This window comes from Nipponia nippon, unplaced genomic scaffold, assembly GCF_047370975.1.
Source record: "Nipponia nippon isolate SJK-2023a ecotype South Korea unplaced genomic scaffold, ASM4737097v1 scaffold_4, whole genome shotgun sequence".
Lineage (NCBI taxonomy): Eukaryota > Metazoa > Chordata > Aves > Pelecaniformes > Threskiornithidae > Nipponia > Nipponia nippon.
In genome coordinates, this window is record NW_028262358.1 from 37,315,571 (window position 1) to 37,387,659 (window position 72,089).

At 39.7% G+C, this 72,089-nt stretch overlaps 1 long non-coding RNA gene across 6 annotated transcripts; it reads right to left on the minus strand.

Annotated features, from left to right (window-relative positions):
* Positions 1 to 22,870: 22,870 nt before the first annotated feature.
* LOC148053258 (uncharacterized) lies at positions 22,871 to 60,421 on the minus strand. Of its 6 annotated transcripts, none has more exons than XR_015708596.1 (5): positions 60,222 to 60,421; positions 41,267 to 41,389; positions 35,080 to 35,141; positions 29,954 to 30,118; positions 22,871 to 24,396 (listed from the first exon to the last, which is right to left on the minus strand). It is a non-coding gene; the product is annotated as an uncharacterized LOC148053258 (long non-coding RNA). The 6 variants fall into 6 exon arrangements; XR_015708598.1 differs by having other exon boundaries at positions 29,938 to 30,118; XR_015708599.1 differs by lacking the exon at positions 41,267 to 41,389.
* Between the last annotated feature and the right edge of the window lie 11,668 nt (positions 60,422 to 72,089).

Below are 72,089 nucleotides of genomic sequence, written 5' to 3' on the forward strand. Positions count from 1 at the left end.
CACTCATTGAAGTTCCAGTGGCCCCTGGACTATGTAGGGGCTGGCCTTCATTTTCCTGTGTGACTTTTCCAGCTGTGGAGAATGGAGCTCAGAGACTCTCCTTGGCCCAATTTCATCATACCGTGAGGACTGGAATAATTTAGCAGGAGGTACTGTGAGATACCATTTCATACTGTAACTTCAGAGTGAGCTATAGCCCACAGGTTAACACTGCAACCAGAGGTCACAAAGACCTGAACCTCAATGTGTTTGCTAATCATTGAGATATTGCAGAAGGGGAAAGAGGGGCTCAATATAAGATGCAGAATCGACAGTCAGCTGGGATTTAGGCTCCTTTGTAGATTTAGCCCTAAACTAATGCATAAGTATTCTGTAAGTAAAAGTCAAGGACAAACTGTGCTTATTCTACAAAGAAATTGGAATTCCTCGAGGTAGAAATTTTTAAAAGTGAATGATGGTGTCACGTGTTTGTGTTATGGAAGAGTTCATATTTTTTTCCAGGTCAAGTTTATATAGGAGGAAAAAAAGACAAGACAATCAAAAGGAAAAATAAGATCAAAAAGAGGCCATTACATGCTGGTGCTCTCAAAGACTGATGATGTTTCCTATCCCATCACAACTAAGTAAGTTAAAGCCAGCAGTGAAAACTGATTATATTCTACACTTTAAGAAAAATACTAAGAACAATGAATGCTTCACTAAGTGTGGGATGAAACAGGCTGGTGTGGGTTTATGGTTATGTATTCACAATCTCCGTAATCCACCACAAGATTTTCTGTTACCTTCCCAGATCCTTAATGGGAACAAATTGGAAGTTGTGGCAGAGATTTTAAAGGTACGTTGTGAGTTGTGTGTGCAGTCCACTTGGTGGAGAGGCAGTGTTGGGTGGCTTCCTGCTCTCAGGAGTCTGATCTTTGGGGCATAACCTCAACTGGAGGGTACAGAGCAGTGCAGAGAGAGGCCAAGTAGCTCATGTGCCTGAACCCGGCTTGCCTTTGCACTATGGACTGCAGAGCACCTGACCTCTAAGTGAGCTCGTGATGAGATCTGCAGTGCTTGACAAGACTCTGTCTGATTTTCAGCTGTTTACAGCTTGCTTGCTAATTTCTCTGCCCCTCTGAAGCCTGCAGCATAGAGATAACCTGATTATTAATTGCCATCTTGTCACCATCAAGAGGTCTTGGTGGTACTTGGAATAAATGGATGGCGTTCAGGGAACCTGAGTCCTCAGCAAAACTAAGTGTGAACGACAGGGGGAGTCTGTACCGTGAAATGAAGCCAGATGCATCCCTTATCCATCCTGAACAGGCCAGCCCGGTAGCAGGAGCAGTCTAGCCACAGCACAGTGTCTTAGCTAGCTAGCCTTCCAGACCAGCTATGCTAATAAGTCTGAGCATAGCTCTGACAAGGCTGATTTCAGGTTCACAGTTAGGATTTCTGAACTCTGCCACACAGTGCTGTGTAGATGTATTGTTTGCCTGGGGCTAGCTTGGGGCAATTCACATGAGACTGCACTGCACTAGGCAAGTACTCCCTCTCTCTGTGGAAGTTGATGAACTTCTCTGTATCCCAGTCACTTCATGGATGAGATGGAGGCTCTTGGAAAAGGGTCTAATTGTATCTTCTTTTGGCTCTTTCTCTAAGCGCAGTTTGTGTTTCCTTGTTACCTGGTCACATGGGAACTCAGAGCACAAGCGCCATTCAGGGCTGAGTTAGAGTGGCCAATCAGGATAAGAAAACTTACACGCTGATAATATAGCTACAAAGAAATAATTATATAGAGCTAGATCATGCCCTCAAGGCATAGACTTGTATTCGGAAGAGTTTTCCTGGCATGAATCGGATGTACTCTGATACTTGGCATGCACAGTGAAATGGAAAGTGCTACAAAGGCTGCTGCATCATGCCTCTGGCTGAACCTTCCCTCCTCGGACCACCCTGGCTTCCCAGCAGAGCAATTAGGGTGCAGTGCTTGCATTCCCCTAAGCACCTGGGCTGCGAGTGTGCCCGACCCATGTGCCGCAGGGGAAAGCTCCTTATTCCTTCCCCTTTTGCTGTGACCGTGTAGACAAGCCAGGGCAGAACTAGCCCTGTGTGGTCAAACAGTGGTGCTATGCTGAGAAGGTCCAGAGGAAAGAACAAAGTATATTAATTTCCTTTCCAAAATGAGAAGCAAACTCAAGATCTTACTGCTGTATATCACATTGTGTAAATAAAGCTGCATGACTGCAGCTCCCTTGCTGTCTAAGTCTTCATAGCAATGAAGTGTTCTAAGAAGTTAAACAGGAAAAAAACCAAGAACTGCGACCAAGTAAATCTAAGGCAAATCCTCACAGCTGAGCAGATGTGGTCCTCACAATACAGTAAACGTACTTTTAGCTTGGCTATTCAAAATGTCTTTTTTTGTTTTACATTTTGAAAAATAATAACTGCAAGGCTCCAAATGAACGAACAATGCCGAAAAACAGTTATTTAATGGACCATGAATTATGGGAACAGGAGTGAGAGAATAGCTTCAGCTATTATAAAGGAACAGAAATAGGGAAATACATTAATTAGAAGTTAAAATACGTCTAAGTTCATATTCTAGTTTATATTTCAATGCTGAATTTCACACAAGAGTTTCATTACTTTCACTTTGGGGCTTTTCTTATGACCTTGCAAGGTCCTTGGAGTTAGACAAGTTTAAATTAGATTTAAACACCTTTTCATTTCAGAAACTCTTCAGCATGACACATTTAGGTGATAATATGCAGTGAATGTGCTTTTCATAGTTATATCTATTTTATTTGGTTTTGATCATGTTTTATGTAAGGTTTCCTGGATATAATTGTGTTTCTTAGGTGCCTACTAAGTTACTATTGTGGGGTTGCTATGTGATTTCTTTTTAAGAGCATTTTCAAGTAGAGATTTTATTTGTTTTTTCAAGACATAATTACACTGTGAAAACTGCCAGGACATTGCAGTATGTGTCATGCAGTCAGACTTCTATGAATTCAAACCAATCATCTTTACATCTTATACCTTCAAACAATAAAAAGTGCCAGCAAAGTGGCATCACAGTCTGATAGAATATTCAAAGCAAGCAAATCAGCAATATACTTGTTTTCTAAAAGTCCTCTGTCAGCCCACTTCTGGCTGATCTCAACTCTGTTTTCTAGTGTTGATGCAAATTTTCCAAGTGATGGCATGCCCATCAGACTACACGAAAGAAAACATGACAGCCAGCACAACAAACTCTGTAGCAGGTTAATGACCTGTACTAGCATGGCTGTTTTCTTTGTTAGCCATATTTCAAGTCACCCTTTCATTAACACTCTTTACCCCTACAGTTAGAGAAGATCTTCCAGTCTATACGTTGATTTTATTCTTTGCCATTTTAGTATTACTGGGTTATTCCAACAATCTAAGCCGTTTAATAATACACGGAACTTCATCAGTCTGTCTTTTTATTTATCCCTTTAATTATTACTGTAGTTAGTTATTCATGGAAACACACATACATGAGCGATTCAAGAATTGAATGGCTTCCACCATGAAGAAATTATTAAATCAAATTCCAGAAATCTCAACATATGAGAGACATATGGACAGAAAAGAGAGAAGGTGGAAATTGATAAAGAAGAATTGCAGGGAAGACACCGCATTCAAAGACCTTAATGATGTCTTGGTGGAATAGCAGATAGATTTTGAAGGCTAAGATCAGGGAAAATGCATTAGAAGTAGTAGATAGGCATGATCAAAGGCATGATTTTGAGAGCGGGAAAAACCAACATTAGTTCTCTGTGAAATTCTGTCTCACAACCAAAGCAAAATCTCCCACTAAAATGCAATTTATAGTTTTTATTGCTTAAATATTCTGCCAACTCTGAAAAGTAACACTGAAATTCCTATCGGTCAATGATTTGCAATACACAGAGTTAAAAAAAAAAAAAAAAGAAGGAAGGGAAGAGATGGAAGTTAAATCTGCAAGCAAGCTTTGCCATCTGTAACCCAGCCAGATCTTCTACCCTATTGCTTGTCATCGAACAAAACTGTACATGCAGTGTAAGTGCCACTAGGGCTTTACTGATATTTATCAACGATAGATCTGTGTTTTGTGCTTTGTGCACAGATGTGGAGTTTCAACTGAAATGACTTGTCAAAGTTGAAATTATAGTATAAATTAATTCTAAATGAGGTGATATTTTACCACAGAAATGTGCTTTCAAGCAGAAATAGTTCATCCGTGTACCCTGTTTTGTTTCAAGTTACTATGAAAATGTGTTTATTTCTAGATTCACATTTGGAAGCAGTGAGTGAAATAATCCACAAAGAGTAATTTATTTAATGAATTTTGCCAGTCTTTTCTCTGCTGCCCATGAATCTCCACAAATATATGAATTCTAAAAAGCATTCATGATTTTAAACTATTTGCAGATTTCAACAGTTTGCATAAATAATTCTTGCTCTGTGTATCAGTAAAACCAAAATGGCAGTATGGATTACAACTGGCATCTGTAAATAGGAGTTAATTAAAATGTATCAGATGACTTTTTTTTTTTAACACATGTATGTTTTTTCCTAGTGTATGTTTATATCTTGACTACTCTGTAGTGAAAAACATTAAATGCAGTCTATTTAACCTGAAACTAGCTCAGGTATTTCTCCAATGGTGTGACTGTCATGGAGCCAATGCCAACAAAGGCCAACAGCCCAAATGCCTAGGCAGGATTTCTGAGCTTTATTACCTTGCCCTTGGCAGTCAGGCTAGCCAGGGTAAGGCTAGTTCAGATAAACAAGGTATACCCTTCATGTGCACCAGTTCACATAAAGTCACTCTGGGCTAGATTTGAGCTCAAGCAACAAGGAAGAAATGCCCTGAATTGCTCCATCCCAGAAGTAGCCCTGTGTCAAAGTGTCAGACCAGCTGGAGACTAGACTGAGCTTGCTTTTTGTGCTAGGCTTGTCTCTTAGTCACATCGAAACTATTGTTGAAAATCATAGGCTTTCTTCGAAAGAAATCAAGAAGCACAGTTGATATTTTTGTTGTTTGAACTGCTATTTACTCTTACACAGCCTGGCAAAAGGAGGGTAGCACAGCGTCTGGAAGCATCCCTGAGGAAAGTGCTTTGAAGAGCCACCTCCTTGAACATGCTTTCTATACCTCATTTAACTACTTCACACACTCATTTTCTAGTCATCATAGCCACATTAGTTAATAAATTAAAACACTGGCAGCATAGAATACTTTTATCAAACTTGTACAGACACTTATTAGCATATTTACCATGGCCAAACTGTTTCACTTGATTTATTTCGAAGTCAGAAACAGTTTCAGCTAATACATCAGCATTCCAGCTCAACAAAACAGTCTTTATTTCCTCTTTAGCCAAAAATCAAGTTTGTAATATTCTGAATAATGCATTATCTATATCCATCCATCCATTCACCCAGAACTCAATTCTCTTAGGCTGAGCAATGTTTTAGGTTTAAATTTCCCTGTTTGCATTTCTCCAACAGTAAAAAAGATCTTTACAGAACACTGTGAGTCAAAAGGATCTATTTTCATCCAGCATTGGGAAGGGAATTCTCGTTCCCTTAAGTAGGGAAATTTGTATATACTAATCTACAACTTAGATCGGTGTCCCTTAAGCTCTTCTTGCAGTTACTCCAGCACCTATTTCTGTATTAATCTTACCACTTGCGTTTTGCCCGCTAGGCCTCCTACTGCTTTGCTCTTACAGCACTTCATATTTTTCATATTAGCATTAGGAATTTCTACTGCCCTGCAGTGCATTCAAGGCTTTGGGTTTTATTTCACTAATGGGCCCTTTTTGAGAAGGGGATATTATTCAACTTTTAGCTGTGTCTATAGTGGGGCAATATGGTACTCTATTTTTCACCCATGTAAGTATATGCAATGATGGGGGCTTTTTTGTTTTTTTAAATGAACACAGTTTACTGGCCTTTTGGTCTTCCATTGCTTCAGAAATTATACTTCATCACTGAACAGCAAATGCAGCAATCTGTGCAGCAGTTATATAAATCAGCAGGTGAAAATAACAATGAGGCATGGGAAGAAAAAAAAAAAGCAACCCACCAGGCAGTCAAGACCTTGAGGAAAAGATTAGGAGGCAGATAGGAGGAGTGAAAATAAAGGGGATAAAAGAGAGGGGCCTGGGGCAAAAAAAAATGTAAGTTAATACTCCCTCCAAGGTGAGATAGTTGCTTTACCAGCAACCATGTCTGGTCCTCTGACCACCTTCAACATATTTTCCATAGCATCAACAGAGGCCTCATGTATTAGAAGTACATTCAACTTTAGTCCCTGTTCAGACTGGGAACCTTCCTTCTGTTTTCAGAGGCTTTTTTCATGTGGTTGAAACTAAGTGCATGTACAATAGCTTTGAGGCCTGAATTCTGAAAGGAGCACCACTCTTTTTATATGCAAGTAAGCTTGAGAAGTTAGGACATAGGTATTATCTAGCTTAGGTACACAAAGTCATTACTGCTGAAGTGCCTGAACTCCTCACACTATTGCAAGAAGGATTCCTTGCAGGGCAGTGCCAGGTGGAGAAACTATATCGCCTCCATTGTAGCAGTAGGAGGCTACGGTGCAGACAAACATGTGTAGCCCCATGGCTCTTATTTTCTATCTTTTCCTATCTTTTTCTTCACAGGAGTCTGGCTTTTCTTCATGCTTCATGTGTTTACACGGTGCTTTGGAAGGCAAAAGTGTGTGGGGGTGGAAGAGGCAGCTTCAAGATGGTCTTCTCCATCCAGACCATGTGAGGGACGGTATGTCCTGCTAAGGTGCCCATGTCTGCAACATGGGTAGGAGGTGAGTGTGGGCTTGGGAACAGTTTTGGACCACTCAGATAGGCAGCACAGGCAAAGCCAGAAAGGTCAGTGAACTTGCCCAAAGTCATGGGGGGAGCTGGAGATGGAATAGAGCTAAGGTCTTCCAGGATATCCAGACCCTTGGATTATCCTTCCTTACTGCAACAGGAGAAGCGCCAGGGCCTGGGACTCAGTGAGTCAGAGAGAGAAGACATTCAGAAAGTTCATATACTTTAAGTATATGTCTGTGTGTATGCACAGACATATCTTTCAAAAATTACAGAGGTAAGTGCACATAAATTCCTATCTTCTGATAAGAACTTTTCCTTATAGAAGAAGGGCACATAAATTTAAAACTCCAGGGTTTTTTTTGTTTTCTGAACCTAAATGAAAGCAAGCTAAAATGTAACCATGCTGCAACAACAAAGAATTTACATCCAAGGCATGCATTAGTAAGTGAATACAATTTTCATGCGATTGCGGTCATGATGAAGAATAATGCACTGTGATCCTATTGTAGCTTATTTCTGCAATAAATTATAGAAACGGGTTTTCCATCTTTATTTATTTCCTAGACTTCAGGGGTTTTTAAATCTTTGGGAACACTGTACATATAACTAGCAATGTGTAAAATATATCTGTATTTACCAACATAACTTTGGAAAGCTTTATTTTTCATCTTTAAACAATACAAATCTGGTCATTTACAGAAATTCAAGAAAATGTAGTTCTTGTAGACTGTGTGAGTCATGCTCCTGAGATCCTTATGAATTATATTGCCCCTCTCTCATAGCTCTACTAAAATTCTTCACTGTCTTACTTCACTGTGCTCTGTTCTGCAAATTGTAGCCAACCTCAAATTTTATAGGTATACATTTTTATATCTAATGGTAGTTTTTATTGTTGTGTTTATTTTATTGTTACTCTATACTAAATCTTATTGCACTTAATTTTTCAAATGCTGTTGAAGCTCATCAAAACCATCTCATTCAATTACTCTTCTTATTTGATCAGGGACTCCTGTTGTTAGTGGTCAGACAGACAGGGAGATGTCAGCCTCCTCCCCTCCATAGTTATTCATGCAGTCCTTTTTGATTCTGTGAAGGAAGAGAAAGTACCTACCTTGCAGATGGAACAGAGAAATTCTAACATTTCAGAACTTAAAAAAAAACAAACTCAAAACTTAAAAAAAATATAAAAGGAAGCATATGCTAAATTTTAATGTCCTCATAAACCTAGTAAACTTACACATTAGCATCTTGAGCAAATGGGCTCTCTGGACTGCTAATGGCAGTTCTGGAAGCAGTTTGAAAAATCAGGAAATTTCCAACGCAAAGGAGAAGTACCAGCCTCCTTCCAGTGTTTAAAAAAGGGAGAGGTGACATTAGCAAATATAAAGAAGTGGACTTGATGTTTATCTTTTGCAAAATAATGAACTAATTTGTAATGGCTTTCCATACCAAGATTACTGCCTCACTTTAAAAGTGCCCCACTAAAATCTGAGGAACTACTGACTATAAGGCATAGTAAAGGCAAAAGCAAGTAGAAAAATATTTCAAGAAAAGAGATGTTAGCCCTAAACTATTTTAAACTCAGGAAAATGAACTATCACAGGTAGGAGCGATGGAAGATTCATCTATTTATCGATTCATTCATTTAACTTCCTTTTGAATATTGAAGCTATGACTGAATGAATTTATGAAATTCAAAAGGCAAAAGCTTTCTTTCTAAAACCTGCAAATTCTGAGCATGCACCAATTTGCGTGTGCAAAGCTAGAGGATCTCACGAACAAGTACAAGTATGCAAGTATGCAAAACAAGCACTGGCATCTGTCATTTGCCATTTCTATTAACAAGTGCTTAGAAGTCCAGTCTGGGAAGCCTTTGGAGATTCAGTCTGTCCAAACAGCAAATAAGTAACACATATGACACTGATTTCTAGGAACATGAAAAGCTTCTCCCTGCCTCATCCCTTTCCAAGACATGATGAAAAGACTTTCAAGGCTTTAAAATGAATGTGTTTAAAATGTCAGAGAAACCGGACTGTTGGATCTGTTGGATATTTCATTCCAACAGGGGATGTAGTTTTAGTTATACATAAAGGAATATAATCAGAGGAAGGCAGGTTTATGTGTTTGTATGTATACCTAAACCGGATCTCTTGGAAACTAGCCTTGCTAGCTTCTTTCATTCTCTCCAGACACCATCTCTAGTTTCCCTGTCTTTGTTTGGAATAGCCTCACATCCCAGCTGTCCTTTATCAGGTCTCTCTGCTTTCTCAATAACAATGTATTGACAAAAACATACTTTCTCTCGTCCTTCAGAGCTCTGTCTTTGCCCAAGGCAAAGAAGCAAGGGCATAACATGTGGTCCAGTACATAAAAATATACTATTGCCTTAAAAAACCACCCCTCAATAATAACCCTTTTACTATTTAAAAATTCAAATTAATGGTATATCTTTGTGAAAGGTAATATATATAGTACCTATGTGTGGAATTACTTAAAATCTCCATTTATTTTATCTTTGCTTGGTAAACATCAGTTTTGTTTCTCCTCTCTGCTTCCCCACACACCAAAGAGGCATCCTGATTCATGGTATTTGTACATCTATCCACTAGTGCAGAAGCCGCAAATAGTTCAGAAATGAGCTCAGCCTCTCTGCTAAGCCTGTGGGCAGGAAGGAGTGGCTGGTAAAAAGGAAGTGCAGCTTGAATCATAGCTCTCCATTTTGCTTGATGAAACATGACAGGATATGAGGCTAACAAATGAGTGGCCCTTTCTTTGTATGGTAAGCATACAAAGTTGTGTTAGCAAGATTCATCTGTTTCTCATTTGTTGCCCTTTCACCGCAGCGTGGGGGCTCTGAATTGTTATATGTCTTTGAAATAAGCTTTAGGCATCAAGCTGGGCACGTGCAAACTAAGAGAACCAAAATGCAGGGCCATTCCCCTGTTGAGCACTTTTGCTGCCGCTTCCTTCCCCTACTCTCACCAGAAGACCTGTATGGGCATGGAAATACCCACTGCTACTGTCTCATCCAGCTTCTGCTCTCAGCCCCCAAGCAGCACTCACCAGGCACCCAGCTAGGGGAGCAGCATCCCTGCAGGCGTCTTTGGCTGTCCTGCTGCGATTACCCAGCATGTTTGGGAAACTTCTCCCAGGTACCTGGCTTCTGACAGCTAATTCTCACCAATTACATTATGTCTCACTGCTAATCTACTGCTTGATCTATTTATTTGTCCATATGCTTACTCATCTAGCTTCCCATTGACACCTGACATATTAAATAACTTAGCTAACCCTTTCACTGATATGCTGCTCTCTGCTACTTATCTGTTGAATCAATTCATTGTTACTTGCTTTTTTGTTCCTCTAGGTAGCTGACTTAGATGGTAACTTAACTGATTCCCTTCCTTTTAAACAGACATTGTTGCCAACTCTGCTTCCTCAGTTAATCATTTCATTTAATCTGTTAGTTCCTTTCTGTCAGCTGCTAAACTGTGCTTTTGACTGCTTGAGTCCCACCCTGCAGACTCACTACCCTGTACATTTGCTCTCCTGGCATCATCCCCCTAACAGTTTTCCTTTCTATTACTCTCTTTCCCCCTTCTCCTTGGTCCTTCATTTCCCATAATTTCTTTTATGTCATCTGTCATTCGTAATGTCTTTTCATTTTCTTCCTTGGACTATGCATACCACATCACACCCTTGACTACCATTTTGCCTCCCAAAGCAGTCCTTCCCCTCCTTTTATCATCCCATTATTTCTCATCACCATATATAAAGATAATGCAATTTCATAAATTATACTTGAATTACACTTTAAATATGGTTTTTTTGGTACTTGTAATTGTCACCAATCCAGAGTTTGGAAAGTTTGCAATGTGACCATCAGCAACTGTACAATACAGCTTAATTATTAAACCTGGATTGGAAGAGCATTTGTATGAAGCAGAAGAGCTGGAGGATACTAAGAAGTCAATAAAAGTATATGAATCCCTGGTAATAATATACAGAAAAGCAAAGCAAAAGTTAATTACTAGAGCTGATGAATAGATCATTTTAAACTTGTCAAAATACCCTTTTGCACCCAGTCTGCAAAACAAACAACTTTTCCTTTTGCAATAAAATAGAAAATTGAAAGCAACTATATTTTGCCTGTTCCCCCTTTTTTTTAATTTTGAATTTTCCTTTGTTACTGAATGTAAATAGGGGAGTGATCAAGTTTCTCCCTCTCTTTCTGACCTCTGTATAATTTTGTAAAACACCTATAAGTTTTAAAAGTTACCTAGAGGAAAAATAAAGATAAAGTTGGTGATCTTCCTGCTTTATAACTTTTCCAAAAGTGGTAGAAAAATTTCCAAGTTAGAAAACCCAAGGGTCTGACAGATTTTAAAGAAAACAAAATTCTTTGTGAAACTGGATTTATTTAACATAAATTCACCATTTTAAAAAAGAAAAAAAAATACCAAACCCATAAGAAATTCTCCTTTTGAAATTATTGCTCCTTTTATTTTTTTTAATTCTCTACTGCAACGCAGTATTTAGAAAAATGAAGTCAAGCACCCTTTCAAACTTTTAAAATCTTGAGTAATCTACTCCAGCTTTATCGAAATTTTAATTTCTAGAGATTTTAAAAAGGACAAGATTTCCTCTCTTCTGGTGCCAAGCCGAATTCTGAAATCTCAATAATGTTTTCAAAATGCATTCTTTTTATAGATCTAGTGATGCATATGGTTTACAGGTCATCCTTTTTGCCATACCTTATTCCAGTGCAAATTCATTTTATCTGAAATAAACCCTCTATTTTTCTTGCAAAAATAAATGTACTTTTTATTGCTTAACATTCTATGCAGATTTGAAATTTGTAATTTTATCTACTTTCTGAAATTGTAAAGCAGAATAAAAATAGTTAAAGATGGTCCTGAACAGTATTTATTTTCAGTTTGGTTACTCAGTGAGCATATAAATGTGACATTAATGTAATGGGACTGTTAAACCACTCACTGCCTTTTGGAATTCTGTCTTTTCTTACTCTCAGTCCTTATCCTTTTTTCTTGACAACTCAAATTTATTGTCATGATAATTTTCCTGGATGGCTCAGCTACAAACACTTTGAGGAAAAAATGGGTTTGATTTTTACTTCCTAATTATTTTCAAGACTGATAAAAGTGGCTGATAGCTGAGAGGAGCTAAAGTTCCAGGGATCCAATATTTTCCCACAGAATCAATAGTTTTTTAACAGGGAATTAATATTACTCATTCATTGATAACTTATTGGCAAAGATCAGCATTTCTAAATATCTCGTTCTGCCAGTCTTTTGTTGTGGCTTTTTTATGTTCTTTAAAAAGGCCCACTCTTAAATAACCAAGAAAATATGGAAACACTCAAGGAAAATATTTTCTTTTGTTTCCCACTCAATTTCAGAATGTCTAGTGATAGCTTGGGCAAACACATGAATGTCTGGCTTGGTGCTGATGTTATGTGTGAAAGTAAATTGAAGAAAAGCTGATGTAGTGTGAAGACATCCAGCAGAGCAGCTATTAATGCAGATAAGAAAGTTTATCATTGCACAATGGTAAACCAAAGAAATGTGTGATTCAAATATGGATAACATCTGATTGTTAATTAATGAGATTTGTACTTGGGGGGAGAGTCTGAAAACTCTTGCTTTAAGCACAAAACTTGTGAATAACAAGCCAGTTCTACAAAGTAAGCTGGAGACTTTTAGTGATAAACCATGGAAGTTAACATAGATTCCTGCTGTTTGTAATCAATAATTTATAGGGTGTGATACAATGTTTTGGAAAGGATGAGTTAGAAAAGAACATGGTGATTGTAGGGGGCTGTACCATGCCATTGCAGCCCATGCCTTGGGCTACCATAGTAAGGTTGTAATCTTAGTGACTTTTGAGCTTAGATATTACTAGAAGCTTTTTCCTGGCTGTGGTTGCTAAGAGAAAGAAGAGAAAGACCTGCTATGACCTGGCCTATACCTTCAAAGCAGGAAAGAAATGTGTTCTTTCAGCACAAACGTGCATCTGAAGAACTGCAATGAAGAAATATAAGGGCTCCTTGCATCTCTGCTCTACAGTTTCTTAAGCCTGGACTTTGGGCCATGCCCACCGCTGAGTTCATTAAAAATTGTCCATGTTCATTACATGTAAAAGCACCAGCTATCCAGCTGTACAGAAAACAGAATCAAAAACTGAGAGAAAGAAAATACTACTTCTTTCCACCCAAATCCTGTGGGCTTTACTCATCAAAAAAATTCTTCTACTGGCTTCCATTTTCAGTTTCTCATTTGTCCCTGCGGTATAGTACAGTCATATCCAACTTTTGGGGCTACATGGATCTACTGCTGATTATCAAAGCATTGCAGCTGCTGCGCCTTACTAGGATGGGATCATAATGTGCCCTCAGAATCAGCATAACATTATCATTGATTGTGCCCTTGAGAAAGGGAGGTCTCCACTCCTGGTGTGCCTGCAGTGTGATAAAACCTGCAGTGATGTGGGCCTGATGACATTTTGACACCATTTTCTTCAGGACATGTTTTAGTTCCCTTGGGTGTCTTAGAGTGTGATTTGCCAGGGATGTGAAGTAGCAGCTGCATGTAGGGCTGTACAGTGTCCCAGTGCTTCTCCTAGGCCAGGATAGTATGTACAGAGATGTGCTGTCAGGGATGCCTGTGGCTGAGCTGTAATAGCTGCTATCAATGATACTTTGAGATCTTCTGATGAGAAATACTGCAGAAAAGCTAGACATTATTACTAGTTTTAGCTCTGTGAAGAAATGTGTACTGTCAGACTGTGATGGTGTGATTGTAATTGTTCTATATTTTAAACACTGGCTCCAGTCAAGACACACACATCCTCCAAATGCCTCTGTTTCCTTCTTTCTACAGTTTTCTGGCATGCTTGTAGGTAGCTGTGTAGCAAAACAGACACATTGTTCTCCAAATACTGTAAATTCTCAACATGGAGTAGGAATAAAAAGAACTAAAGTTTTCTTTTGCCACTGTCTTTAAGAGCATTTTCCTAGCAAAATTGTTCTAATCTCTGAACACAGGCTTCACATTTTCCCTTCTAGTCATTACTGGAAACAGTTCATGTATCTGTTATATAAAAGTGGGTATTTTACCTTTTGATTTTTTGTGTTTTAATTAGGAAAATTCTTCTTTCTTTATCTCAGCTCTTTGCTGCTTTACAGTCCTGTCCTCAGTGTTGTAGTTATTGGAAGGATATATTTTCTTATGCTCTGAAAGAAAATCTTTAGGACATGATTTTCAAAAACATTTGGCATTTACGTAAGCCTGCCTTCTCTGATGTTTATAGCAGAGAAGATTTTCACCATTGATGAACACTGGTAAATATTCCTCCCCTTGGATTCATTTTGAACTGTGCTTGTTCAGTACCACTGCAGATAAGAACGTGCATTTTTTTTTTCAGACTACTTCACCTGAAACAAAGGAGAACACTCAGTAATGAAATAATCAAATCCTATATTCTCATTCACTGTGTCTCTATGGATCAAGAAGCTCTGAGCATACTCAAAGCCAAATGCGCTGGCTACTTGCAATGTTGAACTCCAAGAACGCCTTCAGGAGTGAGATGATGTTATTCCAGCTGGTGTGTCATACAGGCAAATGCCAGTCACAGCCGTACTACAACACCCAGGCTGCTTGTACATAGCCAAACAGAGATGATGCTCACTTGGGAATCACCCTTCCAAGGGTGCTCCATGTTTACCTGTACTGTAGCTACTCAGCATATATTCAGGTCATGAGATAACAATGGATGCTCAGTACTAGATGGTGAGGCAAGTGTGACCATTGCTGTGGTGTGGATAGGTGTAGTGCATGGGAGCCTGGTGGATTGTGAGTTTCTCTATAGCCTTGCTGGGTCATGACTTGGGTGGCCTGTGGGATCGTAGCATCCCTCAGCACTAGAGAGACCATGGACATGAGCAGGTCCTCCTAGAGCTGTTTTAAGGGTTGGTGGTGTGGATGCAGACAGCGCACTGCAGTGTCTCAGGGCAGACCTTCAATACTTCTCAAATACCAGTGTAGCCATAATAGCTGGCTTTTTGACTCTGCTAAAGCTTTGCAAAAGGATCTTCACATGGGTGTAACATTTACACCAATCCTAAATTTCACAGTGGTGAATATCCTGTCTCCTTCTACAATACTGCACCTGAAGTAGACCATAAAATGGCAGCTTATTAAGTGTCTGATAATCTAGTGAGTAATCCTATGGTCCTGCACAATTTAGGATTTGTCCTCAACAAGGCGGAGGTGGGAGACAGGGAGCAATATTGCATTGATTTCTAATAACTTGAGAAGTCATTTGGTAAAACAAGGAGAAAGAGTAAAGCAAAAGGCAATGACCACAGCTTGCAGCTTGGAAGACTCAGTCTGGATAGAAGGAAAAGCATTCTTGAAAATATGAAGCACAGCTTTGGGCCAGGTCACCAGGGAAGTCATAGACTCTCCATCCATGCGTGTTTTCATATGCAGCTTGACGAAGTCTATGTGACTCGGTCTTTTGACAGCCTAGAAATCCTGTTCAAAGATCTGACTGGATGAGCTCCAGAGGTCTCTTACAACCAATCATAGAAGCTCTTCTTATTTTGAAAAGGCCATGCAAAAAGGTATCATGAATCCACTTCACCTGAAATATTATGAAGCATTAATATACTGTTAATTTGTCGTCCATCTTCACTGACAGTTAATGGAAAACATTTAATATTGAACATCCCCAAAACTTTTGACTCTGGTGCCTTTCACTGTAAAAGGTCTACCTGGAATCTGCAGCACATATTTTATTGTAAATGTAGTCTAAGTATTGGTCTTATTGCTCCATGTTTCCAGATTCCCCAAAATATTCAGCTGCATATGGCCCATCCTTTTTCTCTCTACATCTGTAATTTATTGAAGAATTTGAGGCAGCATTCAGAAAAGAGATGGAAAGCATCATGTCACCTTTCCCTTTGAACAGCTTTGAATTACTTTCCTGTAATCATTACTGCAGATTAATGCCATCAAAGAGCAGTTCTGCAGCAGATAAAATGAACAGCTTCTGATAAATTTATCATTATAACAAATCACACCAAGTAGGATTTCTATCCTCAGCTTGCAGAACATACGAATGATTTTTTTCCTTTAAATTTTAAAGGTTTCCCTAGCAGACAAGGGCAACCTGAAAGTCAGTATGAAAGTCCTGAAGGCATGCTATTCTGGCCATGCTGGGGGAAACTTAATAAAATATATTTGCCTAAAATTTGGACTGTTGTACTGTATCATTGTGTTGAAAAGGAAGTCATCATAAGTTTAACAGTCTTTAGAGACAATCTTAGTGCCTAAATTATGAGTTTGGGAGCAAATACCATTAGGGAATTCTGTATCATTTTTTAGTTTTGTTTTGCTTTATCCTAAGTCATCATCACTTGCATTAAGTAGGATTTAGGGGGCTTCCTGGTTGCACTGTGAAAAAAACCAGATACACAGTAAGGGTCTCCAGGTTTCTCTGCAGAGCAAAATCTGCTGTGCATGGCTCTCTGCCTTTTATCTCTCACCCATTCCTCTAGCCATTAAACATTAATGACTATTGAGTGACTCAGAAGAAGGGCAGGGGGCACTTCTGGAAGAAGTTCAAGTACTCTATTGATGAGAGCAGTACTAATACCTGAACAGCACAGAGGATGCTAAGAGGCATAACCAGTCATATTCCTCCTTCTACACAGAAGAAGGAAAAAGAATATTAATGCTAAATAAAGGAGAAGGAGTGATCATTTAGGCTGAGGCAAAAGTACAATGCAATCAATGGGATTGCACTACTAAACGCTATGGACCTAACATGTAGCACTGTAAAGACAAAAAGAAGGTAATATGGGACTGAAATCTGGACTGAAAAAGAACACCTGAAACAATTCTTGTGCCTGCTTCTTTGCAGTCCCAGTTATATGATGTGTTTGTTGGTGACTGTGGAGAAGTTGACCTGAACCTGGAGGGGCCTCCTGCAGCGCATACTCCAGCTTTCCCACCAGAAACACACAGCAGCTCCCCTCACCTACCATCTCGCTGCATTCCACCCTCTTTCTTCATTTCTCTTTTCTTTTTTTTCCTGATATGACAGGCACATAGCACACTGAAAAGTTCATTAATCTATATGGCTGCCAAGTGATAAAATGATTATTACAACACATGTACAGAGTCTTATGCTATGTTGCTGTATAGTATCATTAAAGAGGCAGTAATTAAGTAGCATTTAACACCTTCTCATAGCATCATAGTTCTACATTTTCATTCCAAGCTTCATTTTTCAGTTAAGTATAACTCAGATAATTCCCTTTAGGTCTGACATTGGTTCAATTTTATCCCTGTCTATGACATAATTGAATTGGATAATTCTGTCAAAAATCTCTTAGCCATTTTTGATCTATCCTCAAACAGGGTTAATCAAAGCATGCTTCATTGGTTTCAGAGAAATAATCAAATAACTGCAAATTTTGTGATTAGACCACTCAAATTCCTTTCATAGTTGGCAGGTATATTGTCTTCAAAGAGCGTATGTCATTTTTACATGTTAGAAGAGTTTCAAGGAGCTGAGTTGCAAGGAGCTGAGGGAGGAAAATATTTCATGTGCACTCTTGTTGCTACACTTCTCGTATCTTCGGGATAGCCACTGGGAAGCAATGGGGCTGAAGAAAGGATCTTGGTGTTATAAGACTCTGAGTTCTAAATCCTGGTTTTAGCACCAACGAAGTATACAGCCAGGAACAAATTATTTTACCCCTTGGTCTCCATTTCCCCTCTGTAAAATGGGGATAATAGTATTTACAACCCTTGCCTGACTCTTTCACATGAATCCTGGGGATGTTAATGAAAAAATATATAGCAGGACACTGTACTGTGAACAACCAAGGCATTGTAACAATGATATGAGAATATCTCTGAAAAGAAACACACCAGTTTCCATAACAGAGTATGCCTTTCCAAAGATCACATTTTCTTATTAACTCTGTTTCTATAGATGGACACTCTGAAAGCATGAGAGTAAATAGGTGAAAGCAGACAGAGAGTTTTCATCTCCAAGCGTGATGCCAGCTTGTTTTTCTTCCTCAGATCAGAGGTTTAGATAATCACACAAAAGTCTGAAACTATGCTCTCCACCTTTCTTGTGTTTCTCCATTGCCCAGCAATGCAAGGCAAAGAAATCTGGCAGGGTAAAAAGGGGTTTGCAGTTTCTGCCTTTGATTCAATTAATTTTCTGTTTATTTTTGTTTACCTCATCTCTTGGCATGTTTATATCCCAAATGTACTTATCTCATGAAAGGTGGCCCAAACTGGGGTGGACTTAGGAGGTGGGGGAGATTCAAAATTGCACGTTACTAGTCAGAGTTGCACAAGTTACTAGTCAAAGAATGATAAATTCATACTTTGAAAACATCTGCACTCAAAGCTTTGGCATGTTTTTCTAATATGAGAAATGAAACAACGTGTGATGCCTCTTTATTCTTAGCTAACCCTATCCATGCACATATGTACCTCAGTAGCTATACCAAGTCTCAGTATTGTTGGTGGCTTCTGCTTTGCTGTCATGTCCTTCTGGGGTTTTTTTTGGATTTGATTCCCCGTTCAGTCTGTGCCCTTGAAATTTTTCTTCCTCCTCTAACCTAGTCCTTAACATTGACACGGAAACTGAAACAGGTCTTAGGCAAACTGTTACTCAAGTATTTCGGGAAGTTCTGGGAGGGGTGTTTCACAGCAGTACATCAGTTGACCAGTGCATCAGGGAACCAATCTCTGTCCAGATGGTGAGATGAACTATTTTTAACAGAATTTATCTTGCTCTTGTGCACTTTTCTCTCCCAATATAGTGTCTCTCATGAAATCAGGATCAGGCCACTCTCTGTGGCATAGAATCATAGAATCGTTTAGGTTGGAAAAGACCTTTAAGATCATCAAGTCCAACCATTAACCTAGCACTGCCAAGTCCAGCACTAAACCATGTCCCTAAGCACATCCCTAAGCATCTTTTAAATACATCCAGGGATGGGGACTCAACCACTTCCCTGGGCAGCCTGTTTCAGTGCCTGACTACCCTTTCAGTGAAGAAATTTTTCGTAATACCCAACCTAAACCTCCCTTGGCACAACTTGAGGCCATTTCCTCTCGTCCTATCACTTTTTACTTGGAAGAAGAGACTGACTCCCACCTCGCTACAACCTCCTTTCAGGCAGTTATAGAGAGCGATAAGGTCTCCCCTCAGCCTCCTCTTCTCCAGACTAAACAACCCCAGCTCCCTCAGCTGCTCCTCATAAGACTTGTTCTCTAGACCCTTCACCAGCTTCATTGCTCTTCTTTGGACACGCTCCAGCACCTCAATGTCCTTCTTGTAGTGAGGGGCCCAAAACTGAACACAGTACTTGAGGTGCGGCCTCACCAGTGCTGAGTACAGGGGCGCTATCACCTCCCTGGTCCTGCTGGCCACACTATTCCTGATACAAGCCAGGATGCCATTGCCCTTCTTGGCCACCCGGGCACATTTTTGGCTCATGTTCAGCCGGCTGTCAACCAACACCCCGAGGTCCTTTTCTGCCAGGCAGCTTTCCAGCCACTCCTCCCCTAGCCTGTAGCGTTGCATGGGGTTGTTGTGACCCAAGTGCAGGACCTGGCACTGAGCCTTGTTGAACCTCATATGATTGGCTTTGGCCCATCAATCCAGCCTGTCCAGGCCCCTCTGTAGAGCCTTCGTACCCTCCAGCAGATCAACACTCCCAGCAAACTTGGTGTTGTGTGCAAACTTCCTGAGGGTGCACTCAATCCCCTCGTCCAGATCATTGATAAAGATATTAAACAGAACTGGCCCCAATACTGAGCCCTGGGGAACACCACTTGTGCCTGGCCGCCAACTGGATTTAACTCCATTCACCATAACACTTTGGGCCCAGGCTTCCAGCCACTTTCTTTACCCAGTGAAGTGTATGCCCATGCAAACCATGAGCACCCAGTTTCTCCAAGAGAATGCTGTGGGAAACAGTGTCAAAGGCTTTACTAAAGTCCAGGTAGACAACACCCACAGCCTTTCCCTCATCCGCTAAGCAGGTCAGCTTGTCATAGAAGGAGATCAGGTTAGTCAAGCAGGACCTGCTTTTCATAAACCCATGCTGACATGACATGATCTGCTGTGGTATCTTCTCTTCAGTTCCATCTTCTTTTATTAATGCTTTTTGTCCATTATCTTCATTAAAAAGAAAATTAAATTAAGGCAAGCAAAACTGAAAATGAACCACATTTTCCTGTTAAGGGGAGTATGAAGTAGATGTACAGGGATGAGTATAAACCGGCTTTTGGAACAGGCCATTGCATAAAGAGATCTTCCTCAGAAAACTGTACAAGCATTTTTTTCAATGTGATGAGGCACAACTCCCTGTAAGCCTGGGTCACATTTTTTGGTTCTACCAGGCTTTGTCTTAACAGCTCAGGAAAATCACAGGAGTGTATCTGCAATGAAACATCATCCCTTTCATGATTACACAGTGGGCTAAACATGACATATCATACTCTGAGGGCTAATAAGTGCAAATAGCAGAAGGAAAAAGATGAAAAGAGACCTTATGTGTGTTGCTTCATATGAGAGACAGTAGTCTGATGTAGGTAAAGTATTAAGAACAGGCTACTGAGTTCCTAATAACTCTTTTGCAGAAGTTTCTGTGGTAATGAAATAAAGTGATCCTGAATGGTCTTTATCATATAGGCTTTCCTGAGGAAGTTAATGAATCACAGAGGACTGGAAGTTTCCCTGTTGTGGGCTGTTTAAGCATCTGCTTCTAAATGTCAGGACAGGACAGCTGTCATATTTTATAAGTGTCCTTATAATATATATATGTATTAGTCATTGCCAGAAGCTGCCATTTCAAGTGTGGGAGCAACTAGTTTCAGGATTGATTTGTGAGGAGTCTTTCTTGTTCTCATACTATTTTTTTGGCTACTGCCTTAATGATGGGCTTTGTTCAGAAAAGCATAATGCGAGAGTGCACTTTTTGCAGGTTCAATATGAGTTATAAAGAAATAATGCAATTGTTCATCCTCCATCCACCCACTGGTCACTGACAAGCTATCTGAAAATCAGGCTAAGTCTCAAATGAGTTTTGTGGTCATTTGTCATGCACGTTGGTACAGAGTATTTGCTTGATCTCACATTTCTAGAGGTGTTTTTCTTCTCTCCACATCTGTCTCAGGCAGAAGTTAGAAATACTTCCATTTTCTGTTCTTAAAGGAGACTGTGAAAGGAAGACTTGGTTATTTTCCCACTGAATTGCTTTCCACAGAGGGGAGGGGAAGGCAGAAGGAGACACAGAGAAACACTTGTTCACTTGAAGCAGTGAAATTTGCCTTCTGGTTACATGCTTCTGAACTATTTCAGTCCACTTGTCCGTTCAGATGTGGATGGCTGTGGGCAGCTCACCGAACAGTTCAGAGGGCAGCAATATGAGGGAGGCAGGAGAGGAAGGGGATCTGCCAGATCCCCCTTTGCTACTGGAAGTCACCAACTTGGGTGGCATTGCACTACCTTACTCTGGGATCCAGCATGTGTTTCCCAGCACTCATGGTATCATTGGTGTACATATTAGTTCGTTCCCATTTCTTTGATTTTTATTCTCTTTTTTTTTTTCTGTCAAGATTGATCTTTAAGCTTATGGGACTGAATACTAGCAAAAGCTGAGCTCTGTTCCCAGATGTCTCTTTTTGTGTGGCCTTACAACAAGGAACTGAATTCACACCATTAATGTCCCCACCTGCCATGGTGCTATGGAGGCCAGTGGGTCCCTGGGACCACAGTGATGGAGCCTGGGCCTGTCCCACCACCCAGCCAGGAGTAGGGCAGTCAGGGAGCACCAGGAGCAGCCCCAGCCCCAGGCACTGGGACATGGGCCTGCGGGTGGACCTGACTCAGCGGGGCCATGACCAGGCAAGGCAGGGCTGTGGGGAGTTCAAGACCAGCCATGTTGTGTCATCGCTGGGGCAGGGACTGGCAGCCCTGGAGGGCTGAGATGGGGTCCTGGGCTGTGGAAAGGTGGGGAAAGGCTGTGAGGGCCAGTGAGGCCTGCAAGTGCCATGACACCATTGAAAAATTCAGTAATAATATATAAAGGCCTCTCACAGACTGCCTGGTGTATAACTGTGTTTATGGTCCTACGGCTCCATCAAAACAGCACCGGTGTTAGAAATTCTGCCAGGAGTCCTGGGGGCTGGTTTGGCAAATCCACAAGCTGTGCCTGGCCAGGGATGAGGGGGGAATGTTGTTTGGGGTCATTCCCAAGACCCTGTCACCCTGTCACCCACTGCTCCCCATCCCAGTCCCTGTGCACAACCAGCGCAGTGGCAGACACTGTTCCAGGGCTGGGGAAGGGGTGGTGGGGGCCTCTGCCCGCTCTCCTGAAAGGAAATCTGCTCTTCGCTCCCAGCTTCTCTTGTGTGCATGATGCAGCACTGTTTGCCTAGCGAGAGCAAATATTTTGCAAGTAAGCCACAAAGTCGCTTCTCCAGTGTTTACAGTTTCTTTTTGCAGGAGCACTGTAGACACGGGAAAGCTTACTGTGAAAAACAGGCTGTGCGTACTGACATGAATAACGTTGTGAGGTGCACTCATGGCTAAGCTAGAAAACACTCATTTTATTATTAACACAAAATAGCCATTGTACCGGTAAGCATGCTTGTATGGAAGTCATTTGGACCCAAAAAAGGATTTGCCTCCAGTTACTATGATTCAGTCCTCCAAGTTGGAAGCAGAAATAATGCCATGCCATTTAGGTAACTAATTATCAGTCTTTTATTATGAATAACAAATAGCCACTGTGACTGCTTTAAGAACAAATCACAGCCTAAAATATGTCTTCACAATGTATTTGTAAAAAAGTAAGAAATAATGAACATAAGCCAAACTAATTATGCAAGATCGGTAAGCAAAAAAGATACTTAAGTCATGACAATAGCGTTTTCACAATGAAAAATATGAACTACGATTCACCTTGATCTGTGGTGGACTTCCCATGGGCCTGAAACACTTAAGGGATGATGACTCTTCATTCACTATAAAGTTAAGCACAAGTGAAAGCTTTAGAAGGCTTGGAAAGAACTAATATACTTGGGCACCATATCAAAAGAATAATAAATGAATAAGACACAAAATAGTAGTTGTTATGGTGATGAGGTCTGGTGACCTGGAGGGAAGGAAGAAAAAAAGAAATAATTCAAGGATTTATTAACAATTCCCCTTTCTGCAGTTTGAAATCTTCTGTTTTCCTCCCTTTTCCCTCTTTCTTTTCTTCTTTTGTTTTTTTTCCTTCCTTGTGTGCCATATGAAGTTTCTAACACCACAGCAGAGGTACTGAGGAGCTGGATTACAGCTTTGTTCGTGGTTGAGGATTCTCAGTGTGGGATCCAGTCATCACAAAGTGATTGTGGGGCCATAACCGCTCTTGAGCAATAACAAGACATCCATCAGGGAGCCACCATCAGCACCAGGACACAGGGTCATGCCAGAGGGTCTCAGTCTGTTCTGCCTCATTTCTGACACTGGCCAGTGTCAGATGTCCCAGAGCAGGTTAACATGGTCTCCATGATGAAAGGACAGCCTACCTATGGGGAAACTAACTCAGAACCCATAATGACTAATGTTGTGAGCTTGGGAGTTTATAATCCTCCTGTTTAGCTTAACTTCTCTAAGTGTTGATGTTATTCCCTCTCTGAGTCTTTCTCAGTTCTGCAAAGGTCTGGAAATCAAGGCATGGGGAGGTTTTCTGCCCGAGTCTGAACTCTGCCTCAAGTCACTGCTTTTAAATATTATCAAGCAGTGTCCTGTTCTTATATTATAACAAAGTTTTCCATTTTCTTTTTCAGTAATATTTCATATCCTGAGAAAGTTCTTTATTATTTGAGTTTCCTTTACAATCTTAATCACTGTTAATGTCTCCACAAATGATGCAAGGTTGCACCCTTGGGGAGAAATAATGCACTAATATTCAGCAACAATCATATAAATGTTTCCTCCTTTGAAATTACCCTAATCTGGCAGACACAGTATACAGTACAGATGCAACTTGGCTTTGACATTGGATAGCTGAACTCCTCAGAAGATGCTTGTGTGGATATGTGTGAAGGATTATGAGTTTATTTGGTATCATGATCTTCTGAAAAATACCTGAAAGGAAAGGAGACACATGCAACTGACCTTGTCTTTTACTGATAGATTGCAAACATTTTATTTTTATTAGCTTGTTAGGACACCGGGACTCAGCTAATGGTTTTATAGTTAAACAGAGCAAGTGTAGTATATTAATATCCCACTTGTCCACACCAAATTAATGGCCTGGAGACTGTGAAAGCTTTATGAGAGATCTGGGCTGTACAGTGCAATTTAAAGCTCCCTTCTCTTCAATCTTTGGTGTGGGTGCCTTGGCTTTCAGAGTGATGGAGGAGTCCGAAGTACCCGGAACACATAAACCCCTGAGTAAGGAGGATTTATTGTGGTTAAGTAACATATGGCTATGCTGAAATGTGTGATCCTGAAAAACAGAAGAAGAGAAGAAAAGAATGGTATTAAAGGCAATTTTCCCTGTGAGACATGTGCAAGTTCACACAGTCCTGCAATCACTGAAACGAGCTGTTCCAGTACCTCCATGAAAATTCACATTTCAAGCCCACATTAGTCTTGGATAAGGTTCTTCATGTTCTGCTGCCAGGCAATTATATCACTATGAGTTTCGCTTTGTTTTCTTTTTTTAAATATGTGCCCCTCAAATTAGAACTGAAACATTTAGAAGTGAGAATATGATCATTTGAAGGTAAAAGTGGAGACCTATATAAATTAAATGTTAGGAAAATGAAACTATATTCACACAGTTTTTAATATGCCCTTGCCTTCTGTCATCTTTTTCCTATAACGCTGTTAATGTTCAAACAATTTTCATTCAGTAGAGGAAAGAAACAACAGAGTGGCTATCACCATGCACCACTATGCATGGTCTGTTGACCACCTGGCTCCAGGTCCTTTGTATGAACAAGAGAGGTTAACTGAGGACAGTGTCATCCTAGTAGCCAAGGTCACAACATTAATTGGTAAAATAACTCAGTGTTGTGCAAGGTAGAACAGTATGGTCCTAAGTTTTGAGCCAGCTCCACTAGTCATGATTTCTTCACACACATTTCAAGACAGTTTAAATTGGGGATGATTTGTGCTCCCAGTAAAAAATGTAATTGCATCTTGTTTTAACTTAGTAAGTCTAGGGGAAACTACAATGAAAAAACTACACTGCCAAATTAAAGGGATGGAGCCATCTGTGTTGTCTGAATGTGACACCACAAAGAGAATATAAATCTGCTATAAATGTAAATTCTTTTGCTGTGCTTCCTTATTTTTTTATTTTTCTCCTGCTTGAAAATTTCTGGTTTCTCCATGCTTTTGTGGATGGTAAGACAGGTATATAGAAGCAGATTTTAAAAATAAGAAATAGATTCTCAGGGGCAGGTGTGTTTTCATATGATACCATCCTTGCTTTTCTTTCCAGAAACATGTACTCTAGAGAGAGACAGGAAATGGATCACTAAGGGTCAAACGTTCTATAGATGTAAATCAACACCCTTTTCCTATTAACAATGAGGTGGTGGAAACTGACTTTTTCAATCAGTTTCCGTGAGAAGTTGTTTTACTATTCTTTCAATGAAGTATTACAGATATTAGCCACCTTAGAAGGAATCTGCCTTTTTGGTGTCTTTCCTGAGAGACAGCTATCACTACCTATATTGCTGCATACTTTTCAGTAATTTGTGCTTTATTTGTCCATAATGAGATTCATGACCCTTCTCAACTTTATTGTGATGTTGTTACTTCTTAAAAAATTCTGTCCTTTCTGTTGCAAAAGTTTAGGCTGCAAGCTACTTACACACACGCGCCTGCACGCGCACAGACACACACACACACACACAGCTCTTTATATATCAGTAGTGCAAACACATTGAATGAATGAGTTTCTAATAGAAAATACAAGTTTTACATCATAGTACGTAAAGTATAACTATCATGTATATAACAACTTATGACAATATCAGATGCCTCTAAAATGGAATTTTGGTTTTTGCAGTAATTTGCATGGAATACAGATTATTTTATTTGAAGAGGCCTGTTATTTCAATAGCAATTTAAATTCACAGCACTTTTAACAAAGTTAGACTTTGTGTGTGATATTGCTATTTAGACATTATAGAATATATATACACACTAAACACATATATAAAAGTAAAAAATGTAAACTTGAAATTATAACACACTGGCATTTAATTAGAAAATCTCTTTCAATGAGGTTGTGAATCCCATAATGTTGTGTATTAACTCATCACATGTTTACGCAGAGTTAAACATAATATTTTACAGTTCAGCTGGCAGAACAATTTAAAAAGAGATAAAGTAAAATTGATCACATAAGTCTTTCTTCTGGGACTCAAAATGCTTTACATATGTTTTGGTACTGGCTAATGGTTGTCTTCAGCATTCTTTTGTATTAGCATTCTTCGGTATATGAATCCCACATTTCAAATGTGATTTCAAAAAGGGTCATTCCAGGAAAGATCCTGGAGTACAAATTAATGAAATAGTAAATATTATCAAGATTTTTTTCTGTAAAATTAAAATTAGACATGTTGATTTTATCTCTTAGAGGAACATGTCCTTTTAAAATATTGGATGGAAAAATAATTTGTAAAACTTTTTAATGACATTTATTTATTTATGTACATGTATATATAATGTACATATACGCACACAGAGGATCTACAGTGACAAACACAATAGGATTTCAAAATTTTCACGCTCTGAATGTTTTTGTTAAGCTTGCCTGATGAGTTATTCTGATATGACTTCTAAATTGCTTGTCAGTCCTATAGTGTTCATTCTGTATCACTTCTGCTTCACAGGATGCAGATAGTATGAGATGGTTAGGGTATGCAGAGTGTTTGGATATACAACCTATTACCCACTTCTTTCTTGCTTCTTTACTTGCTACTTCTTTATTTGCTACTTCCTTACTTGCTGCTAAACACCGCTCACCTGATCTTCTTTTCTTTTTCATTATGGAAGTGATATTTATATACCCTGCAGCAGCAAATTTGAAATGATGCATAAGATTAATTGGATTTTGAATACTGCACTAATAATTATCTGTATTTCCAACATGCAAAGACATCTAACAAACTAATGACTTCTCTACAAAGTTATATAGGATCTCTGGGCATTCACACAGAACAATAGCAGAGTTATTTATCTATTACAACTCTTAGATAAATAAGAGTTGTATCCTAAAAGACACATTTCAAAACATTTGAATTCATAATCCAGGCTTGCAATAAAAAAAGAATAAAAACACATGAGACTGACTCATTGAATCACTACAAAATATCACACAGTATCTCTGTGGGGATTGTCTGGGAGAGAAACAGAGAAGTATCAAAAATCTTTTCGGAATTGGTTAAATTTGAGTCACTCTGCTCCATTTAAATGCACAGGTAAGCTCAGAAACTTAGAGTACTCTGGTGAGCTTTAAAAAATAGTTCAATCCGAACAAGATTCATAAAAGTAGAATGATTTGGTCTCAGTTATACACACGGTTGTCTATGACAATGTACATTCTGGAATAGCTAGCAGTTTACTATACAGTCAGTATTCAAATACTACTGAGGGAATCATTCCTCTGACAGCACTTGAGAGTTGGGCTTTGTATTTCTACAAGGATGTTATCCAGATATTAATATATTTGGAGACAGAATATTACCCTATGTAAATTAAATTGGCTCACTATTAAAAAAATATGGAAAATTTCAGTTTGGCAGCCAAGCATTGCATGGCTACTTCAGAAATGTTGGTCCACACTAGACTCAAAAATAAAGTACGGCTTGCCTTGAAACAGGGCATGGTAGTTAAACCTCTAAGTGTGTTCTTAAAAAGTTAGATATGTGTGAATGAAATCATCCCCCACATTTGGAAAATTTCACTGACAAAGATTGCTCTCATGTAAACATCTGGGTCCACAAAAGTTTCTATCAGTTGCCCCAGACTATTCAAAGCTGAAGGAATCAAGGGAAGTTCTCATAGGAATGAATCCAGAAGTGAAGAACTGTCATTTATATGGGTCTTTCCCAGTCAGAATACAGGGAAACTGCAGTGTTCTCCTGCAGTGGTGGTATGACAGAGCTATATGGCCACCATAGGGAAGTACCACTACGTGCTTTCTCTGCTCTTACACTCTTCCCCAGGCCACCACTGCTGGTCTCTGTTGGAGATGAACTAGTGGGCCGAGGGGACCTTTGGTCTCACCAAGCTCAACTTATGTTCTCATTTCTAGTGCTCATTGAATAAATCCACAATCCAGGCAGGAGCACTTGGAGGCTCAAACTCTTGTTGCTACAGAGCTCTTATGCAGAAAGCAGCTGGGTTATACACACAGCACTGAAGCATGAGCCATAAACATCAGACTATCATTAGTCCATATCTGAGGGACCACTGGGACTGCAGGCCTGACAACACTGCCTGATTGGCCCTGTTTGTTATGTTCATTGTCATTCAGAGCTATTGTCAGTACAAGATAAATTCTTCTTGCAACAGTGCCCATCATGATAGATTTCGTGGCAGACTCCAGTGCTTTCTGTCCCTGTGCCTTAAAACACTCAGAGTGAGTCTTCATTCATCTTTATGGTAAACGATGAATCCAGCAGTTTTATGTTGAAACTTTGCTGCCTTTCTGTTTAAACTTTCAGAAATTGTGCATGAGTATTTGAACTGTGTCAAAAGCAAGGCAAACTCAGACTGTAAAACAGTCACGTCCTTGCACCAGCCCAATATATTCTTAAGATAAGGCTCTGCAGCTGGATCTGGTGAATCTTGGGCTGTGCCGTTAACTCAGTCCAGAGGGACAAACAGACTGCTCTAAAGATTATGCAGACATCCTCTAACTGGCTTTTTCACCTCTTACTAGTGAGAGTCAACCACAATATTACCAGGCTTTAGAGAAATTCAATGAAACAAAGTATTTTCTAGATGTAGTTTCAATCTTCTGGTTATAACTAGAAAAAGAATAGCTGAATAACTTTGGAACAGGAGAAAATAGCAGTATGCTCCTAAAGGAGGAGCTCTTCTTCAGCAGTCCTAGGGAGCAAACACCACCCTATTGTCTGCTTTTCCTTGCCCAATAGTTACAACATAATCCATACAATTTAATACTTTGCTGGATGTAAGTCTAGTACAAAACAAGTAAATATATGTTTCCTTGGCTTTGGATTAACTATGCTCCCTTACTGCATATGTGTTTGTATCTAGCGGCACGCATCTAAACTTGTGGTTAACAAATGTGCGGTAACTGTGCTAGATCCAGACTGCACTGTGTTAAGTAAAACTTAAGTCTCATAGCCAACAGCTACCAAATACCACAGTACTAATCTCTAAGAGCCTGTGACTCGATACAGAAGAATTTAATGAAAAAAAAATGCCGTGAGTTACTTGGTTTTTATTCCACCATGTTAGTTATAAGCTCAAAAAAAAAAAAGAATAAATCTCCTTTTTATTCTTTTTTTTAACTGTTCAGTATTTATGACAGATTGATTTTCTGTCACCATAGTAATCACTGGACAATTTGATGGCATTTAAAAAATATTAACATTTATCTGCATGTAATTGTTTATCTGGAAACCATAGGTATACAGAGAAAAAGGATCAACATATTTAGCTATTTATTTCAGCTTCTATGGATTTTTTTATTATTATAATTTTTTAAATTGGTGTAGGTGTATTGATATGTTACAGTCTCAGACAGTTCTTCACTTACACCCAGGTAGCTGAAGCTCTGTGTGCATTATTTTGTTTACTGTATCGTTAATACTGTTTTCATCTGTCCTACTTTATTAGGCCCAATTAACGTAATATATATGAACATCTGATATCAACCCAATATGGAATTTGGATCCAGATTCTGATGTGAACTTCTCCCAAGAGTGTAACTTATTCTAATAAAAACTGAATGGATTATAAGCAAGAAGAAATCAACATGACTCTCTTGGTATACCCCTGATGAATCTTGCCTTGGGGTTCAGGAAAATGCTTCAGAAATCGGACCAATTTTCTGGCTTTCTCATTTTATATCTTGCTGACAAATTCTGTCCCAGAGTGCCTGCATCTCATTGTCCATTTTTGTTCACTTCAGGGCATCCCATGTGCCGTATGTGTTGAATGATTCCATGGGTGAACTGAAGGATGAAATACAGAGAATGCCAATCATATTTTCAGATGACACAAAGCAAGGAGGGACTGCAAATTCATGGGAGAACGAGAATAAAATACGGTTTAATCATCATAAGTTGGAGAAATGGTCTGAAATCAATTAAACTGGATTCATTAAGGACACTAGCAAAGTGGCTCACATAGGAAATAACAATCAGAACAAAGATAATGAAATTAAATGCAACATGGAAAACTTTAGATTTAAAAGTAAGGAGAAAAATATGGGCTAAACCCTGAATAACATGTAATGGTTTCTTTGGATTTCATCCAGTTACTGCAAGAAAAAATCAAGCAATGGAGATTTCCAAAGGAAGTTGTGGACTCCCTAACATTGTCTAATACTATTTAAAATATGAAAGCACTTCTAGTTTTTAATCAAAATTTATTCTGGTGAGATCCCTGAGTACTTGTATAATGAAAAACTTTGGAAAAACCCTGAAAATATGTGCAAGAGTCCTTTCCATTCTTCTCCTTTTTTGAATCCTTTCAATAAACCCTTTTACATTGGAAGCCACATAATTAAATAGGAGCTAACTAACCCAAAATGTCTGCCTTTCATCCCAAAAGACATTTTATGACTGGGGAACACAAAGCCTAATTCTGTACAGTGTCAGCGTATTACAAGTAGCATTCTTCTTTCATCATTCACAGCCGCACAGGACTCCCTGTCAGTCCTGTGTTATAGTCCTTTCTCACTGGAATTATATCTATGAATTAATTGCATTGGAGGTCCCAATTAAGCTTTCTTGTACCACAAATACTAACTGGAGTGATATAAATAGAGAATGCTTTATACACATTAAAAAATGTTCATTAGAGCAATGAAATGTGTTGTAGGAGCAGATTTGCCTCAGGGGAGAGGCAGAAGGAAGGGTAATGGGGGATTTAGCCTTTCCATTAGCACTGCCCTGTGTACCCTGGGTATCACAGATCACACAGTGGAGTAAGAGCTGTGCGAATGCTGAACCTCCCTCTCTTCTTTTTCCTCTCATCATTTCAGGTTATGATTGATTTCATCTTTCCATTTCTTCTAGGGTTTTGACTACTATAAAAGCTATGGATGGCAGGAATGGGGGCCAATCCAGCCATCAATTGCCTGAAAATAAGCCTTTCTCTCAGAGAATTTGTTTGGAAAACTGAACAAGAAATTCTCATAATAAAATATTAAATTTAAAGTTCTAAAAAATTCATTAAGGTAGGTACTTCTTTTAATTATTTATTAGATTGCCTCAAATGTACAGCAAGGTTTTTATGGCAGAAGGCCTTTTGCCAAATCTAGCTGGAGAAGGCTGGAAAGCATAATATAGTGCTATTATAGAGCACTAATTACTTTTTTGAAGGTTATTGTATAACACGTTTGCATTTACTTCTTATGTGAGAGCACACCTATTGCTGTAAGGCCAAGATCACTAATTGTGGCATTTGGACATATTGCAGCAAAAACATCCTTAGATGTTCTGTCATAACTTTTTAAGGAGTCCTGAAAGCAAGAGCAGCACCCTTGCCCTGTCTGATTGAGGTAGGGGTAAGCCTTTCAGAAAACGTTTTTCTCAAGGGGGCACCAAGTAATGCTGAGCATGCTGAAGAACAGGCCAGATATGTCTGAAGTTCAGCTCCATTTTAGGTTGAAATTTTCTTTCTCAAGGTCAGAGCAAAGTGCCTCTGACCATCCAGAGCACCAAACCTTCTCCTGAAGCTAAGCCCCATGTCTTTAAAACATTGAGTAAGGACAGCTGGGAGCATCCAGTTCACACTGCTGTCAGGTGCTGGTGGGTACACTTAGCCTGAAAGTTGTTATATAAACCCAAGCTTCATTTGGTTTATGTTGTTTTTTAGGTTTTTTTCCTCAGTCTCTCCCTCAAGATATGTAACATGCACAGGAAAAAATATGATTTCTGAAGAGCAGTGATTAGAAACTGAGCTTTCTACTGTCTATGCACAAGGATTTTTCAGGGGAGACCTTCAGGAAATGGTGGTGTTAACTGAAACTAAAGAGGGCTTAACATTTAGGATGTACTGCTGCAAACATAACCAAAAAGTGGGGATAAATAATGGTATTATGCCACTGAAGGTAGAACTCCACATAGTCATCTTGACAAGGAAACTAGAGGCAGAGAAGAGGCCGGGTTATGTCCACAGGTGCTACAGTCCTGTGTAATGAAACATTTGGCTCTGAGCTGGTGTTGTTTGCAAACAGAAGGTCCTACTGGTGGAAAATATGGCACTTGCTGTGTCTGGTAGGATTCCTCTCTAAGCTAATCTTCAGTTGGCTTTTATGCGCTGTTGAAACTGGCCTATCACCTTGTTAGTGGGTATTATTGCTCCCTTAACAGATGGGAGTGAGTATAGGCATGCTGCTGAACCAACCTATGGATCTTTTTAATTATAATTGCAGGATCCTTTCTGTGCAGGGCATTCAAGCATAATGTTAAGGGGAGAATACATCATTACGACTCTAGCAACAGAGCTAGATTAACCTTGAAAAATCAACCAGGTTTCTAGAGGCGAGGAAAGAATGGACAAGGCTTCTTTAAAAAGGAATTACATTCAGCAGGTATGAACTGGGTTTCCTTTCTTCTACAGGACAAAACCATCAAAGTCTTTCCTGCAGCCTACCAAAGTTCAGCTGAATGGCTAAGACAGGTGTGGAAATAGGATGCACCAATTAGTGTAATTGGTCATGCACTATCAATCACCAGTTCTCTCTAAGCAGAGAAACTGGGTTTCACAAGGCTATTTCTGCAGTAAGGTGCTACTCAGGGTGAGTGATGTTGGTCCTTCATTGTGTTCTCAAACAGAAGAAGAGGGGGAAAAAAGAGTGAAGAAGATATTTAAAAAGTGAAGAGGTTTAAGGTACTGCTAGTACTGAAATGACTTTAGTTACTTTGATTTTGGTCCAGTATGGAGTTGTATTACATGTCCTATTTTCTGGGTTTTTTTTGGAGATGTCCCTTATTATACTTGTCTTAATTTTCTCATTCTCTTTTCAAGTCTTCCTGGTGACACCTTGCTACATACTTTTTCCTTGGAAGTACATGTTTTCCCCATGTTTTAAAGCATGTATAGTACTAAAGTGAACCAAATTACATTCAGCCTGGAGGCTGAAAGGATAGATGGGAGGAAAGTTAGTCATTTCCTTGGAAATGAGGTAGAAGATGAAGACAGGCAAAAAATAAGTAAAATAAAAAGTAAATTATATTTAGGCAAAGTTATATGGCTTTTAGTTGGCTTGTGGGAGGATTTATGAATGGACCAATCAGAGTTTGAAAATCAGACTTTAAAGCCAGCTTCAGAAGTTACTACATTTTTTCCCCCTTTGGAAATATCTCCCAGAAAAGAAAATATCTTTCATCTTCTCCTTTATATTTCCTTAAGGAAAGTTTGATTTGTTTAGGGAGAAAAACTACAGCTTTAGAACTAAATTTTAATTCTCAGCAGACTACTGAGCCAGGCTCTGTATGAAATCTGCCCTGAGAAGGACAAACCTGTGATTCAGAATCTCTTTCTTCTCCTTTCCTCTCCCGAGAGCAATATTAATTCACTGCTGACTGGTGCCCAAAGTCAGCTGGGATATCCCCCTCGCCATCGGTTACCTCAGCGCTAGCCAGCCCTGGGTGCCAGAGGTGGAGGGCTTTGGACCCCCATTCCTCAGGGAGCAGCATGAGTGAGCAGCCCTGCCAATGCCTGCCTGCAGCTCAGGGCTGGGCGATGTTGCCCGCTGCATCGGCAGCCCAGGAGCATGTTCGGTGCTTGGCAGAGGTTATCCCCCTGCCCTTCTCCTTGTTTTCAGTCCTGCTTTCCAAGTCACAAGCTGGACTTCACTGAGAGAGACAGAGAGAATAGAAAAAGTTTTAAAGGGAAACCAAAGATGGGCAAAGTAAGGCAAAGTACAGGTTTGGCAAATGAGTCTAATAAAAAGTACAGCTTCCACTAAACACCAGAAGGAAAGCAAAAGCACCTTTAAGCGTGCTGCAGTTAGAAGACATAAAAGCAGTTTAGTGGAACAAATCAAACCCCAGCAACTACTTACCCACCTATAAAGGCAGTAATAGAATAAGCAGTACCTGAAGGATTGCCTTTATTGTTTACGGAATACGGCATCTCTTGTTAAGGAGCACACAAACAACAGAAATACATTTACAGGGAAATAGTTAGGGCAGCCATCAGAGAAAAACAAATGTTCAGTTACCTACAAAAATATTTCATAGTCATTTCTAGTCAGGTAACTATTAAAAATAACTCTGTGGAAGTAAATTTCATAACAGTTATTAGCAAAGTAACTGGACTCTTCAGCATGTGATGGCTTTATGGACATAACATCTGAATTTGAAGGTATGTTCATAGAACTATGCAATTACTGAAAGTGGTAAACAGCTTTTAGAAGGCATCATCTTTATTCTCTATTGAAAGCATGAATGCAATGCAAAGTAAAACACTGAAATAAAAAGGAACAACAGACGGGGCTAATAATTATGCTGTTGCAGTCTTGAATACATAATTAAACTAAAGCAACTTCTGCAGAATTAAGTTTAGTTTTTTTACCCCATAAACCTTTTCCATTAAAGTTCCGTTGATGTCACACTTTTAATGCCAGGTCACAGACCAAAGGTGAATGTTTCTGGAAAAGTTTCTAGAAAATCAGGGAGTCTACTTGAGCTATTAAGCACCAAGCTATTTTTGCTTTGTGGAAAGTATTGTGGCCTGGGTTTGCTTTCCCAGAACTCAAACGCAGCTTGTTTTAACACTTCAAAGTTGTTATGCCGTTAATCTTCAATGAGGATGAGTACATGTGACACATTTGGAAAGATCCACACTAGAAATGAGAATGCGAGGCATGTATAAATTTGTTAACCTTTTAAGCTGCATCAGCTCACAGCAATGGATATTATAAGATGTGCCAAGTGTTCTTGAAGGTTATAATACTTGCCAGGTACAGTTGTATTCTTCATGCTTATCAGTCCATCTGCTGATCTCTACATCAGTTTTTACCTGCAGGCGAAAAGGGGATCTTGCAATTTGTCATGCTATTTAGATATCTTCTACAGGAAAGCCTGAGTTGGGTTTTTTAATCATACTGAAGTTTGCTCTTTTTGACACTACAAATGTGTAAATTCATGCTGGGGTAAATGCGAGTCACAGAAAAGCACGGTTCAACAGGCTGCTTCAGAAAAACAGTAGTCTTAGTCTGAGAAAGATGTGATATGGGGCATCTAGTATATGAGGTAGGAATTTTCTGGCTATGCCTTTTTGTCTGAAAATGTTGATTCACTGATATCAAACTAGTTGATGTCAAAAGATTATTTCACTTCATTTTTGCCTATTAAAAATGAAAATAAAAAGAAATTGATAAATCTAATATTTTCTACACAAAAATTTCCAGCTTGAATTGACATGTCATTTTTTAAAAAGTTTAAGCTAACAATGAAAACCAAAACTCAATCCACAAAGATTTTTGCCTCTAACTTATTTTCTGAGGCTTGGGCTTAGCTTGATGTTGGATGGAGACAGCTTTCTAAATCTCTCTTGCTCCTTCCCCCTGCTCCCCGCCCCCCCCCCCCCCCAGTGGGAAACCAATTTTTCATCAGCTGTAATTAAAATATTTTGTTCTTAATTAGGTGTGACATGACAAAGGATTTATCAAATATTAGGTTCTTGGACTGTAATGGAAGAATAGTAGATGAAACCATACAGATCTATACAGCTATCCGTAATTGTCTTTCTAACTACCTATCTCAGTTTGGAACTCAGAGCCTGAGAAGAGTGTTTTAACACTGAGCCTCACATTAAGAAATTAACAGAGAAAATCCAGGTTATTTTGAAAGGAGATCTTTAGGGTAAAAAACCAAAGGCAAGTAATTAGGAATTTACACTTTTTCCTAATTTTCCCCCCTTATACTAACCCATTTTTATTATTCAGGGTGCTTCAGTGCTTTTTCTGAAGGTACAGAAGACAGGAAGGTATTAATCTCTCTACTATGGCTGCCAACCTAACTACCAGCTATGGCTCCCCATGGATTTCTTTCCACTCTAAAGTCTCGCTTTCAGCACTTCAGGTGCAGTTTGCCCAGTTCTGTCCCAATTTACAAAGCCCTGCAGCCCCTCAGCCTCTATACCTCCACACCTTATCACGATATGCTCATATTCCTCCTAAAGCTCATCCCTGTTAGAGACCCTAGCCCCTGCCTGCTCAGCTCCCCATGTGTCCCACCTGCCAGCCAGTGCCAGGAGGCACACAGTGGGGCTGGCCCTGTGCAACCATGGGGGCTCCAGCTGCCACAGCGGGGGCTGAGGTGTCCCCGTGTTCCCCTCGCTTTGGACACTAGCGATGTGACCTGCCCAGGCTTTGGCACCTCTGCCAGGTCTTGCCAAAATTGCCCGAGTCTTACTGGGGGAAGGCAATGGAAAGCGAGTGAAGGTACCTCAGCAGTGAGATCGCTTGTGATTTGCTTCATTTGGCTAAACGTGAATATCACACGCAGCAAAGAATGTCTCTCATTTGGCAGGGAGGGAGGTCCCCTTCATGAAGTTTTCTCTGATACCAGGAGAGCCTGGGCCACTTAAGCAGCACTTTGTTGTTTCCTTAGACATCCTGTTTCTTTGCCATGCTCACACACTTGCTCACTGTCTGTGGCCGCACTGCTGGGAGGTCGTGCCAGTGCTGGCCCTCTCCAAAGCTGCTTCCCATTATTTCACTGCTTCTGGGCAAAAAATGTACTCAGAGCTTTTGTGTGTCCCCCAGGGGATCCTATCTTCCTCTCCCACCCCATAGCGTGGGAAAGGCCTGTGACTGAGGTGGCTGCACAAGCCCTGGCTTGCATGCCTGCCTTGCAGCGTTCCTTGGTCCAGGGCAGAGTACACAAGCCTGCCTGCATGCAGCTGTCGGAAAAATCTGAATCTGCAAGCCTTTGTCTGCAAGGCTTGGGAGCTGCAGGCGTCCCATCACTTTTGATCAGCCAGCCAGAGTTGTTTATTCATTCCTTTCTTACAGAGGGTTATGTCTACATGGTACTTCTCAAGTGGATGTGAGCTACATTTGCTCACTCGACAAGCTGACTTGCAGCATGCAAATATGACCAGTGGCATTCCCGGCCCAACTGAGGAGCTGGGTCATGGTCACCATGAAGACATTTGGCTCCTCACTGGGACTCTCCGTCACCCTCAGCGCCTTGTCCCTGTCTCTCTGCTCAGCTCTGAGTGTGGCCAGAGGCCACCCTGTCAGCCCTCATGTTGCCCTCTTGATCAGCTACCTTTCAGCAGAGCAGAGCAGAGCAGTGGTGCCCTGCAGCCGGGGCATTTGGGACAGCTGGAGCACAGCTCCAGTCAGCGGTGTAGTCTGGACTTGGGAAGTTGGTTTCAGTGATCTGGCTGGGCTCCTTATGCACAGGGGCTCTGCATCCATGGAAAAGTCTTTGAAAATCCAAGTACGTTACCCACATCTGCGTGCAGTTCTGGGTTGATATCACAGTGTCTAGCGTGATCACAATGGCTTTCAGGTGCCTCAAGCCCCTGTTTTAGCTTTATAATCAGAGTCTAGTCCTTGCAGAGTACCTCATGCTTAGATTTTGGGCCTGAGTCATCTTCAGATTCAAACTCCTCAAAGTTTGACCTATTTCTTTTCACATTCTTCATGATAATGTGATTCTGTGGATATGTATAATTTCTGCAGGCATCACTATGTTCTTTTAGAAACTAACAAATCTGCAAACACTATATGCTGAATAATGCCTTCTTTTATGCTACACTACTAGGAGGTTTAAAGTTGTCTGAAATGGTTTAAACCTTTGATACATTGTGTTACTCTAGAAAGAGAAGGAGATTGGCAGTTATTCATGATTTAATCTAATCCTCTTATGTTTTTTTCCATTTAACAATTGGATAGCACAGTTGAAAAAAAAATCTTTACTAAAATGTTCACTCCTTTTAAATCACTTTGCTGTTCCAAGTCATAAAACTCCTGCAAACTGTAATAAATTTCAGTTCCTCATAGTCAGTGGCACTGTATAGAGTGTAGTGTTAAAAAATGCAAAATAAGCAAATATTCAGCCAGCTAATAGTGCAGAAACTTTGGCTTTAAAAGTGACAGTAGAAGGAGCACTCATTTGCACTGATCCAGGCTAAAATGATCCTTTGTTCTTTAAAATTCTCCCTCCACCCCCCTGCCCTCAACCATCAACAATCTTCTGATACCCTAAAAACATGAAATGTGTTTTCCCTCTTTAATATTACATGAAGAGTGTATTCTAAAGGTCAGAAATTATTCTTTTATGGATAAGAATTCATTCTCTATGTGTCTTCATAATCTGCCTGATTTCACAGTGCTGGCATATCTTCATCAGAAAATACCTTCACCTGAGCTTTGTAGTTATTCTTCAGCTATGCCTTTTGAATGAGGTCTCAGCAGAAGAACAGGTATATATCCTTTTGTGAAGAGCTCCTTACCACCCCATGAAAAGACTTCTATCTGCTTTTATTTGAGAGACCAAGTCTTACAACAGCGACAACTGAGATGTTCAATTACTTGATGATCAAATCCAGTTGGCGGCCAGGCACAAGTGGTGCTCCCCAGGGCTCAGTGTTGGGGCCAGTCCTGTTCAATATCTTTATCAATGATCTGGACGAGGGGATTGAGTGCACCCTCAGGAAGTTTGCACACAACACCAAGTTGGGTGGAAGTGTCGATCTGCTGGAGGGTAGGAAGGCCCTACAGAGGGACCTGGACAAGCTGGATTGTTGGGCCAGGTCCAACTGTATGAGATTCAACAAGGCTCAGTGCCCGGTCCTGCACTTGGGTCACAACAACCCCATGCAATGCTACAGGCTAGGGGAGGAGTGGCCGGAAAGCTGCCTGGCAGAAAAGGACCTCGGGGTGTTGGTTGACAGCCGGCTGAACATGAGCCAAAAATGTGCCCGGGTGGCCAAGAAGGGCAATGGCATCCTGGCTTGTATCAGGAATAGTGTGGCCAGCAGGACCAGGGAGGTGATAGCGCCCCTGTACTCAGCACTGGTGAGGCCGCACCTCAAGTACTGTGTTCAGTTTTGGGCCCCTCACTACAAGAAGGACATTGAGGTGCTGGAGTGTGTCCAAAGAAGAGCAATGAAGCTGGTGAAGGGTCTAGAGAACAAGTCTTATGAGGAGCAGCTGAGGGAGCTGGGGTTATTTAGTCTGGAGAAGAGGAGGCTGAGGGGAGACCTTATCGCTCTCTATAACTACCTGAAAGGAGGTTGTAGTGAGGTGGGGGTTGGTCTCTTCTCCCTAGTAACAAGCGATAGGACGAGAGGAAATGGCCTCAAGCTGCACCAGGGGAAGTTTAGTTTGGATATTAGGAAAAACTTCTTCACCGAAAGGGTAGTCAAACATTGGAACAGACTGCCCAGGGAAGTGGTTGAGTCACCACCTCTGGAAGTATTTAAAAGATGGGTAGATGTGCTGCTTGAGGACACGGTTTAGTGGTGGACTTGGCAGTGCTATGTTAATGTTTGGACTCGATGATCTGAAGGGTCTTTTCCAACCTTAACGATTCTATGATTCTATGATCAGTTTACTTAATTTCTGACCTCTTTAGTGCTATTGAAGGAGAGGCATATTTCAGAAATGATGAAAACTGGGAGCCTAACAGGGCATGGGAAATGTACCCCCTCTAGGATCACTGAGGGTCTGGCTCACTTCAAGTCTAAAATACCTATTCCTTTTTATGGACACACTTGAGCATGGCAGTGAACCACAGAGGAGGTCGCCTTCAAAACTCAGACCCAGTTGGAATTGTGCCTGGGATGTGTTGCCTAAGGTTCAGCTGGAAAGCAGTACCAGAGAAGATTGTGTGTTTGATTCGAAGGGAATCCCTGCTGCTTTCAGCCTTTCATCAATATCATGAAGTCTTTGGTAATGACAAATGCTGTTTCTTTCAACATTATAATGATGGACATAAAATTATTCTAGGATGCAAACACAGTGTATTTGTTGACTAAAGTATGTATCTTAACCCTATCTTCTTGTTCAGATGGCCTGTGGTTGCTGCAGAATTTTAATGAGGAAAAGGCATTTTAAATCTGGTTTTGTTCTGCCCCAAGACACTATTATTCCTTTCTTATAAAACAGCAAAAGTTTCCCAGGAGAAGAAGCTGCAAAGTCATATATAAGTTGCAGACCCAGGATGTTAGTGAGAGTAGCTACCTTAGCTCCTTTGTCATTGAGAAGAACCTTTGAGGACTACATGTCTCATCAGGGCTTTATTCATGCCAGAGAGTAAATACACGAGGACCTACTCTGGTATGTCACGCAGCCTGAAGCTAAGTCAGAAACACCTTCAGGAGGAGGATACTTTCAGGACCTTTTCTTTTTTTACATAAATTTTTGTTCCTTTGTGAGCTGCAGTCTTTCGTTGTGTTTAAGCAGAGGGCAGTGCTCTGCAGTCCTGGTGCCCAGCTTCCCTGAGTAGGGAGGTAGCAGCTCTGTCCCACCTGCCTTCCTGGGCTTCCCCCTCCCTGGCCCCCTTGCCTTAGGGACCAGGACGTGGGGGAAGAGGAGCATGATGCTACTGGACATGGGATTTCAGATCATTCCTGAAATCACAGTTCAGGTACAGTCTTTGAAACTACACGCAACCCTCAGATCATCTCATTGCTGTGAATTTAGAAGGAATACCAAAAGCAGCATGCATTAAAAGCTTGAGTTTAGTTAATATCTCTCTCGTAAAAATCTAGGCAGGCTACTGAAGTTCATTGTATCTGTGCTTCCACTTTCTACTGATGTATCCAGAGAAACCTTTTGAATGTATTGCAGAATAAATATAACTATTGGAAAAAAGCATATATTATTATGTTGGTTAAAGCTTAGTATCTAGTCCATATACCGCCAGAACAAAATGCTTTTTAAATTTGCTCTCCACAGAAATTCCAGAGGCAGGTGCAACTAAGACAAGCATGGGACTCTGCTCTAATTAGCAGAGTAATTAGGGATATGGGACTTGTGAAAGTCATATAAGCTATAAACATACAAGAACATTAGTTAATACTAATTGAGACATTCTTGAAGGATACAAATGAAGGTTGTTGAGATACCTAGCAGAGATCAAGCTCTCCATTTAAAAAATATGGAAATCATAAAAAGACATGACCTTGGAGAAGATGTGACCACTCTGCCTTTTCAGGTGACCCAATTTCAATAACCTCTGTCCACAAAAGCTGTCAGTCGTTACCACGACCTTCTGCAGAAAGAGACAGGGAGAACTCTGACCAGTCTAAAATTGAACAGGATAGGAAATGTATGAATAAAATTGATAGAAACTTTTTGAGCCTAGTTCTTCAGGCTAAGCATCCAACTCTGTTTGTTCCTTACTCTGTCATGTTATTGTTTTGTATTTAATGAAAATGCATTGTATTAACATACATAACACAATGTGTAATTCTTAATGGAAAAACAAACAGGAACCAATCTGAAATGGTTTACATACAATTTGGCAATGCTTTATTTTCATTCCTTAAAAGTGTTTTGAATTTGTTTCTCTTGGGCAAAACATTATTTTGACTGCATAACTGCTAAGTGTTTATCAGTAATAAAATAAACAGCACAGGTGATTGAATGGGTTTATCTTACAATAATGGATAAAATTCTGCACTTATGGAAAAGGCCCCTTTTCTCTCCCTGCCTTGGGTTAATCTGAATTTCCATTTTCCTGCAGCGCAACAGTGCAGTTAGAGCGCTATTCTACATGTGGTACTGAGGGCTGATTCAAATGCTCTTCTCTCCAACCTGTTCCAGCTGCTGACCACAATACCAAAACAGCCTCCCACTCATCCACACCACCCTGTTGTTCCTTTCCCCTCAAGCTGATTAAAAGAGTTCTTCAATACTTGCTCATCAAAATGCCCACTGACTCCAGCTGGTGCTTTCTGTTTATACAAAGAGTCTGAGGTCATGCCACAGAGCTCCAGCATCCTGAAACACTATTAAAAGAGTACGCTAATTGCTGAGAGAACACATGCCATTAGACTTTGTAAAGTATGACAACAAATTGTCAAGCAAAATGGGCCAAAATTGTTCATTTTTTAATGGGATGGTGAGGACAGGAATTTTGTAGCTTAGTGATTATGGTTATGTAAATAATTAGAATTGCAAAGGCTCCCCCTCATCCTTTCAAAGGACTGTACCACTTTAACTGCTCCCCTTTTTTCTTCTATATATTTCTTCATTTTGCCAGAAAAGGTAACATCGTTGAAAGTCAACACTTTGCAGCTTCTTAGTACTCAAATAAGGAAAGACAAAATTCAGGATCCCTTAGTTTTGCCTGGTGCAATTCAGAAGTTGACATTGCATCAGATGGTGCCATGAGAAAGCCAAGGAACATGGCAAAAATACGAACAGGCACAGTTTACAGTATTTCTAGTGGCTTTCTCACGTGTGTAGTCATGTGAAAATCTTACACAATTGTGGGCTGATTCCTTGGGGAATATTTGGTCAGTAGTGCCTATCAGGTAGGAACTTAATAAGTGTGAGTGTTTTTGAATGCTTGGAAAAGATATGAATGTTTTGTTCAGATGCTATAGCATTAATTACACTTCCTAGCAATACCCGTAGTATTGGTTGGACTTGATGATCTTAAAAGTCTTTCCCAAGCTAAATGATTCTATGATCTTATTTGTGAATTTGCAAAATCTTAACATTAGCCTGCATAATTTGGACAAAAACACCTAAACCAAAACTGTCTGAGGTAGGAGATTGGTGTTTTGCACATAGCATACAGCGGGGGGGAAAGATTGAGCATAAAATATCGCTGTCAGGTACTTCATAAATAATCCCTGGTATCTCACATGTTTGCTTGTAATGTACTTACTACTACTAAGTTTGGTTCCTGAGGGCGTATTAAAGACAAATAAGGAAGGGAGAATATGCTAGATGGTGGATTCATGCTAGAAAAAAATCCCATTAAATGAAAATGGCTATTTCTGAGTGTAACCATGATAAAGGACCTTGAGAAAGCTTGTATGATGCCATATGGCTCTGACTCTGGAGACGCCAGGCAGTCATTGAAGAGCAATCCTATTACATGGGTATAGCACCCAGTTCCTCCCCGTGCAGCCCTATGTATCACCAAAGGGAACTTGGAAGAGGTAATAATGACTTTTCCAATGCATTTGTTTTCCTGGGGGGAGGATGGAAACGCTGCCAGGCAGGCTGGGTATTGTGTCCCAGTCACGTGGAGCGGGGAAATGGTACCCAGCTGGGCACTTGCAGAGACTGTGAGCTGTGTTCTTGGGCTGAAACACTACCATATTTACCTTGCCCATAGTAACATTACAGCAGTGTAAATCATGTGGGAATGTAGCCCAGAATTATTGTTTCATTTCAGAGGTTTAAGCGCTGGCTCTTTTAGTGGACTTTCCCCACGAGAAATTTAGCAGATAACTTCAGTCCAAACCCTTGTATTTAAATGTAGATGAGCTAAACATGTGTGTGTGTGTGTGCGCGCGCGCATAAGTGTGCAATCAAGATTATTCACATCTTATTAAAGGTAATAATTTCTTGCTTTTTAAATTGTAAACTTCATTAAATCCTGGGTGCGGTTTCTATAAGAACTAGGTGACCAACTACATTAATAGTCTCTGGGGACAGCTTCAGAGCACAGTGTAGTTGGAGATGTATTTGTGCAGAATATTCAACCCACATCTGCAAATCAAAAACACATTTGCAAAATCTGAAGTGAGAGTAATTCACTATTTGAAAAATGGGCTAAATCTCTAAGATTATTTATTTGCAACTTGAAATTAAATCTGCTGTAGATGGTATTCATTTAACATGGATGAAATTATTGATTCAAATAGCAAGGAGAAGAAAAATCAAGTCAGATAAACTGCTTTATTGCTCTGGAGGAGAGAAAGGTGAAGCTGAATACCATTAAAGTAATTTTCTTTTTAAAGATGTGTAATAGCCTGCACTGGGTGCTCTCTAAGTTTCGTTTGTGGAGAACCACTTTACAGGAGGGACAGCAGACTACAGGCTGCAAAGCAAAATGTATCTGAGCCGGGGAGTAGCCTGCCCCAGCATGAGGAGCTTTGGGGGTCCCAGGCTGACACCCATGGAGGGGGCACATGGCTAGAAGTGGCTCTGCAGCCACTGTCTCCTTATCCATCAGCAATTTCTGTAAGGAACACCCATGATTAAAATCTTTTACAGGCTACCCAGAAAGGCACTGTGGGTCTCGAGTAACCTGACTGCAGGGCTGTGTGGTATACAGCTTGTCTATTACTTCAGTCATGTGTTTAGAAGCAAGCTGTGATTCAGAGGGGCTTTTCTTTTTTGGGTGTTCACTCTGTCAAAATCAAGACATCATGAGCAAAAGGTGGCATGTGAAAACTGTGGTCTTAAAATCAGACAGCAAGAATTGCTTCAAGCCTGTTGTGGAAATTGTCAACCCCACTACTCTGTTTTTCTTCCAGGCACAGGTACTTGCTGACCCCAAAGGCAGTGCCAGAAAGCACAAGTACGTATTCCCGTGTAATTCTCAAATGTTTCCCATTGTGAGCTACCTTTTCATTCCAGTGAGAATTATATGACTAAATCCTAAGCAGTTGCATTTCTATCAAAATGTTTTTCGTATCTTTTAAATGTTGCCAGGTTGGCAAAATCTGTGATTGGTGGCACAAATATATGCCTTGAAAAGAATAAACATGTTTTTTGGAGAAACAGCATGGTAAGTCAGGCTTCTCTACAGTGTGTTCTATAGCACAATCACTGACTTCATGTTTCTGTAGGATTTCCAGGGATTAAAAACCAAATTTAATTTTAGTTTGGCACCAATGAACTCCTGTACCAGACATCATACAAGCAGTGATTATGAAAACAAATGAAGCTCTATGGTTAAATGGAGATTGAGTAATACATTTAAGGGACAGAAATTTGTACAGGCTGCTATACATATGTGTTTCCTTGGGTAGGTGCCTGAGATATATTAATGGGTGATTGTTAAAATCAGGGAGTCTGGAAACTTCTCTGATCTTCAAAATAAAAACAACAAAATGCATCAGAAAACAAAAAAATAAGGTAATTCATACATTGAGGAAGGGAAAGGGATAAGCAGTACATTGTTTGTGGATTTCCAGTGCAAATAGGTCAGCTTTTCTTTCTCTTGCAGCCCTCCCTTCTTCCTTTCACTTCTAAGTGACTTGAAAGGCCTGTTTACGACCACTGCATTGATTTCCTTTCCTCTGACTCATTGCAATCTGGCTCCAGTCCTCCCCATTGAAACTAATTCACCAAAGTCTCAAATGACCTCTTTCTGGCTAACACGGGCATCTCTGTGTCCTCTTTGACCTTTCTGTCTAATCTGATACCCTTGATCACTCTTTTCTTGCTCGGCTTTTGTGGCAGTACCCCCTTGTGGCTCTCCGTCTACCTTCTTTATTGCTCTTTCAGCATCTTTTAGAGCAGCTCCTTCTCCCTTCTCCATGTGACTCTCTCAAAGTCACTAGAGTCCTGTTTTCTCATTGTACGCTTTTTTCTCTTGTTTTCTGCTATTATTGCTGGGCTGAATATTTTCACCTCCCTGTCCTGTCTGTTTCTGTTCCATTCTGTGAGTTGAATTGACAGTTTGGTGTATTCAGGGTGATTGCTTGTCACCCGAAGCTAAAAAGATCACAGGTAATTCTTTAATTTGAACCTGCCACTCTTCCTCCTCTGTCCATTGCTGTTGACAGCTTCACCATTCCCCTTCAGCTCTCAATATCAGGGTCAGTTTTGACATTCCCTTGCACGTTCCTATGTGCTTAGATAATCATGGCAGTCTTGCTGCAAGGCCTGCAGGAATTAGGGGAATCTTTCTGGTACAGTCACAGAAGTCTAGGCAAAGCTCCAAATAGAATCTTCCCCCCATCTTTAAAAAATCCTACCCTGCATTTCCTCTCCATACCTTGGCCACCTATGTGGCAATTTTTTCTTCTCTGGGTGATGCTCTTCAAGTATCTAATACTTCTCCAGAGCATCTCTCTGATATTCCCTTATCAGTCTTCTCTTTCTGGGTTGCCCCGGGTTATGCCCTGCCAGCTGATAGACCAGTTTTTCAATCGCTGTAGTGCCATGGACTTCACACTTCAAATCAGTTAAGCTAAATTTCTGGTTCTTGTCATCCTTTGAAACCTGACATTACATTTTTCTGTGCCCTTTGCCCTGTCAGAATTGGTAGGCTGTATGTCCTGTCAGTGTCTTTCACAGCTTGGCCTGGTGTCACAGAATGTCAGTTGTACTCCCTTTTATACAGAAACTCCCTAAACCCCCTCTTCTTGCATCAGATGAACAGTTACCAGGGAGGAAGCAAGTCTCCAAAGGGGTCTTCCTCTGAGGACTCCACTATAAGCCTTTCGGGCCAGACAACTTTACATAGCAGATAATCATACAGAATAAGGATGGCTCTGAGCTCTGCAGTTCAGGTTTTAATCTAGCTGCAGATCTCAACAATCCTTGAATTCAAAGGTGGTTTTAATTGTCTGGACCTCCCTGAAGTGAGTGGTCATGTATTTAAGATAGTGACTCACGCCCCAAACTGGTGTAAGTATTTGTTATCCTTTCTACACACAAGTCAATAGTTTTGATTAAAATAAATACCGTATGTGAAAATTTTAGCACATCCCAGAGCTAAAAAGTATATCTTTCAAAAATGTGCCTGTTCAGATTTTTGTGTCCAATTTTAGAGCAAATTAAAGACTCTACACTAAATTTACTTTGAAGTACCTGAAAAAGACCTCCAAGACAAATGCTCCTCAGAGTCTTTTGGCTTGCATTTACAGCACTGGAAGGCAAAGTAAAGACTCTTTCTTCTAACAACTGGGTGCAAATAAATCACTGGATATTTAAAAGATCAACCCTTAGGATCAATATAATTAGTACCTTTCTGTAACAGAATTCACTCCATGGTGACTTTCCCTCTGGTAGATATACATCCACTTTTTTGCCTGTGGTTACCCACACCTTAGCAATTTTTGTTTCCAAAAGGTGCCCGCTGAATTCTCATAGAGAAATTCATCAGCTGAACTATGATCTCATTTCCCTTGGCATGCCACACCACCAGACACAGCGTGTTTTCATTGCTGCAACCTAATTCCCCAAAGTTCAGCAGCTGGGAGATGCTGCCAGGAAAAATGTGACAACCATAGCATAATTTACCAAAAGCCAGCAGTGACATGAGTATTGAAATATACCACCTAGGTTAACTGATACCATACAGCCCTGTTCTAAGGGAAACATCTTTTTATATGAATCACATTAGCCTTTTTGGGTTTTTTGTCGTAATTTGCTCTAAAGTTTGACAGTTTCCAGAAACATGTATGAATATGCAAGAGGCAGAAGAAAAAGAAATCAATGGATGACATTTCTCACAGATCCTGTGATGCATTTTCATAGATTTTTCCCAAGATGCAGACATATTTGTGTTAAAGATTTCAGTGACATACACTGAAAGACCCAATATATCCTAAGCAGTGCTTTGTTCAAACCAGAAGTGATTTATTGTTTTGTGCTTGAGTTAACAAAAATCAGAAATTAACAAGCAGAAGAGAAAGAATTCAATTCATAAGAGGAAAACCAATAACTGTCATATATTATACCTATACGGAAAAAAAAAAAAAGAGACACAGGTTCAAAAATTTCCTAAGTAATGATATAGCATATATTTAAGGCTGGACATATGCGTTAGTATTTGTAGGACTAGAGCCCCAGCCTCTTAGAAATAAACTCTAGTATTAAAAAAAAAAAGAAGGGATGAATCTGCAAATGCATGTAGATATCTAGATGACAATAAGAAGCAGCAAGAAGTAGGTTTTAATCTTCATTTGTCATTATTATAAATTTTACTTCTTAATTTTACTTCTTGCCTTCATCTTTTCTGACATATATAGATAGAAAATTAGATACACCCTCCTAGGAAATTGGGAATAGTATAGTATTGACATCATTGCTCTCAAACACATCCTTCTAGGAGATAATCACTGTGTGGGAGCACTCTCAGAGCTGCAGTGCATAACAGAAGTTGTCAGGGTCACTGGGACATTGCTTCCCTCTTTCTTGTGAGCCTGCAAAGCCTAAGCTTGTGATGGATATTTTCCTGTCCTCCAGCTTAGTAGTCACAATCAACAAGTAGGCAAGAGTGAGAAAGAGCATCAGCTGAAAACAGCAGTGGCAACTGGCTGGCATCCTCTCCTCTGCCTTTTGCACACTGGACAAAAGCAGAATGGCTTCCCAGGTAAGATCAGATAAAATAGCAGTAGGTTGTAATTGCTTCAAAAGGTACTAACACTGGTGAAAAGAAAAAAAAAAAAAACCAGAGTTACTATCCTTTATGGTATAGCCTATTGAACAAATTTCTTTTTGAATCAGTAACCCAATCTATACTTCATGCATTCTCCTGGACTTCTCTAGGTTTTGCTTACACAAACACTACAGCTCTTTCACTACACAGCAGCAAAAATTGTTTATGACAGCATCATAACTTTCAAGACTGATTACTTTTAACTAATATAGTCATGCAGAAAATCACTGCATTGAAAAGGTCTGCCTGGTTAAGGACATTAATATCTGTCTGATCCACAGCATGGCCTTATCCCTGCTGTCTCCACTGGCTGCCTCTGAATACCTTTGTATACAGAAAACTCCCACACCTGCCTTCAGAGCCCTGAAGCATGCAGGGCATCCAGAGGCACTTCCAGGGCACCCAAAGGATGGGCTGATTCTGAATAATCTTGACCTTAGCCCTGCAGATGTGATGCTTGTGGGAGTTACCAACTAACAAAGCAGATGGGTATGAACTGACACTCTCTTATTTTGCCTGTCATCAGTCTGGGAAGTGGTAGTGCAACACAGTGGCAGCTCCTGGGCAAGAATCTGCAAAGATGAAGATTCAGAACTCGTGGTCTCAAAAGGTAACTCTCCCTGTTTATGGTTTCTTTGTCTCTCTGTCCTCCTCCTGTGCATTTTATTAGCCCTTCTGGGCTGCCAGCAGCTTCTAGCAAGGATGAGGAGACAAGGATGCCAGGTTCCCCAGAGAAAGTGCTAAATGTATATATAGTTGCCCAGGTTGGGAGATTGCTGGGTTAAGAGCAGGTGGCTGGAAGGAGTGGAGACTAGTGAAGGACAGAGGGAAGAGGAAAGGACAAACCGTCTGAGGGATGACTTATTACAACTCTGTTTATCTTTCTCCTGAATCTTCACCTTCCACACAGAAAGAGGGTAAAGGGATTAAGTCTGTATGAGATGTTAAACTGAGAGTTGTTGTAAATACAGAAATAAATAAGAAAAGTGAGAAAACAGTTTTTCTGTACTGAACTTGCAACCTTTGTGCTTCTCTGTAAGTTGCAACTGAATAATAGTTACTGTGGAACAGCCTTGCATAATAATATCCAGCAGGAGGAAAAGCATCATAATAAAATCACCATTATTATTCATAGAGCTGTCATGAACAGTCTGCTTACTCTACACAATTCACCAAAGAAATACTGGTTTGCCATAGACTGAACTGTGTTTTAAAACAGCAAAGTGCCATTCAGTGCCCTGCGCTTTCAACCATGATGTACGTGCATGCATAGCAGGGAACTCTCAAATTATACTGTTTTGAAAGACAGTTGAGAGAGTGAGAGAGACCAATGGCATTACAATTTTTGCAAGACTGTACTTTTTCCCACACTGAAAAACATCACTAGATGTGTTTGTGTCCACTGAGCATGCAATCTTTGCTCTGGAATCACTTTTTGATATTCAGCCTCATTAGAAGTAGACAGGAATTTCCTGACAACCATTTTTCATTGCAAAAATGCAGATTCATTGAAGCCCTTTGCAAGAATGGGCCACATTAGCTGGATCTTTCATCAGGAAAGATGAGACCATGGCAGGGTTGCACAACAGGGGTCTGCCCAAGGGGATGCCATAGTCCCTTGTGGGGAGACTATCAGAGCCCTGCTGAAACCCAGGTGCCCCTGGCAGACTAACACCCACAATCTCTCCCTGCCCCAGCTGGTAGGCTTCTCTGTGGATACTATTCCTGTTCAATTTTTACATAGCTGAAGAAACAGCTGAGTGTGATAACATACCCATTCCAATTCTCCTTCGGTTGCAAAACGGATCACACTAACTCACTCAGTAGTCAGGGATTCTCTGCACTACCGAAATGAGGGTTGGCTTCATGTTGTAGATTATTCTGTGGGTCAGAAACCTGGTATGTTTGAAGTGACTGATTATACCATTATCTTCATTAGAAGCTGGATTGGCTCAGAGTAAATAAATGGGAAATTCATACAAGATAACTAAGGAAATATCAAAGAAAGAAGGATGGAAATCTTTTTACATTGAGGAGATATGTTCAATATTAGTAATACACGGAGTCAGAAACATGACCCACAATTCTTACATAAAAAAAGAGAATGTGTTGTCCACAGGCTATCCTCTACATGTTGATTTAGGAGACCCTAAAGACAACCATCTGTCTGCATAGCTTAAACCAACCAGCAGACACCAAAGGCCAACTAAACTTTACCAAGGGCCAGAAATTCAAGCAATACTAGAGAATGCTGGTGAGTTACTACCTACACAAAAATATTCCCACCTACTATGAAATTAATTTTAAAAATGTGCAGTTGTATGGAAATATTCAGTGGAAAAAAAAAAAAAAAAAACAAAACAACTTTGCTGGAGAGTCCTTCGAGACAAACATGCATCACCACCCTCCCATGGTTTTTGCCTCAGTGTACCAAGCCAGGCAGAAACTGGAGTTTGGGGCCCGCAGTGCAGTGGCTCTTGGAGGAGAAACCAGTGGTGGGAGCAGCACCTTTCTGCAGTGAAAGCTATTCATTCCCAGGTGGGGTACGTGTACCCCACATTCCTGCATGGCCGCAGAGTTGAAGAGCTAGGCACCTGTTTCCTGCAGAGAACAGCTGTCCTGAGTATTTCTCTCCTTGATTCAGACTCTGAGTCTCTCTCATTTTATATACAAACCCTCTGCTCTCTCTTCTGTACAGCAAAGTCATGTCAGTTGAACACTCAGGAATTTACCCTTCCATTGTACAAGCATTTTTTTAATACATAATATTCTTTCTTCTGTGCATTTGCAAGTTAACTATTTTGATAGGCTATGCTTGTCATTCATAATATCAGTTTCTGTACTTTTCTTACCTATAGCCGAATATATTTATTATTTCTTTTTTTTCACCCCAGTTTTAGCATCATTGCAAGATGATTCCAGTGAACATAATTATTTCCATGCCCTCAAGATAAGGGTCTCATTACACTAATTAATTTACAGATACAGTGTGAAATGAAGAGTTTTCAAAAGCAAGATGGGAAATATTGTGAGGAAAAAAGAATGTTATGTAAATTTTATAGATGAGCACAGCCACAGAGGGTATAGCTACAAAGCTTTTGTGGCTTCATACCCATTTAGACTGAAATCCAAATTACCCAGAGGCAGCTGTGTCCGTATTGTCTGTAGGAATCAAGTTGGACTATAAGCTACCACACTGCTTCTGTGTTTTTCTCCTTGGAAAACCAGTTGGTTCGCTCCAAACTAGTCAGAACATGAGTCATCTGAAGACAATGACTGACTGGGGATCTTGGAATCATAGGTGGAGCTACAACCATGACAATATGGGTGTAACTGGAGACCAATTAACTTGCAGACATATTCAACTGCAAAACTCAAGGATGTTTTGTGTCTGTGCTCAAAATACATTTGCATGAACTTGATAATGAATAGATCAGTTTCACTCAGCCTTAATATATACATTTAAAATGCAGTGGGTTACTCTCTTATTGTTGATGAATTTAAAAACTGCAGAATATGCTAAAATATTGAAAACTTTCCCTCTGAGCCTTCATAAAGCATACTTTCTGAATCATATCAATGATACTTCACGGTAGATATTTGTGTTACTACACACAAAAAGAAGAATATATACTAGTAACTGAAAGCTAGTGCAGTACTAAAAAGAGCCAAGAAAAACAACACACGAACAATAGTGGCTGAGAGACTGGAGAGGAGAGAATATGATGGATACTGACGCTTATGAGTGTTTTCAACTAGCAGTGACTGGGTCTGACAATGCAACTGTCCTGTGAACAGTGCAGCTAATTATAATATATTTCCAAAGGTCTTTCCCAAGGAACTAGATGTCCTTGAAACATATGAAAAAAGAAATTGAATACGTGGGTCAGCACTAGAAGCAAGCTGTCAGCATAAGGAGCTATCTATGCCGTACAGTGGGTGTCAACAACATAATATTTAGGATTTCAGCTGTGCAATTGTGACAAAGGCTGTGGTAAAAAAATATTACTGCCTTGTGCCCATCTGGGAGGAGGATGCTAAGACACCCCTTGCTGGGCAGTGGGGAGCCAGGGTCTGCGGAGGTGGTGGCGAACGGTGCAACCTGTCTGCCCTCCACCCAGCACAGAGCAGGCAGTAAGGAAGGACGGGGGACCTGTCTGCCTCTGACACCATCTACAGACAGCAAGACAGAAGAGAAAGGATCCTCCTGCCATAATGTGCATGAAAAAGGGTGGGTGGATCTTGTTCTCAGGTTTTAAATATTTTGTGGCTAAAGCTATGGAGTGCTTCTCACCAGCTGTCCTTCCACTTTGCAGCTCCTTCACAGGCTGATACTTGAAGGTGTTTAAATATGTAACTTAGCACCTAAATACCCAGACCTCTTTTGTGTCTTCCATTCTTCATCTATAAAACAATGATGATAATATTTTTTCCGTCTTCTGCTTATCTTGCCAATACAGATTATAACAGTTTGAAAAGATCCTGCCTCTTATCAGGTGTTTAGAGAGAAAATAATATGATGGATTCCCAGGCTTGTCTAGGAACTACAGACATTGTTGTGACAGAAGTAATAACAAAGCTAAGGGGAAGGAAAACAGGACATTTACAAGAGAATAGTTTAATCAGAAATAAGAAGGGTTAGGGGCGTGACTGTAAAAAAACCTCACTTACAATTACGTAAAAAAATTCCCACCGAGAATATTAAAAGAAGATGGAAAGTGAGTGGACACTCTCTTATATGAACTAGTTTGGTTGATAAAAGGATAGAAAAAATGTCAGTTAACACATCTAAAAAACAAAGAAAAATTGAAGGAGATACACAAATGGTTGACACACTGCAAGGCTTTTAAAAAGAACACTTTACTCACAGAATTAACACACAAGAAGTAACTTGCACAAAGATGCATATTTAGCAGATTTTCTTTTTTATTTTATTCACTGTTTGGTCAGTTGAAGGCCTGAAGGCAATAAATTCCACTTGTACAGAATTCAACAGTGATAAATAGTTTGGAAATCACTGAAGCCCTAGTTGTGCTTCAGGCATTTGCATTTAGATGTTTCAAGTTTACAGCACAGTCTATTTGTTCTGTGCAAGAAAGTGGGTGATGACACCACGAGGATGTTTTCTATGAAACTAGGTGAAAGCTGTTTCCCTGAGCATTATGCATCCATCAGTACTGTTATTAATCCTTATTGCATTTTCCTCATTATCATATTTTTCAATTTATAAAAATGTATAGAAGAATATGATGTAAGACAACCTGCTAATAAATTTACTACACATCCACCTTCATACAATACCTATGAAAATGTGGAGGCTTTTTTTTTTTGGCGAGATAGATTGCAAAGAGGGCTTTGTGAATGAATTTCTTTTTGAAACTAGGAAGTGCCTTAAATTAAACATATATTTTCAGATTCAGATAAGGTACTTGGAAGTTAGATGTAAAAGATATGCCATAGGAAATAAGTGGTATGGATAATGTAATAAACCACGAAAATAAACCATAAACAATTTGTATATTTACCATGTAACTGGTAATACATTATAGCATTGCAATTTAGAGTTTATATATTAGCTGCCATGCCACAGCAACTGTTACAAGAAGGGATAAAATGGTAAACAGCAGACTGTTGGCTACTAGCCTTTATTTCTTCTAATTTCTTATTTTGTTGTAGTCAGATTTTAAAAGTATCTAATTTGTCAGGAATCTGTCTCCTTTTAAAGAATGACTGTTGCACTAGTTGTGAACCAATAGGTGGTAGCAGGGCAGGCAGCCTTGTAAATTAAGAATATGGAAATAAGCATGTAAGGGGAATTGCTTAGCTATTTTCTTCTTCCTTCAAATATTAGCAATGCTGGGGTCTGAAGAAAGAATGAACAATTTTGAGAGGTGATCAACCAGCAGCAGAAGAGATACCATGAAAATGGCCCGTAATATAATTTGGTTTTGCTTTTCTTTTTTTAAAGCCAAGAACATTTCATTATGTTAAAAATAAGTTAAGGTTGCCAAGCCAAGTATTCAGAACTTAGGAAATGAAAATGAATGAAATTTTAATTCTTCCTGCTTGTGCATATGAATTATGATCAGTCTTTAATGTGATTGGAAGAGCTAGTCAGATGTTTTTCAGCTCACTAGTATGGGCTGAGCATTCAGATATTATGACAAAAGCTATCAAAAAGATGATCAGGAAATCAGTTTTAAATGCAACGTTCACTTAGCAATGCTGGGGAATTGTGGGGAGAGGCTTTTGCTTTTTTTTGTTTCACTTTTTATAGTGAAACAAAAATTAAAAATCAAACAAATATATCATTTAAGGACTCCTGCAACATTTAAAGAAGTGGGGGTGTTTAAAATATTTCAACCAGAATTGGATCAGAATGAGCAAAGCTGAATGAGGCACCGATCAAGTAAAAAGAAAAAAAAAGGAAGGGGGGAGATTATCATCATATAATTAAAGGCTACATCATTATGCTCAGGAAAGCTGTTGGTGAGCCAATCTTATTGCTGGCATTTCTTACTTTTTAACTGCTTGATTTGGCATCCTTAACAGCAGTCTTTTAACATATCCTTTAATGAACTCTACCCATGCTTCTGGGCATGATAGTAGGCAGCAGTTCTATATGGTAGAAAATTATTTTATCCACAAAGCCACCGGCAGAGAACAGCATATTAAAAGTGTAATTCACTTACTGAAAAATTCGCTTGTTTTTTGCCACATCCAATCTCAGAATTAGCTTCTCAGCTCTGAGGCTCGTGGAAGTCTAATCTAGCAGAAAACACTTAACACTTGTCATGGCCCCTGCTGAATACCATCTTTGTACCATCGGGAGGCAGTGCCTGGGCCATATTGCCCAAGAGCATAGAAGTAATTTAAAAGTTGTTTAAGAGGCCATTTGGAAATCTCCCATGTCTCAAAGGAATCATGTCATGGTAAAAATCAATCATGTCAGGACATTACTTGGTCCCATCCCAGCTCAGTGCCTGGTTTGTAGCCACAGTACTCCTGTTTCCATGAGCCCTGAGTGCTTGGAAGGGAGCAGTTTGGAGCTGTTTTAAAACTGGAAGAGCACAAAGGCGTTCGTATTCTGACTTTACACTCTCTGCACTGGTTATGCCCTTGGCTGGCCACCATAACACGAACTGAGCTCTGTGTTACTGTAGATAGTTCTTTACAACTGTGTGGAAATGTACAAAACCTACACAACTGCTCAAAATTACAGCTAGACAAATGGAAATAGGCAAAAAAAGCTTTGGCAAAACCAAAGAAAAAGCTGATTTAGCAGTGCATCTCATAACTAGCAGGGGTGTAGATCAAAATAGTGGGTGATAGAAATAAAGAATAGAGATGCAACAAAACAATTGAAAAATAGCTTACACTTTCATCCTGTATGGAGGTCTTCACACCAAGCACCAAAGGACAAAGGAGAGGGGTGCAGGATTTGGGAAGGCACTGCGACAATGCAGATTTTTGCTATCTGATTTTGAGGGCTTCTCAGGGAAGCACCAGAGAGGACTAAAATGATCCTGACATTGTTGCTGGTTTCAGCTAAGCCCTGATCTACCTAGAAGGTGAGATTCACTTTACTGCCCTAGTTCCCATGCGCCATCACCTGTTTACCACCTCATTCCTTGTCCTTCCTAGTTCTCTCCTTATAGTATATTAAATTTTTTAAAAATAGTTAACTAAATTAAGAGACTTCAGCTTAGCTGCTCCAGACTGCATCTTTTGCTGCCTTGTGGCCATAAGCACTTGACTGCTCAGAGTAACGTTAAAACAACCCCACAATGATACACATTTGCTGTATACTGATGTCAACTATAAGACCATGTACTGTGAAAATCGCTCTTAAGCAGGGATGAAACAGGTTGAAACCTGAGGAAGAAGCTTCATTTTCAACCTTTCACTTGCCTTTTGTGTATTTTGTTTGTATTTTCTGCAAAGAATCTGCTTCAGACCTTTACAGCCACAAACCCTCTAGCACATCTCAGCTAACATCTTTTTTTTTCTCATAAAATTACTATTAAGATCCTTAATATAATTTAAAAAGAATGTCAGACAGTTTTCTCTTGCTAAAGGGAAAAGAGGAAAGGATATCTTTAAGTTGAAATTGTCCTTGCCACTTCATGTTGAAGTAGCAAGGACTAAAATTTTTAAAGGACTCTACAACGGTGACTATGAGATTGTACTGAATAGGCTGCCATTTCTCTGTAATGAAAACCTCCCACATTGTTCAATTCTTTAGTGTTTGGGTGGGTCATATTAGCATATTTGTCTGTGTGGAGACATTTGCTCCAACAAATAGAAAAAAATTAAAACCCAAAGCAAAAACCCTTTCCTGCAGAGGTGGGTGCAGAAGAGAAAACCTGTAGAATCCTGCAAGGATGATGCTGGGTTGACCTTTTCAGAAAATGCTCTGGTTTTGTTGTTCTCTTAACCTGCCCCAAGAAGAAGTGCTCCCAGCACTACAAAACTCTAAAACCAAAGAACTTCACATCTGACATCTGAGAGCACTGGGAGCTTCGGAGTGCAAGGTGGAAGGGACAAGTCACTGCTTCTAATAATATTACAGTAAAGAAGACCTGTAAGGTAAAGTATAAAATACAATCCCAGATCTGCAATTTGCAGTTAGGTTGGTCCAAGAAGATTTAACATCAGGATCATTATTTACTTCTTATTTTTTTGTAAAGGATAAGGTTAATAAAGTCTGTGTTTTGCTAAACCTACTGAGGGACACATTCAACGTGGGAAGGACTGCCTGTTCCCTGAAAATCTGAACATGCCTTCTGGTTAATATTTTCCTGTAGAAATAGCTTGCCTCACCTGAGAAGAATGATTTAGAAAACACCTGCTGTGAGATGTAATTAGAGCACAAATCTGTGTAAAACTATGAGGCTGCTGAGATCTCACCAGGAGCAGGAGGTGCCCAGTTCCCTTGCATGCCTGCAGAAGTTTAGCGTTCAAAAACATTCTCCGTGACTCACATTCTGCAGGTGATTGTATGCACTAGGGCTGTAAATCATTTACTAAAAAAAGTGGGTGGCAACCTGATTAACACACACTGAGTAGGGAGGGAGACATAAATTACTTAAAAACTCTTTTCTGAGTCATGTATGCTTAAAGCTACAATTGCAGCAAGGTTGAATGTGATCAAACAAAAGTTCCATTGTAAAGGCTTTGTGAAAACTGTTTTAAACTGTTTAAATGATTTCTGAGAGAGAATAATAAAGATTCTCTATTTGGCTACCTGTAGATATAAAAGTTGTTTAATACAGAGTTTAATTCACCAGTTGTTACCCAACCTACAGAGTTACAGTTGTGCAAAGAAAAGAAATAATTTGGGAATATCACATTACTTACTATTTGATTAAGACAGGTCTGAAGCCTCATAAGCAGTAAACCTGGGCTTTTAGTAAGCAGCAGAGACATCAGTTCCAGAACTGAGTGGTTTTTCTCCAAAACAACACACTTCCAGCTCATTAAACCCAACAGTAATATTACTTAGGCCGAGGAAGAAGACCCAGCCCTTAGGTGTGCATGGTGTAAATGTTTCATTGATGAGTCCAAAGAAGTGATTTGTTGACTCTGTTGGCTCGATCTTCAGCCCTAGCTAAGTCCCCAGTATTTGATCCTGCATCTAGTGAAATCGGTGGGAAAGTTGCCACTGCTTCAAATGTACTCCAGCCTCAAGTATAGAACTGGAGGGGGTTTTGTTTGGGCGTGTGTGTGGTGGGTGTTGTTTTGTTCCATTTTGATACGGTTCAAAGAATTTTAAGCGCTGATGAATAACCTGGCCAGGGATAAACTAGGGTGCAAGTGAAAAGATTTCAAACCATCAGAGCAGTGTAAATAACCTGGACACACTGAGAAACAAAAACTCTTGCTTTTAACATTGAGCTTGAAGAGATGGAAACGAATTTTATGTTTCAGTTTCTCCAGAAAAGCTGAAAACAGCTTAGTTACCCAGGAGTCTCCTGAAAGGCAATTTTTCCTAAATGTTGAAAGAATACTAAATTTGAGGGAATTCCCCAGTTCCCAATGGAGTCCATGAAAAGGGTCCTATTAGAAGTAGGTTTTGGGTCAGGTGGGGGTGAGCTGTGGTATTTTTAATTCGTTCCATTTTAGCAGTAACCTAAAGTGCTTATAGCTCTAAGTAAGCTATATTCCTCTTCCAATGGCATAACTTCTGCAAGACTATAGATAAGAGATAACTGTGTTAAAGAAAAGATAACAACTAAACCAAGCTTTTTTCTCAGATAAATGATTGTTTGACATCATCAGTGTCAATTAAAGCTGATCTGAAGAAACAAAACTAATAGGACCTACATACTACAGAGCCGCACTCAGTGCTCCATAGTAAAGAACCATATAAATATTTGAATTTTCTAAGTGAGCTGTTTTATTCAACCATGGGAAAAAAGTTTCAAAAATAAGAGCAAGAATTGGACACCTACCCAGGTTTCAGGCAGTTCTCTCTTGATGCTCTGGAGCAACTCTGTCTTTCACGCCCCTGTTTCCAGACAACTAACTAAATGCAGGTGCAAGCTCAGATGTTTCTCCATCTTTTAACTATTGTGATGCATTCTAGCTGACAGAAGCACAGTGAGCCCTTGGTGTTGTAGTTAACCCATGGGTAATTGACAAAGATAACAAACACTTAAGCTCCCAAGCTGTGCAAAACACACCTAACACCTTTTTATAGTAAACATACAGTTTAGGGACCATGGTTTTCCCATCCTCACAAATTGGGATACCTCCTTCCTTTCCTCTCGCTCTTTTTCAGTCTTAGCCTTACCTCATATTTTGGGAAAAGTTTTCAATTGGGACAAATCATTCACAACAATGGTAGGCCAGATCCTCAGCTGCTCTAAATCAGCATAGCTCCATTGAGGTTATTCTGGCTGCAGTGCAGATACACCAGCTGAAGGGACAGCTTTACTCTTCTGTCCTACAGAGACCTCAGGCAGGCTCAACATCTGATAGAAGCACTCTAATGTCTGAAATAAAACAAGGCCTCCACAACCTGCAAGGTTAACATTTTGGTCTCCCCCACCACCCCGAAATTCCCTCCACATGTGGTATTTCAGATATGACAGACTAAAAGTTATTTACATGTTGTCTAATCTCTTGACCACTTGCAATCACAGATGCAGGAACTCTTATTTCAGTTTTGTTCCTGTCTTCTCCTCTTATCTCTGCCTAACACCTGCTTAAGAGAATATATACTATTACTTTTTATTCCTTTGCTTTCAGGGTCTTTCACTTCTTTATCTTGACTTTTTGTTACAAATATTTTCCTATTGGGGTCTTAACTCTTGAAACGAAATCTGATTGTGGGAAAATGTTTCTAAAAGAAGTTATCTCATCTTTTCTCTCTGGTTTGGAAAGCAGCATAAAAAGAAAACAAAATTCTTTCTATCAAATAGCTTATTCACATTTTTTAAATGTTTTTTCTTCTTCTTTTGTTCTACTCGGCAGGTGAACCAAGAAATTTCCCAGCAAATTAGATGTGGATTGGCTCCGGAGATACAAACTTTTTGCAGCTTGTCATTAGGAGCTCTTACTACAATGCCTAAGATAACTCCAGTTGGTATGCCACAAACAGTCTCACTACTATATTGGCAGATAGCTGAAAGCATCTGAGGACTCTGAGCATGAATCAGTCAATATGGGAAATACTTCCCTTTTCTTCTTCCACAACAGCTATGTGTGTTATCTCGCATAGTTTGAACAAAAGAAATGCAAGAAATTGCAGATCCTGCAGTTTTCCACTTACCTTGTGCATTTAGTAATTCTTTGTCCTGATCTAAATAAATCTGTCTTTTAATTACAGCTGTCCTTCCAATTAGTCCAATGCAGCTCTGGACATGACTGGCCTTAATGTAACTTCTGTGTTGCAAGGTGAAAGCCTGAGACAGACCCCAACAAATCAGCCTGCTGTGAGCAGGGAGGTTGGAGAAGGTGACCTACACTGTTCTTTATGACTCTCTGAGTCTCAGCCTTGTATTTCAGACAATGTGCCTACTTTTTTTAAATGCAGCACTGCATTTTTAACAGGCATCTGTTTAGCATTTTAACAGGTGACCTGTTAAATCTCCATGTCTGTGGGAAAGCCCCTACCATAACCTTGCTCTTTAGAACAAGGACAAATAGTAATTAGACTGACCAAAAATAACTTTAAAAGATATGTAAGATTCAAATGAGAGTTTCTTTTTTTTTTCTCTCTTTCTCCCCCCCCCCCCCCCCCCCATGTAAAATAGGAAAGTTTTTACCTTACATTTTCAGCTCAGACTGAAAGAAAAAGTTTCAGTTGCATCTTGGGCATAGTTAAGAAACAGAAGCAAGTTGATGTGTGCTCCTCAAACAGCCTGAGTGGGTACTTCCCCTGTCCAAGAACCAGGGGATCCACCTTTTGTCTGATGGTCTTTGCAGCTTGGAAAAATCTCTCTGATGGAACTGCTAGAAAGCAGTTCTCAAGTGGCAGTCTTCCATTTAACATTAAATTATAAGATATTTTTCTGGATTATGGGCTAGAGCTCTCCTTGGGGTGTGTTAACCCCTAGACTATACAATTGTTCTCATTTTCTCTTTACCAGTATCCTGCCAGATTTATTGAATTGTCCTAAGAAGGGCAGTTTATGGAAGAAAAATCTACCCTCTGGTGATACAAGTTCCTATCCATTCTGCTAAGGCAAAGTGGGGATCAGAAAGTAAACGTCCTGCTTCTTCCTTCTCCTCCTTTTTGATTTTATCTAGTCTTCTAAATATATATGTACTTTTAAAGTATCAGAACTACTCAGAGAATTCAGTCCAAATTCAAGACTGTTTACAGGGCCAACGCACTATTTTTGCAGTGAATGAAACACTTGCTGAAAAGCTTTCACCAGCCTTTACCTGTGGCACATGGTATCTCAGGCTAGTTCTCTGAATTCCCTCATGTCCTTTGTCTTCATCTGTATATTTTAGTAGCTACCAACACATACTTTTCCTCCAAGGTCTTTACTGTGCTTGCAGCTGAAGAGTCATGCACAACCACGCCAAGTCCTCTTCTCTCTGTAGCCCTAACTTCTCCCATTCCTGCAACTATTGCAGCAATTGAGATGCCCATAGATAAAAGGTCTTTCTGCATGACCTCTCAGTTGATAAAAATTTTTACAGTCATATTATATATGAATCACTGATTGCAAGATCAAGGTCTTTGTTTCACAGCAAAAGTGGTGCCTGTCTGACAGAATCATGCATCTTTAGATTCTCTATCTCAGTTCTTAAATGTATAAGGTGTATAAAACATATATAGATGTAAAAATGTGTGTTAAAGAGGAAGAAAGTAAGGTAGGTCCAGAAGAGTAGCTATTGGGAAAAGCTCCTGCCTGTGGTGATTATAAATTCTGTCCTAGAAAAAAATCCTCCTGGATAATTTATAGCCAATGATGGTGAAGAATATCTGAGTTTAAACAGCAAAAGCAAAAGAACCTCTATTTCACACAGCAAGTATGTGATCCAAAGAATATTGAAGTCAGTGGGCATCTTTCCATTGGCATCAGCAGACTTTGTCAATGATGTAAAAGTGGTTAAAGGGATTTTACTCAAATGTTCCAATATTTACCCTCTGGACTTGAAAGCAGCTGGAAAAATTCAGCCTAGAAAAAAGATTTAAAAAGAAAAAAAAGATGAGCAGCTGAAAAAAAACTATGAAAAAATTATCTGCAGCTGAAACTATCATGATGGAACAGAAGTAACAAGAAGAGAAGTAGGTGCTAGCTCTTTTAGAAAGACTCACTACAAGTAAATATGAACGTGTCAGTGCAACCCAAAGAGAAACACTGAAAATCACTCAGGCCTTGATTGTACAAAGATCTGTATGGTGGGTTAAGAAGGGTTAAGGACAGCTAGCTTCACAGGTGCCAGAAGCTGACATTATTTCTGCTATTTGGATGCTTAGATTTTAGCATATACTTCTGCCCCTGGTAGCTGAAGGCTGCATGTTCTGCTATTATAGACTTTACATCAGTGCCCTGATTGACTTTAACACATTTTGGATTAGACTCTGAATTAATTGTCCTTATGACAGTTCTTATGTGAAAAAGGCAGATATTTTCCTTTTTCCTTTTCCCTTTCCTTTCCTTTACTAAGTTAGCTATGACCATAAACATTCCTTATTAGTATGTATACTTTAGGTGAGCTTTCAATTTACTGTAAGAAGCCAATCAGCAGTGAAACAAAAAATACTGCAGTCCACCTTTTGCAGATAATACAAATACTGCTTGATATACCTTTCAACAATATTAGGAAGAGTTAATTAAGATTACAAAAATATTTCCAACCAGCTACATGATACTGATGGTTGAAACATGGCCTTTAATGATAGTTTTACCATACACATGAAAGCTATTGATTCAGCAAAATGTGGTTTATTTTGAAACCACTTATAAAATCATTCTCTGAGTGCCAACAGGAGAAAAAAATCTCTTTCTTTCTTTCTTTCTTTCTTCCTTCCTTTCTTCCTTTCTTTCTTTCTTTCTTTCTTTCTTTCTTTCTTTCTTTCTTTCTTTCTTTCTTTCTTTCTTTCTTTCTTTCTTTCTTTCTTTCTTTCCTTCCTTCCTTCCTTCCTTCCTTCCTTCCTTCCTTCCTTCCTTCCTTCCTTCTTTCTTTCTTTCTTTCTTTCTTTCTTTCTTTCTTTCTTTCTTTCTTTCTTTCTTTCTTTCTTTCTTTCTTTCTTTCTTTCTTTCTTTCTTTCTTTCTTTCTTTCTTTCTTTCTTTCTTTCTTTCTTTCTTTCTTTCTTTCTTTCTTTCTTTCTTTCTTTCTTTTCTTTCTTTTACCACGGCTTCCAAAATATCTTTAAGCAAATTTTCAAAATATCCATGCAGGATACAAGAAAAAAATGTGAAGTATCATATCATTTTTTAATATCTTATTGGATTACAGAAAATAATACAGACACATCATGTCTTAACCAGCAGAAAAAAATAAGTTCATATGTACATTAATGAGGCTGTTCACAGGATTGGACTGAGGGGGAAAAAAAACAGAACAGTAATCCAGAACAGCAAACAAAACCCCTCCTTTGAGGGAGCAGTGGGAAATGACAACATACTTTCATTTTCCTACCTCTGGGGAAAGACTTTCAAAACAGTTCTGGGCATGATGTCCAAAAACTACATTCAAAGTAAAAGTATATAAACCACTACATTCAAAGAGCATTAAGCATCTGTCTTAAACTCACCAAGGTAAAGAAATTCAGAATTAAGACTGTAACTCCATACTTAACTCACACCTTTGTAGCCAGCCCATATGGAATGACAGATCACCCACTGTTAAGAGACCACTGCAATTCCAGCTTTAATGTTGAATGTCTTTGCTCTTTAAGTGCTGAACTGGATCTGGAATGTTAAGCTATTTGTTAGTTTTCTTTTTCTTTCTTTTTTTTTTTTTACAGTAATGTGAATAAAAGCAAATAAAACATATGAAGACGGTATGTTTTGAAATAGCTTTTCTTTTAATTTTTGTAGCCTATATTTTTTTTCCAATGATCAAATTAAGAAAAACTAATTACGTGAAAAAAAAATGCTGCTTTTCCTATGATCTTATGCCAAGTTTCAGTCCAGAGCAAAATTTCACAGTCGTGTGAACCCCTAAAAAGAGAGGTTTATAATGGAAGCATTGACAAACCCTTAAGTACAGCAGGGCAAGTAGTTGTCTCTATAATATTACTCAATAAGAAGCTTGCAATTACAGCTCTCAATAGAAGGGGGGAGTATAGGGGGAATGAAAGATTTTCCTCCATGTGATATTTCTGGCATAATTTGTGCTGAAAATTTTCCAGGGTCTGTTGAGCCATAACCACAGCTCAGTTCTCCAGTAACAAAATATTAACGATACAACTGTTTTTCACTAGACTTCTAGAAAAAAAGTTCTTGTTTTCTTACCAAAACTATATTTTACTGCTTAATCTCCAATTATAGCTGAGAAAATGATTTTGAAAATTCTCTGATTTGTGAAAATTGTCCTTCTCTTGTGAGAGGAAAATGTGACATTTCAGCAAAATCACACTTCATTCCAAGGAAACGAATTTTGCGGGCTTTTATTGTATGAGTTCAAAATCTCCAATGTCAAGTCCTTTGAAACTATTCTCCTTTATCAAAATTTAAACAGGTACAAAAACTTTTCAGTGATTCATTCAGTCAGGCTACCCAGCTGCAGCTTCATCTTTAAAACTTTATGGCTACCATCTTCCATCTGTAATTCTTTCCACGTTGCATTAAAGATCACCCTTGTCTGCTAGAATATGTCACTCTTTCTCCAACATCAAGGCGGTGCTCTTGTAGCATCCTCCAGGGAAGAATAACCACAGAACAGTCCTTCCAAACGACTTTTCAGGATGGGACCACATGGAAGAATACTGTAACTGGGGTCTCCTGTAGGATATCTATCTCTAGGATAGGCAGAACGGAGGAGGAAGGAAAAAGAGAGAGATCATATAATAATTTCATATACAGAGAGACATGGAAAGACAGGTTAAAATTAGCAGCAGAATGGAAATGGACAGAAACATAAAGTAAGGCACTCTGGTGAGGTCAAAGACTGTGAAGGGAAAAGGCGTAAGCTTCTGGCAACTATTTCTGAAGATGAAGGTCCTTTTTTCATTGCACACTAATGGCCACTGTACTTGGCCCCTGCTCAGGTCACGTTCCCATTAACCTGACTTTGAGCTGTTCTTTTTCCATATTCTCTTTGATTTACAGCACTTGAAGTAAACTGAGATTAGCTCCCCTGAAACCAAGAGAGCTTTATGCCAGCATAAATCTGATGTAGCTGAGAAGGCAAGGCAGCTCAACTTTGAGGACATTAGGATTTGGCTTAAAATGACAGTATTAAAAAACATGCAAGATTAAGTCCCTTCTATCAAACCTGGTGTGGGAAAGACAAATAATACCACTTCAGGTCCTGCTCTCGAGGCTCACCGTACATGCCCATCGCTAAGCCCCACAAGTACTCCTTTTTCCTCGCTGCTGAAAGACTGACTTCCCCTCCTGTTCCTCTACACTGGATGAAAGGCTGGCAGTGGTGTAAAATGAAGGCTAAATGCCTTTAATCCAATCAGACAAAATCCCCTTGGCACAGGCACTGAAGAAGACAACATCTTCCCCACCAGCCCCAGTCCATGAGAGGCACAGCAGCAGCCATGCAGGGTGAGGCTCTGTGAAGTGTTATGGTTGCCTTCAGAGCTGGTAAGATTTTGCTGGACAAAGTTGTACACTCAGGGGGCCAGCACTGAGGCTGCCCCTTGATGCTTTAACATCCTCTTCACCTCCCAGCCTCATCAGGGAGAATATTGTGGTCTGCACTTGCATACAGCTACATTGTCCTGAAGCCAGCTGGGACAGATTACACTGACCCAGCTGCATTGACTGCTTTTGACTGCATTGACATTGAGGCCACAGACTTCCCCAGGGCTCCCCTATATTGTTGTCCCAGTATTATTTGTCCTCCAAAATTGTTGCTGAACTACAGCATGTATTTTACTGACCATATATTCTTCTTTCTGGGCAATAATATAAGAGCATATAAAAATTCACATATGAATCACACACTTGCAGGTGTACATGGAAACATGTCGGCTATATTATGCTCAAAAAATAATACATGAACGTGCTGTCTTCACTTGCATGGGATTAATGGCCCATCCATCTTTTTTGGTTGCTATTCCACCTAGCTATATTTACTCCCATCTCTAACAGTATATGGAATTTCTTCTTTATAGGCAAAGGCTTTTTAGTACACTCTGTCCCATAGTCACAAACTGGGTAAGCAGCTATGTAACTGTGGCCCAGCATCTACTAAAAGTTTTGATTTAGGTTCAGTTAAAGCTTCCAGTGAACAGTAATAGTCTGTCATAGTATTGAAAGCATGAACAAAATGGATGAAAATGGTTCTACCTCCATAACCCACCTGAGAATCCACCTGTATGCTCACAGGCATACTTACATTTGGGACATGATGCTCATTTACCTCCAGGATGGCTAATACCATTTCAGCATAGAAATGTCAGGCAGTCCTATGACAAATCCAGGTTGGGTCCTGTGAGTTTAAAATGTCAGGCAATAGAAATGGAAAAGGGTAAACTCCTGAAAATGATTTCAACTCAACTAGAATATACACCCTGTACAATGGATGGCATTCATGCAACAATAAAAATGTTTATATGTTTACTACAGTGGAACAGCACATGCAATGTATCTGCAGTTTTGCCTTGAAAAGTTATGTTGGTGATGCAAGAATAATTTTTTGAATGTGGAAGATTTAAGTTTATAACCCTAATACCATTTAGATTTAAATTTCTAAAGCTGTAATTTCTGGTGACTGTTTAAAGGAGAAGGAAGAGAGGGAAGAAAGACAAAGAAAATTCATAGTAGCACTGGTAAGCATATACCACGACCTGCTATCCACAGTACAGAGCAGTGGCTACTGTGCTACCTGCCTAGACTCAGGCTCTGGCTTTGCCTGAAAACATAGGGCTGCTGCAGTCTGCAGATTGCCCTTGGTCCTCCAGCATGTGTATGAAACGTTGCTTGGCGCCTCTGCTGAGCCATGGTCCCCACTGGCCCCACTCTTCCTCAGCTCCTCTTGGGAGGCTCTTGCTTAAGGATTCCTCATGACAGGTAGTGCGTGTGTCTGTAGGGAACGTGCTCTTACAGATCTGCAGCAATGAGGACAGAGCTGCAAGTGACATAAGCATAAGTGCAAAGCATAAGAGCCCTGGTGGCTGTTTTGCTGGCCTTGAGGGGAAAAAATGCAGGAAAAATCTGCCTTAGCTGCTTGGACTTCTGAAATAACAGTTATGCTTATATAAAGCACAGATACATGTATATTTCAGAGAAACGCTTCCCCCAATGACAAGAGCTGTTTTAGTGTACGTAGGAACAAATGCTTTTGATGGGCTATTTCTTTCTTCTGTGCAAGGGCGTTTTGGATCTTGTGCCCAGATTGCACCAAAATTTCCATTTACTAAACTTGCTCAGATCATTCCTCCTTTGGACATACTCCCTGGGACAGTACCGAGTCCTACTGAAAAACTGACTGGTTGGTAGTGATCCTTCTACCATGTTTTGCATATTAGCCTAATAGTCCAGGAAATCATTGCAAAACTCTCAGCCCAGTGTACAAATCACTGCAATAGTCAGGCCTCTGCTTCAAAGTTTTCTTTCTGGTTTCATTAACTTTATATTTTTTTGGCAAAAAACCTGAAAAGGCTACAGAGTTGTATCCCTTTCGCTTTGAATGTTATGCACAGTTCTGGTTTTCCACATCAAACCAGTAAAACTAGAAGAGGGAGAAGTGACAAGGATATAAACAAAGATATTGACAAAGAAATGGAGAAACTTCCTCAGGAGCACCGAATGAGCTTTTCAGCCTGAAAAAGAGAAATAGCACATACACTATTAGCGCACGTGCTAAAAGTCTAAGAAGGCATAAACAGCTCAGACAATATGATCAGGAAAAGATTATTTACATTGTCTCAACATAAAAACAGGGGAGACATCAAGTCAAAAGGTCAGTTGTCAGCGTGAAAGCATACTAGTGGCGGTACTTACTCAGAGGCATAAAGACTTTGTGGAAATCATTGAGACATTGTGTAGCACAACAGGTTTTTTTCTCATTGGTGAAACCCTTGGAAATACAATCCACCAAGGGCTGTTAAAACAAACCTCCCATCTCTGGCTCAGAAATCCCTGAACTGCAGGTCACCTAGATAAGGAGTAATGTTAACTGAGTTTAAAATTTCATAGGGAGAAGCCAAAACAATTGCAAATTTCATAGGGAGAAGACAAAGCAATAGTGAACTAAAACACCTCATAGAAATAACATCATAAGAAATAAAATTAGGAATCCATAGAACTTTCGAGGATTAACATTTGCATTTCTGGCAGGGGAAGAAGGGAAGATTATTTGGAATCTCTGCTGAAATTTTTATATAAAAAAGCCATAAACCTTGCTAAATTTAGATGATTCTTGAAATTAGTAAACTGGAAGAGCCCATTGATACCCAGTGCCAAAATCCACAGCAATTCCAGCTCCTTAACTGCAACGTTTTGAATATCTCAGCAAAACATTTTATTTCATAAAATAGCAGTAGAGAAGTCAAATCAACGAACAACCGATAATGCAGAGAGGATGAAGTGTGACCAGAGGAATGGCAGAGAAGAAAAACTACCTTATATGACACTCCTCTTTCTACAGGAGAAGAAAAAAGCCCCATGAGTCACCACAGTGCTCCATTGCCTGCCACATTAATTGTTAGAGCAGGAAACATCGCAAGGAAATGTGAAGAGCCAGAAGCAGCAGAGGCATTCTTGAAAAAGCTGGAAAGTGAATTGCATTATAAGTTGGACTCCAACAAAGATGAACTCACTGAACTTGGAGAAATACCTTAAGACTACTACCCAGTAATGAAAAAAGCTAATTGGAAAAAGATTTAGAGGAGTAAGGGATCTCTGGAGGAAAAGAGAGGAAATAAAAAGACAAAAAGCAGCATAATATGCAACAGAACAAAAGGAAAGTATTCCAGGTGAAAGACAGTTTGTACAGTCAGTGTAATTCATGGTATTATTATCATTATAGTGATATATTGCGCCCTTGAAATACCTGTTCCTCTCACATGACTATAAAAGGTTTCTAGTCAGCTACCTCAGTTGTAGGTATTTTTGTTTTGTGTCTAGAATGAGGGGAGATAAATGCCACGCTGGGTCTTCAACACCTTTAAAAATTTATAACCACTGGACTCTAGTCAGATTCTGCAGCCCTAGGATTTCTTTACTTTAATTTTTACTCTTTACTCTTTCTTTACTTCCTGCTGGAAAAAAAAAATCCAGAAAGATGGTCTGAAGAGCACTGTATTAGGTGTTAGTATTACTCTGTAGGTGTCATACATTACCCTATGATATAGAAGATCTGAGATCAAATCTTTAGTCTAAATCAGAGGACAGACTTGAATCTTGCTCTGCCATAACCAGAGTCTGTGCCCTCACTGTTGGCATGTCTATGGACTTGCTCATTCCCTCTCCCATTTTGACTAGAAATATCATCCTGGAGATGAAAAACCGCTGTCCAAATCATTTTCTGTTAAAGTTATGTCAAAACTAGCACAACCTCACAAAAAAATTCCTTTCAGCAAAAGAAAATGTCCCACAACAACAAAAAAAACCCCCTGGAAAATCCAGTCTTAGACCTATGATGACATTTATAAGACAAACAATGGAAAGATATGTAAGAGGAAACATAACCAAGAGGAGATAAAACTGCGTAAGTTTGTAAATTCTTGTGGATGTCCAATGCAATTAAGTCTGCTGAGTTTAAGTGTGGCGCTCCGTGTGTTCCCAGGAATGGATTCCTTGGTGCTACGACACCAGATGGCAGCTTCAGCAGCACCTTCCTTCTATGCTAGAAAGGGAGGTAATCACTTCAAATCCTAAATCTCACTAAAAGTTGTGTGACTGGACTTGCTATGTGCCATGAAAGAAATGAGGTTTGGCTCAGGAGAGGAGAAACTGCTGCATTGCTAATACAGAAGTTGGCCAGATCCTGTGATCTCAGTGCTGCACTTACACTTTGGAGGAGCTCTGATAGAGCAAGTGCACCCTGTCTCTGAAGAAATCCCGTGTTTACCTGTGAAAATGGCTGTTGTGCAGTTAGTGATATGAAGTCCTTGTTAGCTATGTTGTTATTAATGTGTGCTTTTCTGAGAGTATGCATCATTTTTCCTTTGGCTTCATGACCTCTCTCCAGATAGGGTTTCATTTCTCCTACTAATTAACCTCTTTTTGGAGAACAAATGTATTTAATTGAAAATACAATGCATTACTGGGGAGGAATGAAGATTCAACTAATCAGGAATTATATATCATGCTGTTTTTATGGGGATATGGTAGACTTTGACTGGGGTACTTCCAGTCTCAAACTTAGAGGTGAAGAGAACTAATTTCTTTACATCTCCAAATCAAATAAATAGTAATAGCTCCTCCTGTTGTCTTCCAAAGCAAACAGTACCTGAAGGAGAGGCAACCATAAAAGGTTCAGGGCTTACCTCTCACTTCTTCTTAGGGTTGTTGTTACAGCAAAACAGTAATGATGTGAAGAAAGAGTAAATTATGGCATGGGGACCAGACAAGGTAACAGCTGAGACAGAAGCAGGAATGTGAGCCATGGTAATAGCTCTTCAGTCTGGTGGAAGGGATTTTAATTATATGTCTAAAACTCTGGGACTTTGCAGCATGAATAAAAATTTCAGATCAGTGTAACATTAACATGGAACTGTCATTAGAGGTTAAGTAACAGAGTTTGACTCAGTGCCTTTTATTATTGCTAGTAAGATCATGCTCACTCTATTTTGTTTTGATTTAAACCAGATAATATTTTGTCCTTTATTTCAACAACTTTAAGAAAATTCTATGTATTTGGATGGTGGTGGTGTTTTTTTCCAATTTTTGTTTTGCATCTATTGTCTGTGTGCAAAAGGTTACCCTTAGGGCAAACTTTGATGGGCACAGGAGATCCCTTGTAATCTCTTTGTAACATAGTAGTTACTACATTTAGCCTCAGGTTTATAGCAAAATCCTTTTCTAGCCTCTCAGTTGCAGTGAAAGTAGGCAAATGAATGTGTGATAATTAAGCACTTAAAAATAGAGCCTTGTTTGTTTATAGACCTTCTGGCTCCTAGGTTTGAAGAAGTACTAAGGAAAAAGTCTATTAATTTCAGGTTTTTAATGAGAAGATGACTTTTCTTAGAATGGGACAAAAACTGTAAAAAGTAAATGAGAAATTGAAAAACTGTGATTTCCAAAAGGAGTGTTACACAATACCTGTAATAAGAGACCTGAGAGAAACGCTTTGAAAAACACTTGTGTAATGCTTGAGAATATGAATGTAGCATCTGCTGCTGAGTGCCTAATTTACACTGACTCCTTGCAGCCATCATAGAAAGACAAGGTGAAAAGTCATAGTCACAATTGTCCTAAAAGGAGAGCACAGCCATACTTGCCATGTGGGAACAATAATGGAAGACTGAATTCATGTGATTAGTTGTTAGTTTATATCAGCTGAAGGCTTGTGTACACTTGATTTTTTTTTTTTTCTGGTTAGCTTGTACTCTTCTGTGTTAAAATACCTAGTGTTCTCAGACAATATTCTTGTTGCCAATCCACTGTTTTCTTGTACAGTAATAAATCCATGGTGGAAGTAACTTTCAGTGAGGGGTGACGTTTTCCACAACAGTGAAGTTTATTTGCAAGGGGTGGCTGAGCATGTGCAAAGTCCTCTACTGCAGTCCCATGCTACTGCCAGGTCATGCTGGCTAGACCAAACTATGCTATTCAATTCTACTTTACAGCCACGGTCTATTCTGCATGAGTTCAGGTACCTGAATCAGATCTCATGCCTCATCTTATGCTTGAGATTGTGGACTTCAGTTCATACATGCAATCATGTCAGTGCTCAGCTTTCTAGGTAGCTATCCAAACAAAACTGAGGTCAAGACGATGCCACAATAAAGGCACTCTAGATGCATATAGATGCGTGGAGGAAAGCAACAGGTTTTATGGGAGACTTCACTAAATGAGGATCTACTATAAGGAGATGGACTGTACACTT